General features: G+C 37.3%; 4 protein-coding genes across 9 annotated transcripts in view; 3 read left to right on the plus strand and 1 right to left on the minus strand.

Annotated features, from left to right (window-relative positions):
* The window catches only part of adarb1b (adenosine deaminase RNA specific B1b), a 185,879-nt gene extending 185,681 nt beyond the window's left edge, over nt 1–198 (plus strand). For all 5 annotated transcript variants that reach the window (XM_053496119.1, XM_053496120.1, XM_053496118.1 and 2 more), the window contains one exon: nt 1–198. This exon is cut by the window's left edge and continues 3,436 nt beyond it. The gene's annotated coding sequence lies outside the window, so the exon portion shown is untranslated.
* Nucleotides 199–19,179: 18,981 nt separating this feature from the next.
* Nucleotides 19,180–23,778, minus strand: agr1 (anterior gradient 1). 2 transcript variants are annotated; one of them, XM_053496122.1, is made up of 9 exons: nt 23,599–23,778; nt 22,827–22,864; nt 22,624–22,722; nt 22,174–22,237; nt 22,016–22,068; nt 21,462–21,538; nt 20,998–21,061; nt 20,712–20,795; nt 19,180–19,483 (listed from the first exon to the last, which is right to left on the minus strand). In XM_053496122.1, exons 3-9 carry the CDS (start codon nt 22,715–22,717, stop codon nt 19,434–19,436), a joined length of 486 nt encoding a protein of 161 aa, XP_053352097.1. In that variant the 5' UTR covers nt 22,718–22,722; nt 22,827–22,864; nt 23,599–23,778; the 3' UTR covers nt 19,180–19,433. The 2 variants fall into 2 exon arrangements, with proteins under 2 accessions (XP_053352097.1, XP_053352098.1); XM_053496123.1 differs by having other exon boundaries at nt 22,827–22,893.
* Nucleotides 23,779–25,275: 1,497 nt separating this feature from the next.
* Nucleotides 25,276–55,823, plus strand: traf3ip1 (TNF receptor-associated factor 3 interacting protein 1). The gene is made up of 18 exons (XM_053497279.1): nt 25,276–25,526; nt 27,491–27,559; nt 33,397–33,558; nt 35,081–35,182; nt 35,456–35,944; nt 36,450–36,530; nt 37,434–37,457; nt 38,544–38,567; nt 40,352–40,375; nt 41,718–41,793; nt 42,209–42,229; nt 42,357–42,441; nt 42,615–42,713; nt 43,776–43,911; nt 44,350–44,386; nt 44,507–44,583; nt 54,961–55,184; nt 55,626–55,823. Exons 1-18 carry the CDS (start codon nt 25,404–25,406, stop codon nt 55,786–55,788), a joined length of 2,016 nt encoding a protein of 671 aa, XP_053353254.1. The 5' UTR covers nt 25,276–25,403; the 3' UTR covers nt 55,789–55,823.
* Nucleotides 55,824–65,476: 9,653 nt separating this feature from the next.
* Nucleotides 65,477–69,319, plus strand: asb1 (ankyrin repeat and SOCS box containing 1). Its single transcript, XM_053497412.1, has 5 exons — nt 65,477–65,742; nt 67,335–67,476; nt 67,612–67,914; nt 68,039–68,421; nt 68,592–69,319. Exons 1-5 carry the CDS (start codon nt 65,634–65,636, stop codon nt 68,735–68,737), a joined length of 1,083 nt encoding a protein of 360 aa, XP_053353387.1. The 5' UTR covers nt 65,477–65,633; the 3' UTR covers nt 68,738–69,319.
* Nucleotides 69,320–72,089: the final 2,770 nt, after the last annotated feature.

The raw sequence follows: 72,089 nt of genomic DNA on the forward strand, positions 1-72,089 counted from the left end.
TGATTAGTTGACTGTACAGTGGGGTACGGTGGTGCTGTACACTGCCTCCTCCTGCGTGTCCTCTGTAAAATCCATACACAGGCCACCTGCATGAGCTCCTCCACTGAAGCTGCACCCAGCATGATGACTATAAAAGGACTTGTATGTAGAAAAAAAAAAAGAAAAAAAACATAGATCTATATATAAAGGAGAACAATAAACGAGATATTAGTTTACCTTTGTATATGAGTGGAGTGTTCTTTTGGTTGTTTGTTTGAAAAGTGTGTGAATTAAGCAAATGTTTGGTATCTAAAGAGCCCAAAGGGTTGCTTGGTAAAAAAAAATGTGTAAAAAAAAAAAAAAAAAAAAAAACTTTAATGTCTAACTGTAAAACATAAGCTTATTTGATTTGAAGTTAATTTGAAATCTGCCATCATTTTTCACATCTAAAGTCAAATTGGTCATGCCATCTGGGCAGGAGATTGTAGTTGTGTAGACATCTGAGAGCCTTTTGTATTCAGAGGAGCACAGATAATGCTTTCCTTAATATCCCCTATGAGACAGTATTTTTGTCTGTTTGTTTGTTTGTGCAAGCATCACGTAAAAACTACTAAATGCATTTTAATGGGGTTTTCACTGGTGTATTTGGCTGAGCTTGAGGTAACGTATAGGCTTTGTTTCATCACAATAAGTTCATGGGTAGAGAAGATATGCTAATTTAAAATTTTAATGGAAAACTCCCTTGTATCATAAAAAATAATTAGTTCTAATGCAAATTCAACAGCTTTACATTTTTTAATACATGCTTATGAGTGTCCAACTGAAATCTACTTAAACCACAATTTACAGTAACGTTAGGAAAAAAATTTGTTCATTCCAAAATTCAACAGATGACATTGTACTTTTTTTTAATGCACTTATGAGTATACAATTAAATTTGACGCAAATGTCTAGTTTTAGACATAGTCTAGTCTAGCTTTTTAGTTTTAGGGGTTTAAATATATTCTACATAGAAAATGTAATATGGTATGTCTAAACCATACGGAATATTTACATATGGTATGTCTAAACCAACTGGAATATGTACAATATACAGCCAAAAGTATACAAACATCTGATAGTATATCTGAATCTTCTTTAAATTTTTACTGCAAAGTTGTAAAGTTTTTTTTTAATGCTTTAGCATTACAGTTTCCTTTCACCTCACAGTTAAGAGGCCAAAAACTGCCCCAGTATGACTGCCCCTGTGCAGCTCCATGAGGGTACTGTATGGTGTTCCAAAGCTGAAATGCAAGAATTTGAGAATCCTGTACAGAGCCATGACCTCAACTACACTATACAGCTCTTGAAGGAATGTTAAAGAAATGTACTTTCTAGATTGAGATGGTTCTTAAATTGGTGGAACCTCTAAGCTGCACTTATACGAACTACTGTACAACCCCAAAACAGTTACCCAGCTCGAAACACACTGACATGTCTCCAGCCTCTTCCCATGAATATACCCAGGTTACAGGTAGACCCTATAAATATTGATTTCTCTAATTGCCACACCAAATATTCTAGTCTACATCAATACCAGCATTGTGTTTAGGCTTTGCAGGATTCATTCTTCATTTTATTCTTTAACAATGCCTGCACTTTTAGAGACACGTTAGTATCCGAGAGCCTGCAGGTGCAGTATGTCCATAAAGGCTGTTATGTATCATTAATCACTATTGTGTGTTGTGTTTAATGACAGTAATTCTTGTTTTATTACATTGAAAACCACAGGTGTTTAGAAGCTTGTGACGAGCAATGTTTGTCATTAAAGATGAAAAAGTGTGTTCTGATTTCTCCATTGATGTTCGCATGAATAGAGAGCAGTCGAGTGTAGAGACAAAGATGAGGCTTGACTTTTCCCTCAGGTGATGAGACTGAGACGAATTTGCATGTTGCACATAATCAAAATGAGAACTCAGTATGGGTCTGTTTTTTTGTGGTTGTTTTGTTTTGAGGGGGGTGAACAGTAAATGGCTAATCATGGTTTTGTGTCAATGAAATGAAATAATTTGAGTTAAACCAGATGTTTCCTCCGGTTGTGAGTTTTCTAGACTCCAGCACATTTTTAATAATAATAATAATAATAATAATAATAATAAAAACTTTTATTTTTGCCAACCTTTTAAAGCACTCAGACACCTTACAGAGTAGTGTTAAAGCATTAAAATCAAACAGTAACTGTAAAATACAGTAGTAAGAAACCGAGTTGGTAAGATTAAAAAACCATGTGTTTTAAGACGAGATTGAATGGTGGAAAGCGAGTCAATATTTCAGGTGTCCTGAGGGAGAGTTTCAGAGGTGGGGGGCAGAACGGCCGGAGGCTCGAGACATCGTGGTAGTTACACGGGCAGTGGGTGTAGTGAGTTAAATAGCAGAAGAGAGTCTGAGCGTATGAGGGGGTAAGTAAATATGAATGAGTTCAGAGTGATATGAGGTGCTACTGTAGGTTATAAAGAGCCTTAAAGATGAGAAGCAGAATCTTAACTTGTAACTGGTATTAAACAGGGAGGGAGCCAGTGGAGTTGCTGAAGAAGAACAGGAGAGGTATGTTCTGAGGTCTAGTAATGTTACGAGCAGCTGGTTTCTGGACTAATAAAAAGTTATGTAGAGGCTTATAAGGAGACCAAGGAGGATAGAATTACAGTTATGGTATTGGATGTAACCAGAATGTGGAAAAGAATAACAGTGGTGTGTGGCGGGGGATGGGCGGGTCAGTGGCGGTTGATGCTACACAGATGGAAAAATGTATATCTATATAAAAAAAAATAAGAAAGGTTTTGTCTGTATGTCTGTTTGTCTGTCCAGCCAGATTTTGTTACAGCATCACACAAAACTGGCTGGACGGAGTTTAATGAAACTTTTGCAGTACTTAAGTTTTTGCCTGAGGTTAAACCTGTGCCATAAATGAAATCAAAATGTTGAGTACAAGGGAAGTTATGAGCAGTTACTGTATGTACCAAATTATGTCACAACATCACACAAAACTGGCTGGACAGAATTTGCTGAAACATTTGCAGTACTTTGATCTGCACCATCAGTGAAATCAAAATGGTGAGTAAAAGCAATATTAAGAACGGTTTTGAGCCAGATTTAATAATCTACTTTAAAATAAGCTACTTGCTCAATGTAAACGAACACCTGCACCAACAGATAAAATTAAAGTTATTAGTTTGTTTTTTTTGAACCCAGAAATAACAGCGCTAAATTTGCGCTGGAGTAATTTTTAGACAGAACTTAATCGTTATGTAATCTAACTTTTTGATTTCTCATCTGTGATTCGCTCTCCGATTAAAATCAAATTCAAATTTTATTGGTCACATACACAGTTATACACAGTATGATATGCAGTGAAATATGACCTCTCGTGACCTTAAAATCAAGATTATCAATAAGAAATAAATTGAAAATTATGGAATAGAATAAAATCTAATAAAAAAAAACTTAGCTGTGGAAAAAAAAACAAGGAAAAAGAGGTCGGAGCAGTCGTGATGGCAAGATGGTTACAGGACTCCTTGTTATGGAACAGGGAGTGTATTTGGCTGATGAACAACTTAGTGTAAAATACTCAACCTTACAAATTTTAATTTCTTTGTAGTAATAAGTCAGGCAGTAGAAAGACAGGCACTTCATGTACATGGGATTTAACATGAAATAATGATATCACTGATAACATTAAAACTGATCAACTTCTGCTACTTCTACAATCTCTTTTCCCATAAATGATGTGCACTACCCTAGTTGTTAATATTTAAAACAAAATATGGAGTACTGTCCAAGATGACACCCAGAATATTTAGCCAGCGTTAGCCAACCTCACTAAAACTACTGTACTCTACACTTACCAGTTGACATATCATTAGTTTCTTGTGCCTTTGCTGGTACAGAGCAAGAAAGTGCTGTTTTTTATTTTGCTTATGAAAAAGCTGGTCTTCTTGTAATCATTTACTCCATCGTTTCTAAGCTAGAAGTTCCTCTTAATCTCATACCGATTCTAATGAACAGGCATACATTCATAGAGCGCATCAATAATAAATCAATACTCTTCAGTACACAAAGGCTTCAGAGGCACTTGGAGACGCTGGTGTGTGGGATACGCTGATTATAACAGATCTGAGGCATGACCTCATGCTGGAGCACCCTGGGAAGCTCGTCTCCCCGGCACTCAGGAGGATTGTTTGTATTGGACATCCATAATTTAACAGGCTTCAGTCCCACTAAAGAGGGAATTATTCACTTCATTCTCCAGCGCGGACAGGGGGTCGTGTCTGATAGGAGAGCGTTTAGGCAAATGCTGGAGAAAATGTCTTCTGTTCTACCAAATATCTCATCTTTACCTGTATGATACGTGAACCTTTGTAACATTGTAGCACTTGTACAAAATGCATATAATTGTCTGTTAATTCTTACCACCTGGATTACATTCACCAGAATTGAATTGATCTTCTTTAAATTCATCGTTATGATTAGGAGTTATAGAGTTACAGTCTTTCGGTTGGTTGAGTTCCTGTTTGAGGTAACAACAACAACAACAACAAAAACTATTGATCTTAACAGATTAGTGTGCAATGGCTTAGATGTGATATTACAGTCAAATGTTTGTAGTGGCGGGTACAGTAAGTATTTGGACAGTTATTTGTTAGTTTGTTTGTTTTGCGCTCCTGTACACCAACACAATAAAGCAATTAAGAAATGAGTCTAGAGTAATTATACAAACTAAAATCATTATGACTGCTTGGATTTTTTTTTACTAATTGGAAACTGGGGAGCATCCCTCCAGGTGCTTCTCCAGACGTTTACTGCGGCAACATTCAGTTGCTGTTTGTTTCTTGTTCTTTTTCCCTTTAGTTTTGTCTTCATGCTCAATTGGGTTGAGGTCAGGTTACTGTCTTGGCCCCTTTAAGAACATTTGATTTCTTCGCCTTGGGTTGCTTTCTCAGTGTATTTGAGGCCATTATCCATCTGTGCGGTGAAGTGCTGTGCTGTCACTTTGTAGCACTTGACTGAATCTGAGAACAAAGTATAGCTCTACGGTATATACTTCCAAATTCATCCTGCTACTTTTAACTGCAGTCACATCCTCAATAAACACCAGTGAGCCAATTCCATACAGTACCTGCCCAAGCCTTAACCACCATATTTGCCATGTGGTATGATTTGGATCATGAGCCCCTCCTTTCCTCCTCCATATTCTCCTCTGTATATGCTTAAAAAAATAAAAATATAAAAAATATACTGTATGTTTAAAATAGTCTAACCTGGCCTTTCTGTTTTTAAGAGTTAGTTATGGTTTGTGCTTAAAAAAAATGTTAAGCATAAACAGAAGAGAATATGGAGAAGGAAAGAAGATCATACCACATGGGAAACATGGTGTGTGATTGTAGACTTTGACGATTATATGCTTACTTCCTCCTGCATATTCTTGACTTGGCTAGATGTTTCATTATTCATTTATCTTCTGCTTTTCAGCCTAATTAATGGCCTTCTTCACTTGCATTGGCAACACTTTGGCCTGCATTTGGAAATGTTCCATGAGCAACTACCAAAGTTCAACACTTACAATCTCCTCCTGACCTTTTATCACCTCAATTTGTCATGACATAGCTAATGAACAAGCTACAACTGGCCATCAAACTTGGTCAGTTGTCTAAAAAAAGAAGGAAAATGTTAAAAAATTGCTAAACAGATAATGCAATATCTTCATTGAAACCCTTGAATAAAAGCTGAAGGTTTACACTTCAATCTTGACTTCTTTATTCCAAATCCATTGCAGTGAAAATTCCAAATTTGTGTCAGTGTCCAAACTTATGGCTCTAGGAGTCTTTTAGTAAAAAGCTTACAAATGTTAAATCTACAGCCACTCAGTTTTAGAGTTTGTATATAGTGTAGCCTTCCTTTGATGAATATGACAAACACTAAGGCATGTAGTTTATGAGTGTAGCCATCTATATTTATACTTTTGATGTATCATCACTTTGGTAATCATTTGGTAATTAGTTTCAAGTTCTCCAGTTTAGTTTATTTGTCATATGCATGTCAACACAGGACCAACAGTACAATGAAATGCTTGGGACAAAAAGAGCCAGTCAACTTCTATATGTATATATGTGAGTTTGTGTGTGTGTATGTATATGTATGTATATGTGTGTACTGATATGCATAAGTGAGTGCGTTTGTGTACTGTATATGTGTTATTGCACATGGTCACATACTGTACATTAAACCTTTGCGTGACTGTACATTAAGTTTGTATTGTGCAAAGTAGATAAAGAAATTTAAAGGTGTCCTATTGCAGCAATTCTTTTAAAACAAGTTTTTTAAATTAATAAATAAATTGTGTGTATTATTACCTACGGGTAATCTTGATAATCACATATCCAGTACCTTCAGGCCAAGTTTGGGTTAATCAATCAATATTCTGCCTCTTTAATCCCAGACCATGCTCTGGTGGCCTGGCAGTGATGCTGATATCTTCCTACAAACCCATGTAGTTGGACTCCGAAACAATTTTTTTTTTTTCATTCTTATCATGAACATGGTAAACATCCCTTTTCTCCCAACCTTCACCCACACAGTGCACTCATTACCAAGCTCCCAAAAGCATGCATGATAAGCGTCAGGAATCAATATCTTATAAATCAGTCTGTGATTAATGGAGAATCAAGAAAATACCAAGTGTTTTGCCTCTCTTCCAACAGCAAATGAAATGAAACTGTGAAATACCTCAAAGGCTTAGCAGTTCATAAGAAAGTGCTTATTTTGCAGCTGATGATGCTAATGAAGTCAGTCAGTCATTAGTCTACTCCCTGCTGTAGTCTCCAGAGCTGTGGCACAGTGCTTCCCCTCACCGAGCAGACTAATGGAGCTGGAGCAAAGGATTCACGCACCTTGCTCCTGAGCAGATGGTACAGGAGAAGGACACTTCTATCAGCTCCAGCCACACACACACACAAACACACACACACAGCTTTTCTGTTTGAATGTTAACCCACTATACATACTATAACTGTGGCTGATATGGGGGGGCAGAAGGTAGATCCTGGGTTTGATCTTGAGCTCTAGTTATTGTCTGGGTGGAGTTTTGCGTATGTGTCTCGACTGTTTGTGAAGTCCTGATGTAGAAATGAACCCCTAGAGTCCAGAATCCTAAACTATTGCACTCAATTGCATATACATGCATATATAAATTAGTTCTAAAATGAGTTCAGACTGCATAATCATCATATTTGGGCCGGGAAAGCTGAACAGAGAACTAGGACATGCCTATATTAAGTGAATCTTCGACATTTCATAATCTATAAAACTTTGTCTTTGTCTCATATATGAACTTAATTCTTGCCCAGATTTTTCTCCTCGGTATAGTGAATGACTTTGGCCTGACCTTCCCTCAGGACAAAATGCTAGATTGGAGATTTTGAGTCCCGGAGCTGGGGATTTTCAGTCCCTTCCTTCATCCATCATGGCTGGCTTCTGGGCTATGCTGATTCAGGAACGCTAAATACCATCGCCTGTGGGGGACTCACTTTCTCCTGAACACAGAAGAACAGTAAAGGAGAGAGAATTCCGGCCGACCATGTGGTTTGCTGAGCACTAAACACCAAACAAATGTTCCAGGGATGAGTTACTGAATCCTGTTTGTGTCAGCAGACAAGTCTGAAAAGCCCACAGGGTGAGACAGAGAACTGTTTGAAATCTCAGTCATTGCTTACTCTGAAATAATGCTGTTTTAAGGCTGTGTATTCTTCACAGAAATGAAAAAAAAAGATAAATGAGATGTATAGCCAATGATGCATTGGACATACTTGAACAACTATTAACAGACATAATTTCCACATAATGGTTTGTGCAAAAGTAACTAAATGAATTGCATCACTATGAGACCATGATTCAAAATTGGTTCTGATATTTTTTAAACAGGCGCTTAATGTTGTTCTGGGTGCAGCATGCAAATTACCTGCTTGTAGTCCATACCTTCAAGGCGGCCACATGTATTTTTAATGGAATAGTTAGAAACTTGAATATTCAATAGACTCTTAAAAGACCTTTAAACCCTTAAGAAATCTAATAAAAAATGTAAGCTGATGAAGCAAACAGCGTTATCCTCCTTCGTGGTCAAATGTACTATTCTAGAACATATTGTATAAGAAGTGCTGTCTTCTTATCCTGGCCCACCTTTAGACAGTGTGTAGCGTCAAGATTATCATATTCTGGATCAAGAATGTAACCCAAAGAATGTTATGGTTCTAACAGCCCTGACCATCAGCTGACGCATACTAATGGGCTATAACATTATGATCACTTGCCTAGCCCCACCCTTTTGTGCCAAAACAGCCTCTGACCCTTCAAGGCATGGACTCCGCTAGACCTCTGAAAGTATCTTGTGGTATCTAATACCAAGCCTTCAGTAGCAACTCCTGTAGGTTGCGATCAGATCTGACATCTTTTTCCGCACATCCCACAAATGCTTGATTCAACTGAGATCTGAAGCATTTGGAGGCAACCCATTCTTGTACCATTTTAGGCAGTGTGGCAGGGGGCATTATCCTGTTGAAAGAGGCCACTGCTTTCAGAGATATCCATTTCATAAAGGGGTGGTAAGGGACAAAGTAACATCCACATGAATGGCAGGACTCAGGGTTTCCCAGAACAACATTGCCCAGAGCATCACACTGCCCCTGCTAGCTTTCCTTTTTTTATAGTGCTTCATGGTGATATCGTCACCCAGGTAACCATCATACATGCACCTGGCCATTCACATGATGTGAAAGAAAATGTGATTTAGACCAGACCACTTCCACTGTGCCATGGGCCTGTTCTGATGCTCACGTTCATATTGTAGGTACTTTTGGTGGAGGATACGGGTCACTGGTCCCATGTTCTGACCAGTCTGCAGCTATTCACCTTTTGTTTTTATTTTAATTATTTTTCTATGATTTATTTGATGCAAATGTAAGTGACTATTCTTTTGATGCCTATTCATTTTTAATATTTTTTTTATATTTGGTTTAAAAAGGTTTTTTAATGACCATTCGACCATAAAAAAGGCAAGAGACTATTTTAAAAAGTTGCATCATAAAAAAAAAATTGACAATAGGAAACACAATGTTTAATGATGTTTAATAGTGACAGTAAGCATTTTTACACACAATGTGATGAGAACTCATCTCATGTTCATGACCCAGGATTGGGACACAGCTGTGTGGTCATAAGAAAAGCACTTGTTAGTGAAGCTAAGTAATGATAAAGGTCGGACTTCGGAGCAATGGAAAAAGGTTATGTGGTTTGTTGAGTGCAGATTGACCCTATTTCAGAGCACTGGGTGTATCAGGGTAAAAGGGAAAGTGCATGAAGAGATATAACCCTTATAAATAACAAGTCTTATGATCTGGGGTTGCTTTAATTGGTCAGGTCTAGGCTCAGCAACGTTATGTGGCAATAAAATGAAGTTAGCTGACTAACTGGTGTACTGAATGACTAGGTTATCCAATCAATAGAGTTTTTCGTCCCTAATAGCACAGCCATATTTCATGACTCACAATGTGAAAGAGCATGAGGAATCATTTTCACAAATGAACTGGCCACTCCATTGTGTGCTGTAATCAAAGCTAAAGGCAGTCTAAAGAAATAATAGCATACTGTATGCAGCTTTTTTTTTGGCATCACACAGTATACTATACTGCTGCATTAGTATTTTTAACTGTACTAATCACATGAATCATCACAGATTTGGTTATTCAAACAATATGACTTTCACACTCAGTTTATAATCCAGCACATTTTTTGGAATTACTTTGATTTGTCGGATAAATAAAATAGGTAAATCTCTGTGTTTTCGTGTAAAGAAAATGTGATTAATGTTAGAAAGATCACTCATCTTTCAAACACTCTGCTACTGTATACCTATAGCTCACTTTAAGTGTTTTCTCCATCGGGTCCGCAAAATAATATATGTCCCTAATTGAAATGCTGTCTATTACTGAATATTACCCTGACTGTAATTTGGCTGATATTTAGTATACAGTGACAAGAAAAAGTATGTAAACCTTTTGGAATTTCATGGTTTTCCTTATTAATTTGTCATAAAATGTGATCTAATCTTCATCTAAGTCAAAAGTGTTGACAAATATAATATTCCTATAAAATATTGCACAATATAAAAAAAACATATATAAAATATTGTTTACCATAGTCATTGAAGATGTCTTTAACACTACTGTAGTAAATCTGTTGCAATAAAAAGAGAATGTTTGCATGGCAAGCACAGACCTATGCACAGAAGCACTTCTGCTTGACCAATCAGATTAGTGGACCAACTATCATTATCGTATCGCCGGCATCGACCTTAAAGCAGCACATCTGACTCCCGGTGACATCGATAGTTTTCAGTTGAAGTAAACTGTCAGAAAGTAGATATTTAGTTCAATCTGTGACAGTTAATAAGGTTACTAGTCTCGGCATTACAATTATTTATGGGAGATGTTTATGTCCATCATCTGTTAACCTGTCACCCCTATTTAGCTCAGGATGCCTTCAGTGTAAGGTACATTGTTTATCAGGTCAGCCAAATCAGCAGAGGTCTCCTCACCTCCTAGCCAATGGAACCACAAATATACTGTATTTTTCAATGCACACACAAATATTAACTAATTTCACACTTATTTATAGACTGACAAACCTGCATTTAAATCCGTTTGACATCCATGAACATGCATTTGTGAGTGAATCTTCCTTTCCTTTTTTTCACACGGCATTCTTTCCAGCCTATGAGAAGTCTCCTACAATTTTAGGCAGGTTAATGCAATGAACTGGAGGACCACCTGCCCGAACAGTTTAGTGTTTTCTCAGCTCCCAGCGCAGCTGATTTAACTAATCGGCTAATTAACAACCTTTTCTGGATTAAATTGAGTATGAGAGCTGGGAAAACATTAAAATGAGCAGGGCAGGAGGACCTCCAGGAATGGAGTTGAGAACTACTGTAAGCCCATTACAATCGTGCATGATTACACATATCAGTGGAGTTTTGAAGGCTTGCATAGTCAGACTGCACCGAATAAAGCACATTCAATCCTACCCTCTAATTTACGTTTATGTGCTGAAATTGTAGGAGGCATTTGATAGGCTGCAGGGAATGCTGTTTAAAAGAAAAATGCATTTGTGAATGTAAAAATGTCAGGATGACTTGAAAATCCACACAGAAATGCAGCAATATTCACAAAAGTCGAGCAGTTGGGGAATGACTGTTCATCAGTCTGTATATAAATGTAAGAATAAATAATTTTTTAAAGCTTTAAAATTCCCATAAAAATATGAGTCCTTGAATATGCCTGGGCCATTAAGGAAGAAACGATCCATAGATGTGATAACCTGGTCATTCAGTACATTCAGGTCATCAGCTGACTTCATAACGTTGCTGAGTCTAGACCTGATCAACTGAAGCAACCCCAGATCATAACGCTACCTTCAGAGGCTTGTACAGTGACGCATTTATTTAATTTGATTTTATGAATACTGTAAATGCTGTCTCTGCAATCATATATTCCTGATTAGCAAAGGGTTACAAGTTTTTTTTTTTTTTTTTTTACAATTTTTCTTTAAATCTTCCATGTTGTTACTTCTCTTACTGTTCAACACCAATGACAATGTTAGTCCCTGTATAAATGAGCCTATATAACAGATCTATGTGAAAATCACATTAGAAGGGAAAAAACATTTAAGTTTGATTTACTGTCTTTTGTTATTATTTATACTATTTTACTTTTACTCAAGTTTGACCAAATCAGGTTAAAAAGCAAAGATTGTCAGGGAGAGAGAAAATAAAGAAAAAAGTGGGAGATGTGAGTGAGAGAAAGGAGAGCTCAGAGAAATGCATGCTGTGTTAACCGAACAAGACACAGACAAAGGATGAGAAGTGAGCAGTCAGTTTTGAGTTTGACCTCCAGTCTGAATCATAAAGATCTCCTACCCCAAGGTAAACCTGGAGAATTGTTTAAAAAATGAACTAATAAACTCTTTAAATAAAATAAATAAAATTGGTCTGTTAAAACCCAATATCTTAAAATGACTTAGAATGTAAATGTAAAAAAAAATCAAATGTTAGAAATTACGTGCTTGTCACTGGTGTTTCACTGTGTTACTATGTTTTTTTTTTTGTTTGTTTTTTACAGTGGTGAGTGTTTAAATGTATAGTAGAAAATAGTTTTTCAGTTGATTACATAAGTAATTAATGATTTATATTAGAGCTTTTTTTTTTAAATAAATAAATAATTAAGTCTGTTTTGGTCTTATGATTCTTTTACTCTGCCATTTAATTATCCAGATTGTAATGAGAAAATAATACATTAATGTTTAGATTATAGGTAACACCAATGGCAAAACAACACACGTTCTTTAATTAAATGTATAAAAAAAATTCCAATGCTTTAAGCTCTGATATATAGTTTATTATTGCTCTGTTGAAGCATTACAAATGCAGATAGTGTCCATTATTTGATATTATTTTATACAAAGATTTGTACAGGTGCTTTTATTAAATTTAATTTAAAAAAAGGTTTCTTTTATTTTTATAGAAGACAGGCTCATTTTTGTAACTTAGACAAAACATATAAGGGTGTAAAATAAAGCATGTGAGTGTGCACTTTTTTCCCCTTTTTTTAAATTTTTCTTGTTTTTTTTCCCCCAGCTTTTCTTCATCATGATTATTTTTCACTATAGTGCTCATTTCTTTTCTCATCGCTCACACTGCTATTGTTTTTTTTCTGCAATATCTTCTACTTTATTAACCCTCGCTGCCTAGTGATATCTATCCAGTCCAGCTGAAGAGTCATCATATTCTATCTGGAGAACCTAAATCGCACTCTCATTCAAAGTTTTACTTGAACTCACCTGTCCAGCGCTGGGATAAAATGAAGTGGCGAGTGGGGATCCAGCAGCCCTAAAAGAAATCATAAATCATGAAAGTCCATGTCCTGGGGACAATGGGATCTGCGCTCATTCAAGGCTACGATTTCCATTTCAATTTTCTGCTCAGTGGAGTTGATGTATGTGGCGAATAGCTTGGCGGACCCACTGCGCGACCATCTCTCTCTCCACACTATTTATTAACGTGGAATCCCGGTGACCTTGGCTCTGCGTCCAAAGTTAATGCCACACCTGCTGGCACTTCCAACAAAGCAAAAAAATATTTAAAAAAATCACAAAACCAAACAGGACAGAAACTCCTGCACTGTATATTTATCTCAGAAAATCACCTCCTGCATTCTATAACTAACACAATATACTGTAAACACTTAGTATAAGATGACAATTAATATAAAATACATTAAGTAGCGATTCACTCCTAAAGTATATTTAATACCCTGAATAAGCAGAGATATTCTATATATAGAGAGTGTAAAGTTCTATATATATACAGTTCTCCCTCATTTCTACAGTTTAACTACATAATTATCAGCACTCTTTAAACAATTAGAAAATTATATTTCCTTTCTTTTTAAAAGAAATCATTTGTATAAGTAAATCCTTTTTAGCTTTTACAAATCTGTCATGTGGGTCAAACAATTAAACAGCATGACGTACATATTGTGTAATATTTTTAGTAAATGAATACATTAGTAGGATCTATTCTTAGGTTTACATAACAGAAAAAGTAGTTTTTGTTTGTCATTTCGGTAAAATTAAAAACAAGCACTCTGGAAAAGTCTTGTATTTTTAGTAAATCATTTTTGAATTTTAAAACAGAATTTAGGCCAACAGCTTTCAAACAAGTTCTTTTGATCTGTAAAATGTTTTCTTGTTTAGTCTCTACACCATAACCACTTTATCCTGAACTGAACTACTTTGAATCCAGACTCGATCCCAGTAACACTGGAGCCACTGCAGCAGAAATCACCACGTCCAGTAAACATCACCATGTACACACATCGACACATACAGTAGAAACAATTTAACAATCAAAATTTTGTCAAAGTCAATCTTGCTAAATAGGTTAGACAGTGGGTGAAAAGGGGAGAACCCTCACAAAACAGGACATACAACAACCTGAGCAAACATTACATTTATATTTACATTTACATTTAGGCATTTGGCAGACCTAAGGCACATTACATTTGCATAGCTGAAGTTCTGAAATCACAGTTTATATAAATGTCTAGGAATAAGCTTACCATGTTATTAACTATAAACTAATACAAGGAAACAGTTAAATTTCTTGTAAATGAAAACTGATTGACATTTACAGAAAACTTTTTTTTTTGAGGGGGGGGGGGGTGTTGGGTGTTGGAGAGAACTGATTGGCAGAGCTTTCTCAGTGGGGAACCATAGGAGGCATTTAGCACATTCACATTAACTCTGGCTCCACAGCCAATCACGGGCAACTGTGAGCAAGCGGAAGGGGCGGATAGCGCTGTCCTCCAAATCTGTTACAATGCCCCCAATGGGTATGACTAAAATTAGGAAGAAATTCAGCATTCACACACCTGCAACCTTCACAAAACATCAGTGTGAAGGTCATATGGTACAGTCTTATCATCACTTGTCATACTTTTTTTTTTGTTACAAAAATGACTAATTTCATTACTTATTACTAAAGTAAATAAACGTTTTGATGTCACTGTAATTTAACTTGAACAATTAGATGCTACACATATTTATCCAGCCACAGCAGCAAAAATAGAACAATTATTTAAAAGTATTTTTTCTCATCCTGAGCCAAAAAAAGGAAAATAAGCAGTTGCTCATGTAACTGTGGCCGTGCACTGTTCACGTCCGTGACCCTGGGGTATAAACATGAGGTTGCACACTACCAATATGGAAATAAAAGAGACAGATGCAGAAAAAAATATGTAAGGTATGCAAAAATATATCATCAATCAAACATACTATAAAACACAATCCTAAAGATAATACAGCAGAAATGGTGCAGAATTCTGGAACAACAGCTGTTGAAGAGCTGCGTACTCCTCTCCACTCCGGGGAGGAGGGGTCACAAAGACACCGGCACTTATACAATAGTTTACTTAATTCTTGAGGTTGTCAAGTGTCAAACCCTAACTGCTGTTACCTATCTTCCCATATCAGGCGGCATTAAAATGTGCAACTTTTCCTGAAAGGATATCCAACTTGCTTTAGTAATGCAGTGATTGGAAGACTTCTAATGTCCTGTATATGTTAATTGGTGCTGTTTTGCATGGCAGGCTTCTACCACCAGCCACTGGCAGCCTGATTTGCTATAATTGCCTGATAGATAAGGCGGTGTGGCAGGATGGAGGATGGAAAGGTGAGAGCTGAAAGAACGAAAGAAAAAAAAAAACACTGTCACAGAAATGAATAACATTTATCTTTGCGCTCAGGCTATTCTGGGTGCCAAACATTTTTGACGGGAAATTCTTTGAAGATGACAGAATAATTAAAAACAGGAACCTTGCGCTATTCAGAAGAGAGAGTGGTGGAGGGGTGTGTGGAGGAGGAGGAGGAGGAGGGGAGTCATTTGCATTCTGACCTTCCGTTTGAATGGTCTCGTCTGCCCTTGTACCTCCAGGACACGGACTGCAGTGTGAGGAAGTCGCACTGGTGCACTGGTGATGAGGTGGCGAGAAAGAGAAAAGGCTGCACAGAGGAAAAGATTAATAACACATTACCAATTCAGCTCTACTTTGCAAACAGTTTGCGCTAAGCGGGCGGATATTTGAATATCTAAATTGTCTGAGCGAGGGCTTGGAATAGCCACTAATGGGCCTGTGTCCTTGTCAAAGATCTCTCTGAGCTAAAAGAGAAACTGTGACTCTTAGAAGAGTGCCTGGCACAACACTGCCTTGGGTTATTTTTCCCTTTTATCCGCAGGGGGGTAATGACACTTGTTGCACTTGTCTTGCACTTAGACACATTAGCTTGGCATTTTGACATTCAGGCTACCTTTATAAACAGGAGTTCCTTTAAGATGCCGGTAATGCAAGGGTTTTACAGTTGACTTGGAGCTGAACATAATCATAGGGAATTTGTCAGTCAAGAAAACTTTATTCCTTTTTTTTTAAGGCGTAGGTCAATTCGTGTACACATATAGACATTATGTAAGTGTACGTGCAGTGTCATGAACGGAGTCTTGCTTAACAGGCTTTGTGTGAGGGTTCAGCTTTTTTTTATAAAATGTACCCTGTAGCTCCAGACTGTCCTTCAAAACTGGTAAAAGAAAAGGTCTATGGCAAAACCTTCTGCCAGAGCAAAAATTGCTTTGTGAAACCAGGACAAATGACTAGTCTCTAACACATCTGGAAAACAATGTGATTTGCCCTTTAGCAAAAAAAATGCACGTTACCCGTGTGTTTGTGTGTGTGTGTGTGTGTGTGTGCACCCCTAACATATTGGTCTTCAGGTGAATAGGAAAATATGGCTTTTGCCTTGGTGCTGCGTTTGGATGTGAAGATGTTTGCTGGAGGCCATTTTCCTCTAAAAGGTGTTTTAGTTGGTAAAAAGGAGCGCGGTCATAGAGACGTGCCTCACTCCGTCTCACATTCCTCTGAAAGCACTGAATGGACATCTTTTATTCACAGATTTCCTTTGACAATATAATTTTCTGCTTTGCCGTCTAGTTCAAATTGAATTTGAAATGAACATTGCCGAGTACATTCTACTAGGGCCATTTCCTGATCAACATGATTTGTGTGCCCCCCCCACGCCGCCCTCCCCCGCATGCAGCTGAGGGTGCTCCAGAGTCCAAATATCCATCCCTAGCATGATCACTCTTCCTTGTGTGGAAGTTCAATAAAGCAAATCATCGTAGTTTTTTTATTTTTTTTTATGTTTTTTTATGTAGGTCTGTTTTGTGGGAAATTCGAATACTGTACCTACATAAGGACATTTTAATTTAGTAATGTTTTCTGATTTTCATTTTATTTTTATTTTTTTACACAAAATAAACAGATGAACAGATGAACATAAAGAAAAGCATTACTCAACAATGGTAGGAAAAAAACACTAAATCATGATGTTGCTGTGATGTTTTGTGTTGAACCCGCAGCTGGTTCATCAGACCCCTAAATCAATAACCTAGAGCCGTGGCCACCTGAATCACCACTCCTCTCATGCAATACTGTACCCACATGCCATCTCTTACTATTTCACATATTCTGTTTTCGTTACTGTATACATTTAAATTATCAATTTAATCTTTTTTTTATTTTTTTTTTATTTTACAACTTTTGTAAATTATATATATATATATATATATATATATATATATATATATTACATTTTTACATTTACACTCCACTTTCTGTCTTTTCACTCTACCATACCGTTATTTTTTTGGGTCATGAAGAGTTATATAAGCATTTCACTGCCTTTCATACTGTATGTGGACGTGTATGTGACAAATAAAATTTCTATTACATGAATTTTTACTAGATATTTGTAAAAAAGCTACTTTGTGGCAATGTTTATTGTAACTCACAGTATTTCGAAGTAAGTTCTGTTTTATTTACTCATCATACACCTAAAACGTACTCGTCTCTTATCGACACACCTGAAATTAGTGCTGCCAAAGATCACACGTCAATATGATTAAAAACAGAGCTGCAAACCTTACTTTCACATTCTTTTTAAACCATGAAGCTCAAAAAAGCCCCTGACCCTGGATGTGTAAGGCCACAGTTCTAGTGCAATTGTTTTCCATGGTAAAATCTTTTTATCATACCAGTCTAAAAACCTGATTCTACCTAAATATCTAATCTTTTATATACTGTACGTTTATTTTTTTATTATTGGAAAGATAAATAACATTCCACAAAATGCAGGACATTTGTAGAGACAGATGTATGGTGTGAGTAAAACAAGTTCCTGGAAATCTACAAACTATGCTGGAAGAATCTGCTGGAGATTTTCTTTTGAAGCGGTCCATTCAATAGAGCTCATACTCCCTCTGTAATGTTGGTGGTTTTAATTGTATTTTCTGTATGTTTGAGGAGTTGTTATTATGCTGAAAGATCACCATCTACCATCCAGTTATTTTTCCAAAGATGAATCAAACTCTGTTTCAAATCTTCAGTGTTCATTGTGCCATTGATTTTTTAACTCGTGCTGAAAACACGACACAAAACACAACAGTGTTGTCAAAAAAACAAAAGCCTACAGAAGTTCCATCTTATATTTTTATTAGCTCTTAATCAGTGAGGCTTGATGGATAGCTCTGTGGCCTCGTGCCTCCATGGTCCAGACTCGATTACAGGCTCGGAGTCTGTGTACATGGAGTTTGCATGTTCTCACTGTGGGTGTCCTCCGGGGTGCTCCAGTTTCCTCCTACAGTCTAAAGACATGCAGATTAGGCTAATTGGCTTTCCCAAATTGCATACTGTGTGTGAATGAGTGTGTGTGTGTTTGCACTTTGCGATGGATTGGTGAAGACCCGCTCGTGACCCTGTATATGGTATAATGGTATGGACTATGAATGAGTGAGTGTTTTATCAGTAAACCAAAAAACATAGTTTGCCATGCAGTGCTTTATTGTCTCCAATGAATTGACTCTTATTACTCTTTCAATGAATTGTCTCCCCCCCACACACTTTATTTTCTGTCTTAATTTTTCTCATCCTGATCAAGTTTAGCAAGATTTCTGATCATTATTAACCACTCTCATCCACCCTAAAGCTTATATTCTCCAATAGGGATGTGATTCAACTTGTCAGTGGCTAACCTAGATGAGTTATTTGTCCTGAAAAAAATAACTATTTAAAAATGTCTTAGAACAACCACTTCTTTTCTGAGATGGTTGAACTTTATAATGCATGTTGTGCCCTCTACTGGTGAGAGAGAAGTATTACATACTAAGTATTAGATGCTTGGTCCACGTTGCACTCTCTGAACAATACAAAAAAATATATAAAATCTTTAAGATTTGGACGTTAATGCCAATGATATGCTCGAAAGATGGATATATGAACTATCCATGTATAATGTATAATTATTTGGGTGGGAAACCATGATGGAAGCTACAGTATACATAGGTCTTTCACTGAGGATGACCCAAGATTTTACAGTAGATGGTAAAGAAAATGCAGAAAAATTATGTTTAAGTATGATTTAAAATCATAATACAAAAACAATAAAGATCTGTTATCTGGATGATGACATGAGATTAGTGACTGATTCATTGTACTGTATGCACACTGTTTATAATTGTGTTCAGTACATTTTATTTGTCAAGGTACCAGTGTTTCAGTGTCTTATATCAATCAGATCAACATTAGAATACAACCGAGAGCTGGCACACATGAACACATGACCACATGAACACATTCTTTTACAGCCGGAAGTGTTTGGTTCATTCATTGTAGGACGTTGTATGAAAATTCTGTTAGCATAACAAACAGTTTAAGTCCTGCATCTTCTCATCCATCTGCCATTCTCCTGTGTCACCAGCTCTGATCTCACTACAGCTCTGTGTGATACAACCGCTTGGCTTTTATCATGTTCTCCTCCACTAGATAGAAACACAGAGGAGACAATGTGATTAAACAGAAGTCATGATTCATCAGGTGCATTTACAAAATTAAAGTGTGCATCAACATTAGGTAGTTTTATTCCTTAATGTGCTTAATGTGTTTTTTTCTGTTCTTCCTTTAAATAAATCTAAGAGGTCTCTGAAATGTATCTGTTAATGCTGTTATCTGAAACACAACTCATGCATATTTTTATATAATATGATTAAGCAATCATGCTCTCTGGCGTACCAAAAATATCTTCTGATTAACTACTTTTCCAAACACATTGTTTTAGCATCTGTAGCTTTAAATCAACAGCGCAATGCCGCTTTGCGGCAGTGCATTTTTCTAACCAATCAGAATGCAGGGACCCCTTTTAAGTCACTCGTTCTGAATGTCATTTTTTTTATGCATTTTGCACCCATATTTCTGATTAGCAGCAAAAGGGCAAAATAAGGGTTTTCAGTATAAATCGATCTATTGCATGATGTAATTCACGACTGCATCCATAATGTTTAGCAATATAAAAGCAAAAAAAAATCTAAGAGCAGATTAGGCCTTAAGCAGTTAACAGCAAATCACTGAATTAGCTTTTCCTAAGAACTGAAGAAGGCTAGGTTAGCATTAATTATTTAGCGCTTAAAAATGGCACCCGGTAAATGGCAGAACAGGGCAGAGCTGAGCAACAAGCTGGAGGTGGAACTCTTTCTATATGATGTCACATTAAAGGGAAAAATCTTTTTGGTTTATGTAAGCTCCAGCCAATTTAAAAATGGAAAAAGTAATCCTAAATTAATTCTAATCTCTAAAAATAATTTAAAAGGCGACGTTAAATTATATGTCCTATTTAACTATCAGCACAGGTTTTACACTTAAACTTATTAAGTGTTTTTGGATAAATTGCTTCTACAAGATGTCTTCTCTTAGGGTGTCAAAAAAGAGTTAACTTCACAGTTTTTGGACACTGCTCCACCCACTTGAGCCAATCACATCATGTCATATCTTTATTTAAATCAAACTAATTCTAGAGTAACACATACTGCATGTGCTACAGAGCTATTGTCGTTACAGATATAGTAGGATTTCATTCTATTTAATATAAAGCTGTAAGGTTACCAGAAAACATGAGAACATGTTAACAGCAGAAATCCAGTTGTAAGCTGCCCAGGTGTGTTGAGTCATATAGGTACTAGCAAATACAATATGTGAGCTTAATCAGATACTCACAGAACTCCATGTCGTTAGGTTCATAGGCGTACTTTCGGTTCTTGTACTTGCCAGTGATGTCACTGCGCACAACCATAGTGGGTTCTGGTGTAAATGAAAAACATGTACAGGTTAGTCATGACAAAATGTGTACATAAAGGATTTACTTTAAGATTTAATGATAGTGAAAAGATCTGATTCTTCTGGTTCTAAAGAAACATGAAGAATTTACATTTTGTTTGCATTTATTAGTGATACTTAACTGACATATGATTATATTTAACAAATTGTTTTAATATAAACTTACCAACAAAAATAATTCTGGGAACATAATAGCCATCAGGAGCCAAATTAGCATCTGGTGTTTCATGCTGCAAATAATTTTCAGACTGAGTTAGACAATCAGTAAAATATGCTGTCCACTGATGTACCAAGAAAGAGTTTACATTTACTGGACACTTTATTAGGAACACCCATATACCTGCACATTTATGTAATTATCATATTGGAATGGTGAAAAATGTGATCAACCTTTTGACCATGGACGCGTTTTTTTTTTTTTTTTTTTTTTTTAAACTTCTGATCTAATCTCCTGGGATTTTCAAACATAACACTTCCTGTAGTTTATTCAGAAAATGAATTATGGTGTACTTACAGTTAGAAACAACATCTAGTAAGCATCAGTTTTAACTAGTGTTCCTAGTGCTCAGTAAGTGTATAACTGCAAAGTAAGCACGTCACTGATTGTAGGACAGTAATGTAAAACTTTACCACTATGTTCAGCATGATGAAATCTTCTTTGGCCATTTTTTGGATGGATTTGCTCTCCGCAAAAGCCTTCTTAAGAGCTTGGTGTATGAATCAAAGAGATAAAAGTATGTAAGAAAAAATCAAACAGGTTCATCTATGTGGTGCTCACATCCAGATGGGTGAAATGTAAAGAAAAATCAGTGGCTTGGTTATGTTGTAAAGGCATTGTAAATGAAAATTACACCCCTACAGGAGGTTTTGCAGTGACGCCCCACCACCATCATCATAACACAAACTGGAATACATTTCATAAGAATGGTTCTCTGTGTCCCTAGTATAATTCCAGAGAAACACTATTAGCAGCTTATGTTGGCTCAATACCTTACTATGAATTACAGTATATGTACGTAGATCTTTCCTTTACATTACCACCCATCGTTATATGTAGTATATATGCTGATTAATATTATACTTTCAAAGGTAATCTATACTTACCTGCATCTGATATTATAAACTATAAATTTTAATCATTTATTGATATTTAAATAATTAACAAATATAGTGAAATTACAAACCTTGACTATATGGGCATTCGTCTAAGTGATGAATTACCATCAGCGGCTTGTTACTGTAGAGATATAATAAAAAGCACATACACTCACTATGTAATCTGTAAATACAGTATGAGCAACTAAGCATTGATATTTGGCTTTGCAAAAATGTAACACTGTACCTCTCCTTCATTTTGATCAGCCCCTCCTCATACGTCTGTGCCCAGGAGATTTCATCACCCCAGCCTATATAAAATAAATGAAAAAAAGTCCACCTGAGTGACACATGCAAGGAATAAACTATACCGACCTCCTGCTTGTCCAAATGACATCGTCCCACATGTGGTGAAAAATGTAGTGAAAAAGTTTGCAATGTCTAAGGTTTTCACCTATGCCCAAGGTGTATATAATATTTTAACACAACTTTTGGCTCTCACTGTCAAGAATGCAGCATGTGACACCTGACATACTGTATTGTAAGTGGGACATGACAATAAAAAAGATTTATCAAAAATTAAGATATTATTAAGTCCTCTCTGAATATTTCACGTAAGAGACTATATAATAATAGAAGTTTTAATAGTAGACAAAATTAAATTTGATCTTATATTTCTAATATTAAATGAACTTACCTCTTGAGAGCGTCTGATCTGCTTTCTTTTTCTTCACAAAGGCCACATCACAGGACAACAGCAGCAGAAACACACACAGGTACCAGTGGGCCATGGTTACTGTGCACAGAGTAAAGAGACAGACTAACAATATGCAGTATGCACATACTGGTGAGATTACTATTGTGTTTTTTTCTGTCTTTATCCATATTGTTTTCACATACCAGTATGGTAGCTGTTAGACTAGCTCTGCGAAAAGTCCCTAAAAAAAAAAAAGTGTGGGTAAGGGAGCTGTTGGACATGAAAAACTGGTTTAAAGACACATACAGTGTTTAGACAAATCATTTCCATGTATCCTTTATTTTTTATTTTAAACGAGATTTGCATTTGAGATTTGGCGTTAAATTAAATATTGACATATTTATTGGCAACTTCATGCCAACATGGCCTTACACAGATTGAAGTTATTGCTGGCACCCTAGTTTTTTCTTTCTTTCTTTTTTTAAGTAAATTTTTTGCTAAATGAAGTTGAATAAAAATAAAATCTCAAAAAGAACTTTGAGAAGAACATTGTAGAATAAGTTTTCCAAAATGCTTAGAAAACAAACATCAATTTCAAATTAAAAATTTTTTATTTGTCACATACACAGTCATACACAGTACGATATGCAGTGAAATGCTTACGAATACGAATACGAATTTGCAAAGAATAAACCTTAAAAAAAGCATTTTATCATAGCTAATATTGGCTTTGCTTAGTTTATTACTTTTGCACAGTAATACATATTTATAAAATCGAATTCTCTTCCCTAATTTTAGCTAAGACTAAGATTAAAGATTAGATCAAATTTACGGATGCATTGGTTTCCTGGTAAGAATTTTGACTCTGATAAAGCAAAAAACAACAAGAAAGAAAAAAGATGTTATTAGCAAAGTACCAAAGGCAAAGTTTACTTATAGCATATTTATATAAATATTCCATGAAATAAAACTTACTGAAGTGAAACGTCAGATCCAAACCGGCTGTCCTTCACTCCAGTTTGACAGGATCTTGTCATGTAGCTGCTCTTATACTTATAAAACCCACCAGACAGGTCTGACGCAAAGCTATTCTTCTCTACCAACAAAGAATGGCAAGAAAAAACATTAATCCTCTCACATGAAAGTTTAAATGAAATGCATTGGGTGACTTTAGACAATAAAGACTGTTGTGGCAGAGGGGGTGTGGTCTAGAGGCAGCCTTCTATCCCACCCACAGCCACTGCTTGGTCACGCCCACCTCTGTCAGGACTATCTTTAACTTTGTCTTCTATCCTGTACAGGGTTATGGGAACCTGGAGCCTATTCCAGGAGTCCAGTATGGGCATGGAAGGGGTACACCCTGGACAGAGTGTCAATCCATCACAGGGCACACACACACACACACACACACACACACACACACACACACACACACACACACAGAGCACTAAGCCATCAATTGCTTTGCCACAGACTATCTTTAACCATTATATTTAACAGTTTTATTTATAGTTTCATTACCACACATGACGTTTACATTATTTAAAAAAGTAATGAATACATTTATAAATTAATAAATACATTGATGAATAAATAATCTGATTAAAATAAATAAAAAGTCAAATAAAAGTGTCTTATTATGAATTGTTTCAATTAAACAAACAACCCCCCCAAAAAAAAAAAACAAAAAAAAAAAAACGAGCTTCTACAACTTCCGGATTGCACTATTTTTATGTTTTAGGTTATTACTCTTAGGGGTGGCGTGGCTGTTTAGTGGTTTGCACTGTGGCCTCGCACCTACGGGATCAAGGTTTCAATTTCTACCTCGAGTCTGTGTGTGCGGAGTTTGCATGTTCTCCCAGTGCTTGGTTGGTTTCCTTCGGGTACTCCATTTTTCTCCCACAGTCCAAAGACATGCAGAGTATGCTGATTGGCATTGCCAAGTTTCCTGTGGTGTGTGAGTGAGTGTAAATATGTGTATGTGCCAAGCGATTGCACCCCCTCCAGGTGGTACCCCACCTAAAGCCCTAAGTCTCTAATTTGGAAACAGCAATTAGCCTAACCTGCATGTATTTGGACTGTGGGAGGAAACCGGAGTACCCGGAGGAAACCCACCAAACACGGGGAGATAGGAATTAAGCCTGGTTGGGAATCGAACCTAGACCCTGTAGGTGCCAGGCGACACTGCTAACGACTATGCCACTGTGCCTTCTGGTACATTTACTCACTCATCTTCTATACCGCTTTATCCTGTATTCAGGGTCGCGGGGACCTGGAGCTTATACCAGGAGGCTTAGGGCACGTGGCAGGGTACACCCTGGACACTGTGCCAATCCATCGCAGGGCACACACAGTACACACACTGACAGTGTAGTGTAGTATTAAGCACTTTAATTGCCCCATCTGGTACAATTTAATTAAAATAGAATACCTCAATAAAAGTAATAATAATAAGATTTTTTTAATTTAAAAATATATTTATATAATTATAATACTGATATAAACTTTACAAATAGTAATGTAAAACGGATAAAATATTAATTTAACCCTAGACTCGAAGTTGCTAGTTGTTGCCTTGGAGATTCCTTGACAACCAGACAGTTTTGCGCACGCGCACTCCCATGCAGTGGCGCACTATGGGATTGCCTGGGTATTGACACGGCAACGGAGACGACACGGTTTAGTAGTGATTAGAAATCTGCTGCTTGTATATATTTATTATTACTTCTTTTCCCTCTTTAACATCTCCGGGCCACGACGTTAGGCTTGAAGCGCAGACGATGAACGGATCAGTGGCCAAAAAGACGCAGGAAACTCTGGGGAAAGTGATCAAGAAACCTCCTCTGACTGAGAAGCTGCTGAGCAAACCGCCTTTCCGTTACCTGCACGATATAGTGAGCGAGGTGGGTTCATCAGCCCTGACTCTCACACTCAGTACACTCTCACACCAAGTCTACACCATCGCCTTCAGACACGCTTTATTCACATGCTCACGGCTAGCAGGGATGCTTTGCAGTGCTAACAGCCTCGGGGTAAATAAATAAACGCTTTGTTATATTATACATAGATATCATAATAACTTATTGAACATGGTCTCGAGCTCTCCTGTGGCTGATGTGGATTAGTGTGTCTTCCTGTATCACTAACACAGCTAATATGCTAACTAGTGAACTTATTAAAGATTAGGATGCTAGCCTGCATAATACTATCTACTAACATCATGGAAGCTACTATACATGTTCGCCTTTTTTCTTTTTCCAATTTTTCCTATACATTCATTATTATCCGTTTTAAACCAAGACTGTATTAAGCTTCATGCCGTTTGATGTGCTAGTTGGCTATCCAGCTAGCGTCTTTTTTGTTGCTAGGCGCTTCTCTGGGCACGGTTATGCAAACAAATAGTTTTTTTCTACCCATATTGAGTGAAACCCCGCCTTTTTGCGTTAGAAGTAGATATGAGGAGCTCATTTGATGTTCTGTGATCGACGTTTCGCGTTGTCCAATCGACGCAGGGTTTGTTAGTTTGAGTAGCCAATTACAACACAGCACCCAGCATTTTTGTCAATACAGGTAGGAGAAGAAGAAAAAAAAGACTACAACTCACAATGAGTAAAAGACAAGGAGTTCAACATTGTCTCAGAGTTCTCTTTGCTTATATATATTATTTTAATAGACAAACTAGGGGTTTCAGGGGTTGGGGTAGATCAGTGCAATCAGTTGAGTTCCTGATTGGAAGGTCCCAGGTTCAAACCCCAGGACCACCAAGTTGCCACTGTTGGTCCCTCAACCCTCAACTGCTCAGATGTGTAATGAGATAAAAATGTAAGTTGCTCTGGATAAGGGGGTCTGCTAAATGCCGTAAATGTCCCGTGCTTTATCCTGGTTAAGGCTAGAATAGATTTATTAGAGTCTATTCCAGGGATACCTAAGCATCAAGCAAGAACACACGATGGTGTGGTTAAGAGGTCTAGCACAATGCGTCATCAGTACACACACATTCACACTACTTTATATCTATTGGTGATTTAGAGTAACCAGTATTTCGGGACAACTTCCATGAAATCCACACGGACACGGGGATGACATAAGAAACTTCAGACACACTGTAACCCGAGCTCTGGATCGAACCAGGGACACTAGAGCTGTGACATGGCAAGGTTACCCTCTGCATCATCAAGCTACACCACACTCTTAGTGTATTATTATTATTAGTGTATTATTATTATTATTATGATGATGATTAGAGACGGGAATCACTGAGAAGCACCTGATACAATATTATTACGATACCTATGTGCCGATTTGTACTGATAAATCTCATATTGAGATTAATAAAAATTCAGAGTCTATATTATTATTATTATTATTATTATTATTATTGTGGTACACTTGTAAATAAGCTTAGAAATAAATTTTTCCCTACCACCCACGATGCTCTGTTGCCTGCCAAAGATTATAAAAGTAAAGTGAGGTTTTACTGCCTTAAATGCAAACATACATATACACAATAATGTATTTAAATCGTTCCTGGGGTCAGTGTGGCGATAAGTGTGCCCACACAAATGTATCGTAATAAATCAAGTTATTTTATAAATAAAGTAATTTCCCTCTGTTTCTATTTATTACCAGTACGAGTGCAAGGAAAAGCAAACGCTGATTCGAGACTTAAGTTGAAGCTTTGCTATTAAAATTGATGCTTCTCGTATGGAGAAAATTATGTCACAACCATACAACATAGTTTTTTGAAATTCACACACAGGATGTAGTTCTGGTTTTGGATTAGATGAAAATACTACTGACTCCAGACTCTTAAGTATGTGTGTTTATACTCATGGTCCAAATCTGTCATTGTTTTCTAATCTGTCAGGTGATTCGCACCACAGGCTTCATGAAGGGCCTTTATGGAGAAGCAGAGATGAAGTCAGACAATGTCAAGGTGAGTCACTGAATTCAGACCTGACAACTTTTTACATGTTAAGCTCTGCGATTTTCAGAGTACACTGAAGTATATATAAACAGTTACAAAAATGAGCCAAGGAAGTCTTTGTTTACTGTACATAATAAAAAAAATAAAGACTAGTCGACATGTGAAACTGGAATGGACACCCTGGAAGCCCCGCCCACTCTCATTCTCTAACATCATGTGTTCCTAACATCCACTTAGAAGAAGTACAATATTAAAGAAGATATTTGTTAAAGTTTAATATTAAAAATGTACAGTGAAGGTAATTACCCCACCCTTTCTTTATTTTGCTGATATCAAAGTTGAAAAAAACACAAATAGACCTGATAGTTTTTTTTCATACCCAGAAAAAATACTTTTGCCTCAAAAGGAGATAATACAAACAGACATTGAAGTACTGGAGTAGAGAAACAATTAAGTCAACTAACAGACAAAAAAAAAAAACTGGAAATACAAAACAAGACCTAATAGACAGACATGCAGAGGACAGGTGGGATTAAGCCAAAGGGGTGCAGTTTAACGAATCGGAGGTGTAACATTCGGAAGACAAGTGAGTTTTGAGTAAAGATTTAAATACTGAGATGTTATTAACAGAACGGAGAGAGTGTGGTAAAGAATTCCAAGATTTGGGTGCAATAACACTAAATGATCTGCCGCCCATTGAAGAGAGGCGGTACCGAGGGACAGGAAAAAAAGCCAGAATCGGAGGAGTAAATGACTCGGAATGTAGGGGGCAAGCAGATTGAAAAGATAAGAGGGAGTTATGCCATTTATAGATTTAAAAACAAGGAGAAGTATTTTTTATTTAAAACGGTAGGCAACTGGGAGCCAATGGAGATCATACAAGATTTGGGGTTATATGAGCAGAGTGTTTGGTATGAGTGAGTATTCTAGCCGCAGAGTTTTGAATATATTGTATTCTGGAGATGAAGCTGGCAGGTAGACCAATGAAAAGGGCATTACAGAAATCAATGCGTGATAAGACGAATGAATGGATGACAGTTTCAGCATTTTTGGTTCTGATGAAGGGACGCAGTTGGGCAATGTAACGTAAATGAAAGAATGCAGATTTAGTGACAGATTTAATGTGAGGCTGAAAGGCGAATGTGGAGTCGAAGATTACTCCTAAATTTTTGACAGAAGTAGAAGTTTTGATGTGAGAGCCAGCAATCTCACAGGTGAAATTGGTGGAAATGTTGCTGGTGAGTGTTGGGGTTCAGATGATAATTATCTCAGTTTTGTCCATATGAGGGTTTCAGAAAGTTAATTAAGCCAATCTCTAATGTCCTTTATGCAAGCAGAGATTTTGTCGATTTGGGCAGATGGAGTAGGTGTACAGATAGAATAAAGTCGAATGTCGTCGGCATAAAAGTGATAGTTAAGACCATGACGTTGAAGGATCAGACCGAGTGGGATTATGTAAATTGTGAATAGTAGTGGGCGATGGAAAATCCTTAACAGAAATATAGAATTGTCTATCTGAGAGATAGGAAGAAAACCAAGAAAGAGCAGTACCAGAGATACCCAGACCAGAGAAACGAGAAATAAGTAAATCATGGGAGACAGTATCGAAGGCAGAGCTGAGATTAAGTAGCACAGTTTCAGTACTATGGAGGGTGCGAAAACCAGACTGAAAAGGGTCGAAGAGATTATTATCAACTAGAAGAGACTAGAGCAGCAACAGTAGTTTCCAGTGATTTAGATATGAAAGGTAAATTAGAAATGGTACGATAGTTAGATAGAACTGAGGAGTCAAGGTTGGGTTTCTTGAGCACTGGTGTGACTGCAGCAGTTTTTAGTGGCAGGGGAATTGAAGCTGAGGTAAGAGATGCGTTGATAAATTAAGGAATAGGTGCAGAAATGGCAGAGTGACAAAGTTTCAGGAAAGAAGTAGGAGCAGGATCAAGGTGACAGGATGATGAGTTGGATTTCAGGATAAGCTTAGAGACAGAATCTGGGGTCGTCAGAGAAAAACAAGACAAACACTGACTGGATAGATTTGTTGAATGGCTGAGCTCTGTATCAGTAGGTTGCTAGCCTGCATAAAAATTGGTGGACAGCATTAGTCTTCTCAAGCAAATAATCCAAAAAAGAGCAGCAAAACTCATTAGATACTAGAGCATCCTGAGGTGGGCAGTTAGTAAGTTTATTTATCGTATTAAATAATGCTTTTGCCCTGTTGCTCGATTTATTAATTGTGGCAGAGACAAAGTTAGAGCAAGGTGAAAAGAGAGCGGTTTTATTACATTTGAGATGATCTAGAAAAGCCAAATAATGAACAGTAAGACCGGTTTTGCTGTAAAGACGTTCAAGCCATCTGACGGTAGCCTTAAGAATACGGAGTTCGGGTATACCAAGGAGAAGAGTGAGTGACGGGGACATTTCTGGTCTTGATAGAAGCATGCTGCTGTAAGATATCAAAAATTATAGAGTGGTAATTAGATAGTATCACAGACGGAGAAGAAATATCAATGACATCAGAGAGATTCGAAGAGGCAATAGAAGTACAAAATGATACAGTAGCAATAGCTTTAAAGTTACGATATGAAATATCAGTTTTAAGGCATTTAGAGTGCAAAGGCAGATTGAGGCTAAAGTCAAGAAGTTTAGAAATACCGGTGTCAGAAGCAGAAATAGAAGTGATATCCCGCCTTGAAGTACATATTAGATCAAGGGTATGACGACGAGTATGGGTAGGAACGTGAACATGCTGTGTCAAATTAAAACATTTGAAAACACAGTAACTCGGTAGTGTTGGGGCAACCTGTATCAACATAATTATTAAAGTCGCCAAGCAGAAGAATAGGAAATGACAATGAGCAGGCAAGTGTTAACAGTTCACTGAGTTCAGAAAAAAGCAAGATAATTGTGAGACAATCAGCTTTCAATATCATGTATTTAAATGAATTCATATTGTGAAAAACAAGTTGTTTTAGACGAAGATTGTCCCGGTAAATGACAGCAAGACCACCCTTTGCCATGCAGTCGAGGTCGGGCGAGATACTTATATCCATCAGGTGCAAGAAGATTTAACTGAATAAAATCATCCAGAGCTTGCCAGGTTCCAGTGAGAAGAAAAATGTCAAGCTTATTATCAGTGATAATTTCATTGAAATAAGGGGCTTTGCCCGATATTGACCGACAGTGTAGTGACGATTTACAGAATTCAGATTTGCAGTACGATGCTGGGTACCAGTAAGATAAATTGGAGAGCGATGAACAGTACGGCCAGCAGGCAGTTGTTTGAAAGCAGACAATCTATGGTTAGTCCAGGTGCACGGAAGGGCTTTGAGCATAGAGCAAAAGGTACTCTTAAACACACGCCCACAGCACATGCTGTGCTTCTTGCCAATGTGTGATTAGTTAAGAGCATTCTACGTGTAAGATTGAGGACAGTAACATTTCACGAAATGCAAACATATAGTAATATAAAAAAAAAAAAAATATATATATATATATATATATATATATATATATATATATGCAGTGGGATGCGTAAGTTTGGGCACCCTTACGCCTTTCAGTAAGTTTGGGCACCCATAATCTTCATGATTTTCCTGTATAAATCATTGGTTGTTACGATAAAATAATTCAGTTAAATATATCATATCGGAGACATGCACAGTGATATTTGAAAAGTGAAACGAAGTTCATAGGATTTACAGAAAGTGTGCAATAATGGTTCAAACTAAATGAGGCAGGTGCCAAATTTGGGCACTGTTGTCATTTAATTGATTCCAAAACCTTTATAACTAATTATTGGAACTCAAATTGGCTTGGTAAGCTCATTGACCCCTGACCCCCATACACAGGTGAATCCTATTATGAGAAAGAGTATTTAAGGGGGACAACTGTAAGTTTCCCTCCTCTTCAAATAGTCTCTGAAGAGTAGCAACATGGGGGTCTCAAAACAACTCTTAAATGACCTGAAAACAAAGATTGTTCACCATCATGGTTTAGGGGAAGGATACAGAAAGCTGTCTCAGAGGTTTCAGCTGTCTGTTTCCACAGTTAGAAACTTTACACAAGGAGATGCTGTATGCAAGAGTGATGCAGAGGAAGCCTTTTCTCCGCCCACAGCACAAACAGAGCCCCTTGAGGTATGCTAAAGCACATTTGGACAAGCCAGCTTCATTTTGGAATAAGGTGCTGTGGACTGATAAAACTAAAATTGAGTTATTTGGGCATCGTTATGCATGGAGGAAAAGGAACACAACATTAAAAAAAAAAACACCTGCTACATCATGCTGTGGGGCCAGTACAGGGACTGGGAATCTTGTTAAAGCTGAGGGACGCATGGATTCCACTCAATATCAGCAGATTCTGGAGACCAATGTTCAGGGATCAGTGACAAAGCTGAAGCTGCACCGGGGCTGAGAGATGTTTTGTAAAGAGGAATGGTCCAAAATACCTTCAACCAGAATCCAGACTCTCATTGGAAGCTATAGGAAGCGTTTAGAGGCTGTTATTTCTGCAAAAGGAGGATCTACTAAATATTGAGTTCATTTCTTTTTTGTGGTGCCCAAATTTATGCACCTGCCTAGATTTGTTTAAACAATTATTGCACACTTTCTATAAATCCTATAAACTTCATTTCACTTCTCAAATATCACTGTGTTTGTCTCCTATAAGATATATTTAACTTTAATTTTTTACCGTAACAACCAACGATTTATACCGGAAAATCATGAAGATTAACAAGGGTGCCCAAACTTATGCATCCCACTGTATATTAGTCAGTGTGGCGATACATCACTGAATTGAACATAAATCAATTTGTATCAAGCTTCACAAATGAGGCCAGCTCTAGTATGTTGCAAAAACCAAAAACATCTGCTGAATGACGCTTCCATGTTTAATGTGAAAGGAAAATCCACAGATTGATTAATATCACAGGGAGACTACAGTAAGTCAGTAACTGCTCTGTGCAACTGTGGTGGGCAGAAAACCATCTCAGAATCTATGTTGAACCTTCAGACTAACAGGCCTCATTAGGCTCTACTCCTGTCAGCCAGTAAAAGGTATCTGAGGTGACATCTTGTTGCAACTTGACAAGTCTGAATTTGAGAAATGTGTCATAATTCAGTGGGTCAGAAAGAAGGTTTGAAACTTCAGGCGTCGACCTGAGATACCTCAAATCATCTGGGCATGGACTGACTCTGTGAAAGAAACTGATATCTAGCTCCGTGCTGCTGTCTGAAGGAAACTAGTAAACTTGAAGAGCTAAGGAGAGATACTGTAGATAGAGGTGTGGGATAAACTGGTTCGCATCTGATATCTTTTGAAAACAGCATGATGTGCAAAAGGAACCAAATCCTTTTGAAGCTCCAGCATGCATAATGGATGCTTTCATGACAGGAGTGCTTCAGCCTGACGAAGCAGTGTGGAGGCTCGTGTATTGCTTGGAAGATTTTATTTGACGACTTCTTTTCAGAAACTCTTCTTTGATTAAATGTCCAATCAATGTTATCGAACTATGACCTCTTTACCCTGTAGTAGGTAATAATGACTCGTGATTAATAGTGTCTGCCGTCTGCGATGCGTGTCTAAGCTCATTACCAACCGGCTGAATTATAATCGACTCCTAATGGGAACATGGACAATTTCACTGTGTCATAATATACGACCCATTTACAGCACGCTCTAGAAAACTCAGCGTAGACCATACATAATTATACGTATTAATGTGGATGGAAAATTTAAGATTGATTTGTACATTACAAATCTATTTATTTTAATAACAGAACTATGTCACTATTATAACCAAAGAGATTATTTTAATATTGTGTTTTTTCCTCCTTGCCGTATAGGATAAAGACTCGAAGATAGCGTTCCTGCAGAAGGCCATAGACGTAGTGATGCTGGTGAGTGGGGAACCCATCGCTGCTAAGCCTGCACGCATAGTGGCTGGCCACGAACCCGAGAAAACCAACGAGCTACTCCAGACCATCGCCAAGTGCTGCCTTAACAAGGTTAGGATGACATACCTCCTGATTTCAAGGATGATTCGGAAGCAATAAAACTCGATTTAGTATCTCTTCAGGCTTTTAGTCATCAATTGAAGGGAATGATGCATTAAGCAATTTTTCTTGGTGGCCCTTAGACTTCATGAAAAGGGTAAAAGCTGGATCAAGGTTAAACATCTCATCAAGCCAGTGTCACAATGCTTGCTTTAGTATTTAAAAATGGTTATGTAGAGGATAGTGTACAGTATCTTGCAAAAGTTTGTAGACACCTGACCATCACACCCATATAGTTCCTGAGTTGTTGAGACAAAGTGTGAGGCACACAGTCATTTGCTCTAACATTTACTATACTGTACCACTGTTCCAGCATGACAGTACAGGAACCTTTGTTAAGGCTGGATTGGAAGAACTCAAACGGCTTGTACAAAGACACTCCTTGCTTGATATCAGTGACCAACCTTAATGATGCTCTTGTGCAAGAATGATCGCTAATCCCCACGCCCACACGGATATATAACAGGTTAATATAATAGTAATGGGGGACTAAATCTAGATTGGGATCTCCAACAAGTACATGTGGGTTTAATCGTCATGTGTCTACAGTACATATAGTTAATTTTTCGTCATGTGTCTACATATAGTTCATTTTTCTTGGCGTTTACCAGGGGTTGCCATTCACTATGTTGCATTACTGCCACCTTCTGGTCTTGATTCCCCTCATCTCTTTTAAATTTAATCCTCTTTTTTAGTCGCATCGTACTTAAAAAAAAACAAAAAAACATGAAATACTTTTTAACTTTCCATTTTCAGTGTACTCCATCATTCCAAATTCCCATCTACTCAATGACTACAGTAGAATGAAGATGAAGGCCATGTAGTTTGTAGAGTTTATTCTGTTATTGTTTACTTTTTGTTGTGCCTTTTTTTAATGTTGAGCTGAAAAAGCAGCCAGGCAATGATTTGGTATAAACAAACCTCCATTGTGTGAGCCAAAGGAAACAGTTGGGCAGAACTGAAAAGATGGAGGTTAAATAGCTTATTATTAACTTACACCAGACATTTACTTTGCTGCTTAAAACACCTGGACAGATACTGTTACCATCAGAGGTCAATAAAATTATGTCTGTCTGTCATCGTTGTAGCTATCTATTTGTCTGTCAGTCTATTAATTTATCTATCTGTATATTTATCTATCATTGTTTTCTTTTCTATTATCTATCTGTCTCGGTACCCACATGTCTGCCTGTCTGCCTGTCTGTCTGTCTATCTATCTATCTATCTATCTATCTTGGTCTTATTAATTTAAGTGAAAGGAAAAAAGGCCTATAGAAGAAAAACTTTTTTTTTTTACTTCTATAATGTAAGACAATTCATAACTTGGGTTGTAAAAAAAAAAACAAAAACATAAAAGTCCTGGGAGTCCCCATAGAATCTACAGGTTTACTCGATCATTGTGTTATTTTGTACTTTTGTTTTAAACCTCAGTGTGATTTTAAATAATTATCTGTGTTGTTACACTGTGATGTAGCTCTCTAGTGATGAAGCTGTAAGACATGTCCTAGCTGGGGACAAAGTGGATATAAAGGGGAAAGCGAGCACCTCCAGGTCTCACGGCAAGGAGAACAGAGAAGTAAGACACACATGTTTGCAGACATGGCGGCACGGAGATCAGTAATACTTTTAGGCTTGCTTATGTCTTTAAGTTAAACACTTTTTGTTTATAACTGGTTCTGTTTATATAAATCCTAATCTTTAGTATTTAGTCTATACGCCCTATATGTATATATATGCCCTATATCCCTATCACTGGTGTACTTTATATGGTGTTTATATGAACACATTTAATCCATGCAGTGATATTAAGCAAGGATTTGCTGATGTTTTTGTCTTTGTTACTTTGCAGGAGAAGATTAAAGAGAGCAGTGTGAACACTGAGCAGAAAGACCCAGACCAACCCAAGGACCAGGAGAGCAGGAGAAGGAGTGAGAAAGAGCGACACAGAGATGGAGAGAGGCCCGAGAAAGCTCGGGAGAGAGACAGGACAAAGGACAGAGATCGGGATAAAGACAAAAGCCATGATAGGGATAAAGAAAAAGTCAGAGATAAAGAGAAGGACCGTGACAGAGATAATGAAAAGGACCGAGATAGAGACCGAGACCTAGAGAAAGAGAAGACCCGAGACAGAGAAAGGGATAGGGAAAGGACCAAGGACAAAGAACGAGAGAAAAACAGAGAGCGAGATTCACACAAGGACAGAGAACGAGTGCGGGACAAGGACAGAGACCGTGAGCGTGACAAGCGGAGAGACCGAGGCAAAGAGCAGGACCGAGGAAGAGAGAGAGAGATTCAGAAGGAGACAGAAGAAAAGAAAAAGGAGAAAGGGGAGAAAAAGGTCAGTCTCTATAGCTCTTAATGCACAATATTGTATTAATGCAGTTAAACGTCAAAAGGTTCTATAAAAGTCTATAATCTATACAGTATATGAGTAACTGAGAAATAGAGAACTGGTGGGAAAAAATGCATGTGGTTCAAGAATCATAGTTTGTTTGTTTTTTTGGGCTTTTTTTGTACAAAGGTGAGTCAAAAATTATCCATACTCTGGCTGTAGAATTTATTTTAATAAACTTTTAGAAAAGAAAAATACATAATTTTTCGACATAATCTTCTTGGTTTTTAATACACTTTGTTCCTCTGTCAAGAAGCTTTTATATTCTCTGATTAAAATATGTTTTGGGCTGATCCACATAAAATGAGCTGCCTAAATTGTATAACAGCATCCTCCCTTATCCTGATCTGGCAAAGGTTCATTTCTGGTAAAGATGTGAAGACGGCAGTGCATTCAAGACAATAGTGAGAATGCTGTCACACAATTTAAAAACAATTCTTTTTTTTTCCAGTCCCGAGCTGCAGAGGAAGTAATCAAGCAAAAACCTCACCCCAAGGAGCCGAACAGAAATCACAAAACCGAACCAGCAGAGGTGAAACTTTTTCCGCTTTCTTTTTATTTACACTCAGAAGTTTACTGATACACCATGTACACATATGTTGTTGGATGTACGGGTGAATAATATAACAAAAAATCATATCGCAGGACATTTCTGCAACACAAACCATACATACAGTACTGTGAAAAGAAATGCTGTAAAAATGCCTACTAAAAAAATCCCACTAATCAGTAATTAATGAAACAAAGGTAATATTTAGAGCAACCTTAAGTGACAGGTACAAGTGGTGTTATTCTAAATACTTCTATATACATTTTTATCTCAGAAAAATAGATTGACTTTATTTATTATATTAATATTATATAATTTTTTAATATATCTATTCCTATTTCTAAATGTTTGTTTTATAGTTCTTTATAGCGGATGCAGGTTACAGACTTTAAGGTTATGGAGAAATATACAGTACTGTTAAAGTATTTGCCCTTAACAGATTTTTGGAATTTTTTAATTGCAAATTTGACACACTAGAATGATTCGGACCGCTCACTCACTCACACACTCGCTCACTTATTCAAAGTTTATTATTCCACAAGGATAACTCAAGTAAATACAAAATGCAGTTTTGTAAAAAAAGCCTACCTGGCCCTACATGAAAAAATAATTGCCTTTCCTTAAGAAATAAAATTGTCATTATAAAACAGCATTTAGTATTTAATTGGGTTATCTTTGTGTAATATTAAACCTCGAGTAAGTAAGTGAGTGAGTGATCTGAATAATTTAAAAACGGCAAAAATAAATAAAGCAGAAAGGGGCAAATACTTTTTTTCACATCACTCTAGATATGTAGAAAAAGGTTTCATTTCATGGAGCCGCTGTCACTCACTGTAATGGCTGACATTTCGCTAATCACGTTTTTATGTCTCTTTATTTCTCAAGACTGAAAGAGATGACATAGATGAGGTAACCTACTGTAGCATTGGCTTTATCATACTGTATTTAGGTTGTGGGTTGCCTTTCTGCCTTTTATAAGTGTCCTGTTTTTCTGTCGTAGTTCAAGTGGGAATAGATGGCAATGTTGGGGAAAGCTTTGTAGTTTCTGCATGCTGATATAACAGTAAATTCGCTTCTCAGTAGAACAAATAGCAGGAAGGTGAGGCTTACCCTGGAAAACAAAGGTGGCCGTTGCTTCATGGTGGGATGGATCTTGCACTGTTTTTCCTCTTTCAAGTCACAACCAGTAACACTAGCCAATCATGTGCATTAGTAGCCATGTTTGCATGGATAATATTTCCTCAATCTGTTTAAAATCATTCTATGCAAAATGAACAAGTGGTGACGCCACGGACGCCAAGCTGAAGTATCCAAGTATTTAACCAGAATATACATTTTTTGACATGTTTATAGTGCTTCCTACTGCCTACTAAAAAAAATCCCACTAATCAGTAATTAATGAAACAAAGTTAATATTTAGAGCATTTTATCGGACAGAAATATAACAGAAGAAGAAGTTGAGGTTTGAACTTTGAGATTAGGTTTGGCTTCCCAAATTCCTTCTTCTGTGTTATGATTGAATACAAGAATTCACTCTCAAATCTGTGATTGGTTAGATGCTTTTCTATGTATGAAATGGTGATTTAATCTGTGCACCTCCCTCAGCTGGAAACAGCAAATGAGAGTAAACACAGATTGGAAATTCATTCCAATGAGGCCAGATCAGCTCAGACGGTTCCGACTGGGCTGTTTACATGATGCATTTTTATTCCAGTCGCTATAATAAGTGGAATATTCGGGTTCATGTACAGTAAATAGTGAGATTAGTAAGATTATATATATATATGCAGAAGAGGGCAAATGGCACTTTCGTTCGAGTGTGTTATGCTGCTCTGCAGTTTGAAATCATAAGGAAGCACAATCTCTAGTTGGAAGCTTTTGTATAATGCAGAGGGCTAGCATATGAAAGGGAAAGAAGAAGAAGGAAGTAAGGGTGTTCAGGAGTGGAGTTAATTAGCGGCTAAGATTATTTGTGTGTCCTTCATTTCCTCCCAGGTCCCTGAGGCACAAGATGATCAGGTATTGTACCAGTCCTTCAGCGTTAAACACTTTGTAGAAATGGCTTGTTCGAGTTCCATAGTACTCTCATGGAGTGTTTTCTTTTGCGCGGCAGCTTTCTTTACATTGCAGGGTTTTTATTTATTTATTTGTTTATTTATTCATTCATTTATTTATTTATTTTTATTTTTAATGGACCACTAAAAGAGAGGCAGCTAAGTCCAGGCTTTATGTCTTCTTGACTTCAGTCACAGTGCAGCTGGAATTTAAGTTTACAGTTCATTGTCAAGGAACATGTACTTCAAAACATTAATCTGAAATGCTTTGCTATTAATGAAACTCTTACATGATAAAAAGTTACATAGTCAAGATACTCTGTATTATCCTGCCTTATTTATAAGTATAGACAGTTTAGCTAAAGTTGTGTTATATTATTCAGGTGTGCCTTCTTGCTTGGGGTTTTATTATAATAATTTTTGAAATGTTATGTACAGGTGATACTTGAGGTCATATTGGTTGCATTCTTCTCCAGTGTTATGACATTGACATTAGAGCTGTAAGATTTAATCGATTAGGCAATTAATCAATCTTCTGTCAGTCAGTGCAGTTAATTGAATCAATCAATTCAGAAAAAAATCACATAAAAATATATACACTACTGCTCAAAAGTTTGGCATTACTTTTTATTGTTTTCTAAGATAACACACACAAAATTAGTCTGAATAGAAATTATAGAAAAAAACAAGACATGCTGATATTGTCAGAGTTAGAAATAATGATTTTGATGGTAATGAGGAATGTGTATTTCAAACTTTGTCTTCAACAACAACAAAAAAAAACTTTAGCAGTCACTTTTTTAAGATAATCTAATGAGATTTCACCCCATGCTTCCTGGAGCATCTCCCACAAGATAGGCACATTTGGCTTGATTGAGTCTTCCTACAGTCGAGCTGCTCCCACAACAGCTAAGTAGGGTTCAGATCCGGACACTGTGCTGCCGCTCTGTCACAGGCAGAACTTCTTCCGTTGTTTGTGAAGTGGACGAAAAAGTGTTTTTCTTTGGAAAACAAGGAAATTTGCTATTGATCCCAATAATTCAAATGGTAGGGTATATATTTAGTGTTTTTTAACAAACAAATCAGTTACATTTAAATTTCATTCTAATATTTATGAATGCCTAAAAAATACCCCACAGCTTTTGCAGAAAATACAATCGGCTATAACCTTCTGCAGATACTCTCATTTTGCAGGCGTATCGCTTCTTCTTTTGAGTTAATTTGTTATCGCTAACTACTGGACTGGAGAGGATCGGGCAGAAAAATAGATTATGACTTTGTAAGAGAACTGACATTTAAACAATCAATAACACAAAGTGCACAGTGTTTAAATGTTTATTAGATACATTAGTAGATTTTAATACTTCAAAACCTATAAGACATAGCTGAGACAAATTAGCATTAAACACTAATATTATTGAAACAAGTCGAAAATCGCATTGCCCAAAAATAGAATTGAATTAAAATTCGACATTCTCCAATTCTACGATTCACAATTTTAATGAACACAAGTGTTCTGCACTTCAATACTTACTTAGCTTTTTTTTAATAGGAACATTTATAGGACTAATGAAATAATAGTTTGCTATTACTATGAGCTGTGCTATGGCGGTCTGGTCATGCTAAGGCTGCCTAGTTTCACTTGTAACTTTTTTTTGTAGTTGTTAGATTCATTGTGAGCTATGTTAGAATTGTATTAAAATTATATTTTAAACAAAAATCATCTAAAACTCTTTTATTTTTACAAAGCCATCAGATGCTTCTCCACACCAGGTAATTTCGGCAGCTTCCTCTGCAGAAAGCTCCCTCAGCTTACATTTGGACTGAACACTTACATTTCCTCTTTGGGTTTGATTCTCTACTCAGTATGGGAAGGTTGCTATTATATTTTCCCACACATTTATTTATTTATTTATTTATTACAAATTGGGACAGATTTTGTACTCTTAATTGTGAACTATTTTTTATTTCTCATAAATGTTTAATGTATTGAAAAGTATTATTTATTGTATTAGTGTTTCTTTGTTTTTACTCACCACTAGTCAATAGTTTAAGGCAAGCTGTGTACTTATTTATTTAAAAATTATTCTCTTTCATAGTTGTAATCATTTTACTTCATATTTGGAGAAGGTAATTGATTCCATGTCAACATTGCTTTAGGAAATTCAACCAGTCATGTTTTTGGCACTGTCAAAGTGCATAACCAATTTCTTTTGCAAAAGGTACTGGGTATAAGAGGTTTGTGTAAAAACGGCCATGGGGTCATTAATGGTCTCCCTCTCCCTTCGGAATTGGATTTAACTGACATTTCTCTTACTTAATCTTAATCATAACATTCTCGTGTCTTGGTTGAACATACGTTAAGGTTTAACCTGCCTACATGCTTTAAAAACAAAAACACCTTTGTGTTTCCTTAGTAAGGTATAAATCTTACACGCCCTTAGTCTAACTATGCACTGTTCAAAGCTCTGTTCTTGGTCCTCTTTTGTTTAGAGTCTTGCTTTAGGCTACCTAGGCACCATCCTACATCATCATGGATTTAACCTGTTCTCTGCTTAACCTAATCTGTTCATCCATATCCTTCACAAAGGGATTAGAAAATGAATTGTCCACAAGACTGTAATAACTTTACAGCTACGAGAGATCATGTTCAAGTGATGCAGGGGTAGTTCAGTGGTTAAGGTGTTGGACTACTCATCAAAAGGTCACAGGTCTAATTCCCAGCACCACCAAGTTACTACTGCTGGGCTCTTGAGCAAGGTCTTAACCTTCACCTGCTCAGACGTACAGTATGATGAGATAAATGTAGAAAGGTGTCTGTGAAATGCCATAAATGGAAATGCATTTGTGAGTTTTACCCTACAATCACACTGACAGCAGGTCATTCCTTCTTAATTACAACAGTTCAGAGCTCTGAAGCCAGATTACCTTCATTCCTCCTGTCTTCTGAGGATTCCTAGGTTGCACTAATTTCACATCTGTCCCACTTGTCATTTAATAGCATATCACAGTATTATGTGGAAATAATGTAATGTGAAGGGTGTGAATAAACGTGAAATGACCAGGCTTTTAGTTAAGAGATTCACTGTCTGAACCTTTCTTTTCCTCTGTTTAGCTGGATAGTCCTGCCAGAATACCCAGGCCTTCCTCTGCCAAGGGACAGAGACGCAGGCCTAAATCTGGAGCGCCAGGTAACCCACTTATCTAACATGTGTTTACCCAAGTCACAGCGCTCACAATTTGATTAGAATAATAACAAGCATAAAGACAGTGAATATATTCACTTTATTTGTTTTCCTACATTCTCATAAAAGGTCTCAACTATGATTAATCAGATAGTGTTGATTAATGAGAAAAGCGCTATGCAGCAACGTAGCAACTGATCTTTAAAAAAAAGAACCGCATTCCATTAATTTTATGCCTCAGAAGAATAATTTTGTGCAATTTTGAATGATATTTAAACAGTACAATTTATTCCAAGAGCTCTAGAAGCTAAAAACATGTTCATATATTAAACCATATTTGAAAGCTTGTTTGTGGTTTGGTAATGAATCAGTTCAGATTTTTTTCCCGTCGTGTTTTTCTCATTCTCACTTTCTTTCACAGACGAATCCGATAGTGATGGAGGTGAGTAGCAACTAAGATTTTTTATGCAACTGCACATCTTGCCATTCTTCATGAGAAATTTCAGGCATGAGTTTAAAGCTTCTTTCTTTTTAAAGCATCTGTTTTTAACATTTTTCATTTGTTTCAGCAAGCGACAATGCTACGGCGGATAAACCTGTTCGTCTTGAAAATGGAGATGCATCAGATGTTTTGGCACACCGTACATCCCACAAGTAAGATCTGCTCAAGATGTAGTTACAGTAATAGTTATTTTAAGCTGTCTTTTTTTTGACCTCCTTATGATACTGCTGTATGTGATTCAGCATGGTGATGATACTAGCGACAGTATATAGTTAAACGAACCTTATAAGGAGGTGCGATAATAGCAGTGTGCTTTTTAAAGCAGCAGCAGCAACAGAAGGATAACACGGCCCAGTAGTGCGAGACCAGCCCCTCCCCGAGTAAGGAGGCAGGAGAGCTACACTGACGCAGGCCCAGTGGAGCGGTAAGTATTTAGCAGAACAGATGTGCTTAAGTAATGATGAAAAGGCTCCACAACTCATAGACCACACTCTTAAAACGATATTGCATTGTGTAAGGTAAAAACAAAAGATTATGCTATAGGAAAATAATCAGATAACAATAATGGTTGGGGTGTGGCCTCAACAGTGACAATTCTGTATTTATTTAAGATACATTGTATACTGCACAGCTAAAAAAGTTTATATTTCGTGAGTAGCTTCTTATTTCTTTTACTACCATGTATCCCTTTGTTGTGAAAAGATGTTTCTGAAAGGTAAAATTACTGCCCTGCATCAAGCAAAGAAAACAATTGCTGAACCAGCAATTAAGTCATGAGAAAAAGATTTGTAGAGTCCAAATTAACCCTGTTTCAGAGCGATGCCCATATCAGGATTAGGAGGGAAATGTTCGCAATGTTTTATATGGTTGTTGAACGATGCCATGTTGAATGCGTGCCAGTGTCAAATCTAAAACTGTTCTAATTCAATACCAAAGTGTAAATACGTAAGTGTTGTTTTTCCCTTTTACATTTAGTCAAAAAGACAAAAAAAGTGCACCAATGAACAATTTATCTTTAAATGGTACAAAATGCTAACACTGTAGAGTTCTTGCGTTAAAGCATAATAAATGTCTCCTTACAGAAAATGGCAACACATCAACAAGTAAACACTGTTTGTCTATTTATGTAAAAGATTACGCGTCCATTAGAATTATTAGTGTATTAAAATATTTGTCTTGCAGTGAGCACTGCTGTATGTTGTGGAGAATTAATCAAGATAATCAGAACAGAATTCACCAGTGCTGTGGTATTTAAAAAAAATTATAATTTCACTTATCTCACTAAAAACTTATAAAGACTTAAGTTTTTCTTAATTGTTTTTTTCTCCATTCATCTTTAAACACCATTTGTAACCAGTGGTATATGAACTCGTACTGCCTTTTAAGGACTATTTTTGTATTTTAGATAAACTGTTTTTTACCCGAAATCAGGAGCAGTGAAATAAAGTATTTTCTCATGTGAAAATAATTTTGGCCCCCTCCACAGACTGGGCAGTGCCAAACCTCCCCCTGCAGTCATCGTGGATGGCAAAAAGCTTTCAGATGATGAAGATGATGAGGATGGGCAGTTTGTGGTGGAGGAGGCAGGTCCACTTCCCCCTGACATGCCTGAGCTAGAGATGGTGAGTGTTTTTGGGATCATGATGATTTCTTTTCCAGGTTTTAAGGGAGATTTTACATTGGTCAGCCATATTGTAAAAACTGTGAGAGGTGGCACTTGTCGATGAAATGGGTAGTTCTCAAAGTTGTTGAGCTGAAGAATGAAGTTAATTATTATGAGCTGTGCTTGCTCAAGAAGTTCATGAAGCAAGATGAATGGTTAAGCATTGGGATCTGGGCGATTCTGACAAGGGCTGAATTGGAATGGCTAGACAGCTGGGTCTGAGCGTCTCTGAGACACTTGGTCTTGGATGATACTAGGATGATACTTATCAGGAGGTCCAAGAATGCCGACCAGTCTTGAGCACCCAAGGATTATTAATACACATACCAAGCCAAGACTAGCTTAATGAACATGTTTCGATTATTGACGTTTATATATTGATCATTTTTCTCCACAGGGGCCATCAGTTGACTTACAAGGTGACGAGAAACACGGTGAGTGGAAAGACCCCTTGTGTAATCCAAAGCTGTAATATTATCTTCTGGAATGTATAAATATGTAATATGTTATTCAATCTGGTTTCATTTTTACCAAATTCTTTTTTTTTACCACAGGTGGCCTTGTGAAGAAAATCCTAGAAACTAAGAAGGATTATGAATCATCACCCTCAGCTCTGAAGTCAAAAGACCAGGTAGATCATTTTTATTTACTGACCACTAGAGGGCACTAGTGTCCTGTCAGGTTATCATTGCAGTAAAGCCACTTTTTTTTCTCAATGGCATTCCACAAATGTGAGTAGTTGCATGTTAAAGTTTATGCATCCATTGAATAAGTGTTTATTTCAGTAAACACAGTACCTTAGGCATGGGCTTTTAAGCTATAAACCTTATCCAGTAAGTCACTAATTTAGAAAAGAAGCAAATTTGTGAATAACCTGGAATAGGGAAATTTTGTGGTTTCAGACCTAATAGTGTATATATATTCCGTAACTGCAGCGACTAGCATAAATCCCATTACGGCTCCATAGATCACATTTTTCACATCAAATACCTTGAAACTGAGGTGTCGGTTAATCAAATGCAGCTATTCGTTCTCTGTAACAGTTTAGGCCAAATAGTATAATTAACTGGTGTGATTTTAAGGGGCGACACTATTTCTCTTTGATGCCTCCAAAGTCTAAAGGTGCCAATTTAATCTCGTCCCTCCCTTGTGACTCATTATTGTTCCATCGTATTATACTACAGCACTGCTGAATTGGTCGGAAGATGAATAATGTCCTATAACTGCAGCTCTGACAGTAGTGCCAGCTGTCTTCTTTTAGAAAAATAGCGGCTGCTTATAGCTGTTATAACATAAGTGATGACGGAAGGTAACTTGTTTTAAGGAAGCTCCACATCATTAAAAGGTCATTTATACAAATTAAAAGTATGACCTTGTTATTAAAAAATAAAAAATAAAAGAGTGTAATTATTCGGGTGAGTGCAACGACTTTGACATTGCTGTAGTGTAAAAGGAATAACACACTTTAGGATGTGCTGTTATTGAAAAATAATCAACTTCAGTTCCTTTATTTTTTTATGTTTTCCTGTAAATATGATTCTTTTTCAGCACAACCATCCATGTTTTATTTGACCTTTTAAATAGTAGTTATTGTCATCAATGTTTTCAATTCATTGCTGATCTGTAGTGTTATAAAAAAAATAAAAAATAAAAACATCTGTTCCACAGAAAACAATTCTTTCAAGGCCATGCCCTGCAGTCCTGCTCCAGCATGCACACGGACAATAAATGTAGTTTCTTTTCCTCTATTACCACGTAGTAACAATAAACTGGACTTTCCATACTTTAGAGTGAATCTATTTTTCAGAAGCAGTGGCGTGTGATTTCCATTTAGACATGGTGCACGGTGAAGCCCTCTCCAGTCCTCAAGCTCTGCCGCACTAGCTTTCTCTGAGTCAGCTCCCACCGTCAATATTTAGACACTGGTTCGGTTGGGAGGTGTTTTTATCTGTGCCGCGTTCACAATGTTGGGTGGTCCACCTTGCCGGAGTGCGCCCTCTGCTCACATCTGTCTGAGTGTGACTGTTGGACTGATGGATGCGTTGTTTAGTAACGCAGCTCATGCTGAAAGCCCCAGCCTCAGCCTGACCTTTGCCATGTGTGCCGACACACAGAAATTCATGCCTTGTGTCTGTGTGCTTCATAAACCGGTCCGGTACTGTGAGTGTTTCACTGTCCAGCTTTTTTCTGCCTGGCTGCTCCGCTCTTTAGCAGTGCCATATAAACACACATTCCTGACACAACTCAAATTCAACCAACAGCCAGTGCTGAATGCCACGCACCCCTTTTTCTTCTTTTAACAGTCTTAATTTCTAAATAAGTCTGGATTTCCTTTCATTCCTAAATAATCAAATTAGATTTCTCATGAAACCTGATCACTGAACAAAGCGCTCCACTAATTCACTAAATGCTGCTTCATCAATTCTCTGACTGGGCTGGAGGTGGCTGTGGGCTGGGCTTTTGCATTGAGTGTAAAGCACGCTCCTAAATAGGGCTGCTGGTTAACTAGCACCGCGCACCTCCCTTGCCTAGTCAGCTGCATGGAAAACAGGCTACAATGACTTCCTTCCTGACTTGAAAGGGGTGAGGGTTCAGCCTCATAAAGCCACCGCCTCCCTGTGATCTTGATTGAACGTTGAGGGTTAAATATGTAAATGCCGAACATACTTATCCTCCAGACATGTATAGACTTACAACATTAATACCTTATTTAAGGGCTCATGTATGGGTTCTCTGATTTGGAAAATTCAAGCATGTTTAATATAAATGCCTTTCTGTGATCAAACATCCATATAAATCAATCATTATTAAATGAGTGACCTTAACGTCCCTCGTATAAATACCCGAAATCTACAAACCATGAATGACGATCTCAGCCGAGGTGATTCGGAGCCCACTGCAGTCATGCTTGTGAACATTAAGCGAGTTAAATGAGTTTAAATTCTTGAAAATCGGCGGATATTTTGTCACCAGCTTGTGGAAGAAATGCATCTGTCCATGGGAACTGTACACATTCGTTCTCAAACACCACTTGCATATTTCAGGAACTCAGACCTTCCTTTAGGGCATTTTTACATAGTTGAGCCATTAAAGGAATTCCTGGGAGGCCAGTGTCAGGTTCTGATTTTCTGAGAGAAGATTTTACTGTGTTGTTTATTATCCAAGCATTAGTAAAATGCTGGGATAAGTGCAGTAGTGTAGCATAGTGTATATAGAGAAATAAAGGTACAGTAGATTAACTGTGTTCTGTTATCCTGCACAATCAAAAGTCCTGAACAAATCTTGTATATTATACTTAGCAGATTATAGCTTATAACATTCTAACAGCCTAGATGTTTGGTTATTAATAGTGGCCTATTTGGAATTTCCTTCGGTAACAATTATGCATCTGTCTATCTATTTATTTATCTGGTCATTATACATATTTCATCTACCAATGATTTTGACTTCTTTCTGTAGTATTAAATTGTTTTTTATTTGTGTGTAGTCATGTCAGTAGGGTTGAATATTATTTGACTGTGGTGATAATACAGAATGAATAAGAAGTACTGTAAATAACTGGTTAATAACTGATATTAGTTAAGCTTCATTGTCTCTCATCACATCCAGCTTGACTGAAGAATGTGCTGTGTATTTTTCAACCGACCTCATCAGTGACCCCCTGAGCGCATGTATATTATTATAAAATACTTGAAGCAGGGCGTCCTTTTATTTAGACAGTATCAGCCCCTCTCAGCAGCTGCGTTTTTATAAGCACTTTTTCCTCCTCCTCATTTTTTTTTTTTTTTTTTTTTACACCATCAAATTAGGCCTGATGAAGGTTGGCAATGTATAAATAAACCCAATGGCACACAAACGGATGGCTGTGGACTGAGCGCCACATAGGAGAAGAGCCCAGCCGTATTCTGTGCAGCACAGGCGAGAAAATAAATCATCATCTCTTCAGGCCTTTATTTTGATAAACACCTGCCTTTTCGAAGAAGAAAAAGCCTTTAGTTTCATTATAGATGGAAATTAGGAATGCCTCTTTTAAAGCAGTGCAGTTTAAAAGGACTATATATGTACATTCAGTACAAAACAGGGAACAAGAAGAGAGATTGTGAGATTTTTTATTTTACATTTTAACCCTTAAAATGTTTTGTGATATTGTGCGTCATCCTGAGAGAAAACAAGAACTTTAGAGAATTTGTTGAAATTAATCCTGTTTTGAAGTCAGTCTTTGGTCAGTAAGTGAGAATTAAAACCCTTAACAACAATTCAACAATTTACAATGCGTGGTGAGCTGCAGGCTGACATGAAGCCAAGTAACTACTGTACTATTGTTCTTACGTTTTTAGGTTTTACTTTATACTTTATTCCTCTTATACCTGATTATGGTTTTAAGGCATTCCGTAAGTCTCCTGGGCCTACGATAATGTACACAGAATAACGCTGTATAGAGAATTAATGAATGTCACGTCATAGTCAAGATTTAGGATTCAAAGAACTTTATCAATCCCTGAGGGGAAACTGCTTATTCTTGGTTACAGTTGCTCACAGTTGTAATAAGTAGTATTATTACATAGTAATAAATAAGGAAAAGTATTAAATATAATAAAAAATAAAATAAAATAGAATAAAAAATGAATAAATAAGAGTCCTAAAACAGTAAGTACCATATGGCATACACAACTTTTTGAATACCTTTTTGCAAACTAAATATGACCAAGAGCAATGGTAAATATTGCACAGTTAATACAGTAATCTATCTATGTAATATTGTATTATTATGTGTAATATTGTATTACATATTGTGTTGGTATGTAATATTGTAATTATTGCAATATTAATGCAGGTATGTAATATTGTCTTATTGTGTTATTGTTACTGACAGTGAATATCCACATAGTACAGTATATGAGTTACAGAGAAGAGTTGTATAATTTTATGGCTGTGTCGAACACTTGGTGTTAATTAATCTCTGGCTGAATTTGCTCCTCTGATCAAAGAAAACATTGTATAGCTGGTGAGAAAGATTGGTCAAGATGGATTGTACTTTGGACAGAATCCTCCTCTTCGCTACTACATCCACAGAGTCAAGCTCCGTGCCTAGCCATATCCAGCCTTTTTAATTGCCTTGTCCAATCTGTTCCTATCTGACACCTTCATGTTACAGCCCCAACAGACCACAGCGTATAAATGACACTCACCCCAAGGTTTCATACTGTAAAACATCCGTAGAATGGTGTTGCAGATGATAAACTGTGTCGGTTCACGTTATCATGTTAAAACAGCTATACTGTATACATCACTCTTTCCTGAAAACTTTCTCGTTAAGGAAAACTCTGACTGTCAAATCACTGAAACTAGAGTCTCCTTCCTAAAATGCTAAGAAAAATAAAATAAAAAACAATCACAATACTAACAATTGCTTATTTATACAGAGCGTCCGTCAGGTTGTTACGACAGAAGGAACGCATTAGGAAAAGCCTGCACTCTTGTCAAAGCTGCTGTTATAGAAATAATTTTCAACACTTTCTGATCAATCTGAATTTTACCAGCACTCTGGGGGACAGCCATTAGACATCAATGATACTGTTTCTTTGGCACTCAGCTGTGAGAACCGTCTTGCATGACTGGCTTCTACTCCAGGGACATTTAAACAGTAGCTAACCTCACTGTGCGTGTGTGTGTTTGTGTGTGTGATTCTCCTGGAGCTTGGTGATGTCAGCGGTGACCCCCATGGGGACAAGCTGACCCTGCTGCATCCTGTGCTCAGGACTCTGTCCTCTTCTCACCCCATTACCACGCTGCTATTTTTATTATGTAGCTGGACAAGGTTCATGCTTTTCTTATGGAGAAAGCTCCTGAGGAGAGCTCTATTAATCTTTCTTCTCAGAAGCCCACACCAAAGCCTCACACCAGCACGAGAAATGTAAGCAACATCAGGGGCAGAACCAAGTTCTGGTGGTGCTCTCTTTCTCTCTCTTTCTCTCTCTCTTTGTGTGTGTTTTACGTTAACTGAATGTCTGCAATATCATCTACAGCCATAAAGGTCTATTAACTACAAGGGATGATTAAAAAAAGAAAAAGCATTCAGGGTTATTTATAATTACAGGCCAAATTGTGTGATGAACAGAAATTGGAAGCCAGTCCTGACTGAATCTGCTGTTTTAAAACAATCCCTTTTTTTTTTTTTTTTTTTTTACATAATATAATAACAGTATTATATTATTTGGATATATAAACACTGAATCACAATATATCCCATTATATCATTTTGTATCAAAACAGCTGTTTTAAAGGTGGCATTAAATCACCTGACCAGCTGTAAATTAGAAACTACAGATGTTTTTTTTTTCCCCTCATTCCTTCTCTGTCCAGTTTCAGTCTGCCTGTGCCCACTGTAGTTTTTGGCTTTCAGAAGTGGAAGCCGATATGGTCCTCTGCTGTTGTGGCCTAGCCACCTCAAGGTTTAAAGTGTTGTGCATTCTGAAATGCTTTTCTTCTGGCCGCATTTATTATTTGAGTAACAAGAGCCCTCCTGTCCGCTGGTCATTCTTCTGCGACATCTCTCATCACTGTTTTGGATGGGCCACAACAGCAGAAGACTGTATCAGATTACACTTCTGGCAGTCAAACACTGAAACTACAGTGGGCACAGGCTTCTTTAAACTGGACAGAGGAAGATTAAAAAAAACAAAACAAAAAAAACACGATTAGGCTTCAGACAATTATAAACCTGTAGGAGCCTTTGGCTATTAAAAACAAAAAAAAACATTTTAGAAGCATTTTATAACATCAGGTGAAATTGTAAGCATTTTATAACATCAGGTGAACACACAGCTAAACTGGAGCCTTGGGTAGATAATCTTAGCTCCTGAATTATCTTAGCTGTGCGGTGCTAGCATTAACTAATAATGGCGAGTAAATTAAATAAATTTTTATTCTGAATTATAAATTCAGTTTTATTTGTACATTAAAGCACTTTTAACAATCACCATTGTTGCAAAGCAGCTTCACAAAATCAAAAGAAAATAATAGAAATTTGTATAAAATGTGTATGAATAGATTAATACTGACGGAGTCTGACTGCTCCTGAGATCTTTCACTGGTCTGGTTTAGGGGATGTAGAGTATGGATGGGCGTGAGAAGACGTTTGAGATTTTGAATTTGGCCATTTCATTTTCTTGATTTAGCCATGTCACATGCATTAGGCTGCTTAAACACTTTATAACATGTGATCGGGATACAGTGTGGTTACAGTATGTCATACTTTTCCCGTGACACAAACATGAATCTTATGTTTGAAATGAATACTAAAGTGTAGTAGTGGTTCAAATGGTTCAAGCTCTGATTACTGATATGAAGGTTGGGGTTCAATTTGCTACTGGTTTAGGCCCAGGGGCGCTGTATACTAGCTGACCCTGCGCCCTGACCCCAACTTCTTAAATGGGATATGTAAAAAAAAAAATAATTTCACTATTTTACTGTACTGTAAGTTACAGTACATGTGACAAAAAATTGAACCTTAATTCTTAAATGAAGTGTTTATCCTGTATCTGCATGATTTTATGCATTGTGCTGCGTAATTGGCTGATTGATTAACTGCATGAATGTGGATGCATACAGGTGTTTCTATTAAAATGACTGGCAAGTGTACATTATGGAATGGAAAACTCACATACTGTATGTGAGTCACTATAAGTATAATATCTTGTACACATCCAATCCATAAGTTAAGACAAATTAACATGAGCTTCTAATCTGTTGCTCCTTGCCTACCCAGACTCAATCATCACTACATGAATGTTAGATGATGTCATAGTTTTGGATTTAGTGTGCTGCTTTATCCATCCTCATTTATTATCCCTGTGAGGTTTCCTGTAAAGGGAGCCATTTTTCTTGTCAGAGTTCTCTTTGAAGAGTTCAGCTCCCATCTCCTGATTTCGTTCCTCATCAGCACTCTGTCACATGTTTTGCATGTGTTTTCTCATTAAGCTAATGAGGTTTGCGACTAAAGGCTTAAATTCACATAGCAGACTAAGAAGTCTGGATGCAGCATGGGTTCCCTGCCTTGCTTTGATGTTAGGAGGGAGGGCCGAGGGCATCCAGCACCCACTGTGCCACCTGCAGCAGTCTCACCGCGCTGCTACTGTCTGTCTGCTTCCGTCACCATCTGAGCTAATGGGAAAACCTGGCGTCATCCAACTCGCTCAAAACTAATATTTTTCTTGGTTCCAAGTGAAGAAGGCCAGGAGGGGGGGATGGGGGATGGCGGTGAACGTGCGGGGATTGTAGACCCCGACAGGGCCCCTATAAACGATTGATTTATGTCCACTGAGACAGAAAGTGCTGCTTTTTTTTTTTCCTTCGACTGCAGTTTCGTGCAAGAGTACGACAAACAGACCAAATCGTGCTTGGCCTCCGTGCTCCAATGACCGAGTGGGTTGAGCGCACTGGCCAGTGTTTGTCTAGCGGGGGTGTTTAGGGGTGAGCACAGCCACCCACCTTGCTGATGGCCAGCACATATTTAACTTTCATTATTCAGGCTGAGAAGGGAAATTGGAGATAAGTTTAAAAAATAAGGCGTCTTGTTAGCCATTTTCTGAACTTTGATAAAAACAAGTAATAGAATCATGTTCTAGAGCTTCTTTCCACAATTCACTGCAAGAGATGAGAAACACGCGACCCAACAATACAGACGAGCTGAAGGCTGCTAGCAAAGCAACCCTGTCTTCAGTAATGCCTTAACAGTGCCACAGGCTGATCGCTTCCATACCATGCTACACTGATGCAGTTATTAATGCTAAAGGAGACCTGATCAAGCATTGAGTACATAGATGAACATACTTTTCAGAACTTGGACATTTGTATATTGTAAATCATTTTTGATTGAGATACTGGATGTTTGATCTTCATAAGCTGTAAGCCGTACTCGTTGAAACTAAAATGCTTAAAATATTTTTCCTTAAGTGGAAGTTTCACTTTTAAAATTAAATTATCATGTTATTCTAATTTTTCAAGATTATTATTTCTCTACGCAAATATAATACTATATTATAATACTACTTATAATACTAATAATACTATGCACTTTATACTTGCATAGTATTTCTTTTTTTTCTTTTTGTTTTGGTTTATTTTTTTTATGTCATCGAAGAATCTTCAACAGCCGTTCACTGTCTGAACAATAAAGCTTTAGAAAGGACTAACACGCATTAAGGCTAAAACCATTAACCTATATCCGTCCTGTGTAATTAGAGATCAGTTATACGTGAAAGTGCTGTAACTTTGATAATCATCCTCATTGTTTTCACATAACTCATGTTGCAGGATGTGAATTGGCCACTTTTTTACCTACAGCGAAAGATGCGCTAGTTAATCTGTTGCCATGTAGCTTGCATTCAATTAGCATCATCATCACGACAAAGCTAATTGTGAGTATGAGCAGAATGACAGAAATTAGCCCTTGAGCTAAAACCTAAAAAAGGTACAAGTGAAGTAGTTGTTACTGAATACTGTTGTAAAATAACTACACTGTCATACTCTGTTACTAAAATAAACTAGGCTTAAGTCATGTCTTACCGACTGTTGTGAAGGGGTGTGTGTGTGTGTGTGGGCAGGCAGTGAGAATGAGGCTTGTTTGGCCTAGTGCCACACACAGCCTGTGTCTCCAGCTGAATAAACATATATGGCTGGTGTGTGTGTGTGTGTGCCAGGAGGGGTGACTGGGCTGAGCAGGACCCCAAAACCACACAGTCCTCACTAACCACTCGTATTATAGATCCCATGGCCGTTTATGTTTGATCTTTATATACATTTGCTACGTTTGTATAATTCCTGCCTTGAAATCCTAAACAAGTGTAGCCTTGAAATCCTAAACCAGTAAATTCAAGCTTCGAACTCATTCCTTTTTGATACGTTTCTGGTGAGTATCGAGTTCTTCTAACCTTGTTTGTGTAACTGACTTGAAGTGCTCCCTCCTGTGAGACACGGCTCTGAAAATGTGTCAGGCTCTTCCTGCCACTGGTCTGTTGCTCGCTACAAGATGACTTTCAGGTCACACCAGCAAAGATGCAGCATTGTCAAAATCATTAATTTTTGAATGCATATAAATAAAAAATTAAGATTAAAAGATGGGTGAATAGTTGTTTTGATGATGATAATTTTAATTAAGAAAAATAACAAAAAAAGCCACAGATACTTCATAACTTACAGTACAATTGTGTCGCATACGTTCAGCTATAAACACTGAATATGTAAGGAATAAAAAACACTGTTAGAGGAGATTAGATGAAAATATTCAGTGACAGGGTGGTGTGATGCAGCCGAACATGACGCAGTGTTACTGTTACCACCCAGAAGTTGATTATTTTCTTAGTACAGAACACTCAGAAAGTGTTTTATTCTGCATTTAACACAGCAACTTTCCAAAAACTAAACATCATGACATTTATAGTTACATTTGTGGTCTAGAACATTCATGATTTAAGTCTTTCTATTATAGCTTATGTTGTAATAGCTATACATTTACACTTACATTTAGGCATTTGTCAGACGCTCTTATCCAGAGCGACTTACATTTTTTTATTTCATTACACATCTGAGCATTTAAGGGTTAAGGGCCTTGCTCAAGGGCCCAACAGTGGCAACTTGGTGTTTGTGGGGTTTGGACCTGGGATCCTCCGAACCGTAGTCCAATGCCTTAACCACTGAGCTACCCCTGACCCCTGACCTATACTTCTATCTTTCTTTCACTTGTTCATTCATTAGTCGTAAACTGCATGTATGTTAATAAACCTACAGAACTAATAAAACTACTATTATAGAAAATTATACTGTGTTGTACAAAGTACTGTGTGTATTTTAATATTAAGCACTGCAGCGTGACAGTGCAAAATCTTTTCTTCTCTACTCTCTCTCTCTCTCTCTCTCTCTCAGTCTGTGATGTATTTTTTAAGACACTAGATAAGCTATTTTGTTTAAGTCTATTGTTAACTCTAAGCCTGGTGCTGATGTGTTTCAGGAGCGGACGCCGGTATTGGAAGCTGCTCGTAAGAAGGAGCGAGAGTTATTGGCCCGGGAGATCGAGCGTCTGCGAACGTCCGTCCAAAGTGTATGTCGCAGCGCTCTACCTCTAGGCAAGATCATGGACTACATCCAGGAGGACATGGACTCCATGCAGAACGAGCTGCAGAACTGGAGACGTGAAAACAAAGAACATGCAGGGGCTCTGCTGCAGGAACAGAGGTAGTGTGTACAGAAATACATTTTCAGAAAAACAACACTCCTCCGTGCTGAGTAAATCATGTATAACTATATACTGTACATGTATATGTATAAGTTATTACGATTGACATTAGAGTGGACTGTTTGGACATGCAATCATGGCAAGTGGACTTCTGGTTGGTATGAAAATTGGTTTGAAATTCTGATTAAGCCTGAATGACTACTTGGAAGTCCAGTTGCCATGACAGTGTTGGAAGTCAGCTTCCACACAGCTGTGAATCTTTATGAACATTAGAACTATATTTTTATATGTTTTACTCATAAATAACATTTGCAACTTTATATATAAAGCTGTTACTGTCTAGCATAAAGTTTTACAAGTATCATGTTTTATTCCTTGCAAATCATCTGGGCTTTACTGTGGGTGTAATTCAAAAGCCTTATGTTGTGTGTCCGTGTTAGGATCACCGACAGTGCTGTGAAGCCCCTAAAGGCTGAACTGTCTGAACTGGAGCAGCTCATTACGGAACAGCAGGACAAGATCTGTGCCATCAAATCCAACATCCTTCAGAACGAGGAAAAAATTCGCAAAATGGTGTCTAGCATCAACATCTCTCAAACATGAACGAAGCAATAAAATAAAGCTTTCTACACACAGGAGATGCGGGAGAGCCGTGTTATCTGTTCTCTCCTAATGTGGGTGTGTGTTTAGCACTTTGTAAGGGTGTTGGAAGGAAACTGGAGAAAAGTGGTACAAATCTAATTACCTTGTTCTTCATTAGTTCATCCATTGACGGTCCAAGGTGCCTTCTGTTAACACGGAAAAACACTCCTGCACTGTTAATCCTTTCTCGTAGATTTGCACACATGGGTTTATTGAGAAATACAGTAGATGTATAGTCACAGTGTATTGTGTATGTTTTTAATTGTCTTTAAAAAAAAATTCCATTGGCTGTTTGGAAGTACGTAAATGCAAAGTCATGTTTATTTCAGAAACCCCACTAGCAATATTTAGAACTTTGTTATTGCTTTTCAGGTGTACTGTATCTCACCATCTCTCCAAAGCTTTTCTTAAGCAATACCAGCCTGTTTTCTGGACAGATCTGACCCCTTGATTTCTAACAAACTACTCCATTCCCACACTTCCTGTTTTCATTTTTATTTTTAATATGTTGACACCCCCCCTACCTTCCCCACAGACTCTGTCTGGAAAACCAGCACATAATATTAGCAGTTAAAGTTATGCATGCCAAAAAGCACTAGTCAAGCACCACTGCACTTTGATCAGGAAGACTGTGACTGAATACGTCTGTGGAAACGGAAACCTGTCGAGTTAGACTACAAAGATGTTTCAAAATAATCCATCGTTCTGTTTTCAAGGCTAAGATGCCTGTATTTTTTTTTTTTTTTACCTTTAACAAAATATCCTGGCTGTTGGTTGATTACAAAGAATATCTCTGGTCCGTGGCACGATTTAATTATAAAATTGATTCGCAGAAACATTTTCCAAAACATGCTGGAGAATCGCTAACTTGCTCTTAATCTATAACTTTAATCACTGTATATTAATAAATATCAGTATTATAATTCATATGATAACACCTTTGCTACACACACAAAACAGCTGTTTGAAAGATCGATTATGAAGCATTAACTACATCGCGGACGCTAAACTATTTTTACCACACCCATATTGGATTTGCTGTATAATATGTATATTGTGTTTGTATCATAGTTCACAAATGACAAAAAAATTTTGTAGTGGAGTGAAATAAATGGCTACATTTAAGTAAAAGACATGTGCGTGACCTTTTTTTTTTTTTTTATTTTGGGAGTAGATGTAAAAGACAGGAAAGTGGAGTTGTGAAAGTTTGTTTGGTTGATGTGAGCTAAATGTTAGTGGGGAATTTTAATGATTATTTTGGACGACATTATTGTGGAAGTGATTAATGCATGGAGATTGTGATTTTGATGAGTTCGTGTGAAGTCTTGGTGGCGTCTGGCATGGCACAGTCGCATGCTCGGCTACACCCTTGCCTTTGAAGACCGATCCAATCTCACATAGCAAAAACAGTTTAATAATCTAAATGCCTGTATTAGAGGCCTCATTTTTATGTTTCTGGCAGACATTAAGACAGCTGCACAGGACTAACACACAAATGTACATTTCTTTTCTCTCTCTCGCTTTGTAAAGCATTTGGGGGCCCTTAGACTGCTTTTGAGAATCAAGACCAGGTTATTTCAGATAAGATTTCGGATTTGTAGGCTCTTGAAATTAGGCACCTGGCTGAGAGGCTGCAAGGAAAAGCAAGTGAATGTTAGGATTAGGGCTCAGTGACTGGCCTGTATATCTTCCTTCTGTCTTTCTTCTCTTCTGCTGTGTCTATGACAGGGGCAGCCATCTAACTAACAAGAAAGTTGTGTAACAACTGGAAAGTTTTGCAATATAGCTATTAAGAGCAGTTTAAAGGCTTATTTTCTTAATCATGGTACAAGTAAAGAAGGAAAAAACCTGGGAGTGCACCAAGGTTGGTACCACTTTCCAATAACAGCACATTACAAATTGTTTATTTATATTACATTCTTATATTACATACAGTATGTTTGTCAACAATTTTTTTAATTAAACATTATATTCTTTTAACACTACAGTATATGAATACATTTTAATTTGTTTATGAGAAGTTACTTGCTGTCATATTGTCACCTGTTTTTAAAAGTCCCTAACTCACTAGTCTGTTTCCCCCTAAATTCAAGACAAAATAAAACATTTTGGTATGTAATGTCGTCTATCATGATAGTTATATTGTGGTAAAACTCGTAAAAAGTTCTGATGCAAGAGACTACTTGTGAAATAAACATCTTTGTAAAATAACTGCTTATTTTAAAAAAATCTGAGTCTTTTTCAATTAAAATAATTTATTAATTCATCTTTTAGAACGCTTATTCTGTACAGGGTTGCAGGGAGCCTGGAGCCTATCCCAGGGGACCGTCCCACAAGACAGACACACACACACACTTACTGTGGGCAATTTGGGAAAGTCAATTAACCTAATCTGGATGTTTTTGGACTATGGGAGGAAACCAGAATATCCGGAGGAAGTATGTGGAGAACATGTAAACTCCATGCACACACACTTGAGATGGAAATCGAACCCTCTGTGATGCCACAAGTTAACAGAAAAAAAAAATCGTAGCTATAAATTAAATAACAGAAAAAAAAAATTATAGATTGCATAGATGCTGAAAAGCAATAAGAAAGAATGCCTGATTGATGAATTGGAAACAAAACAACATTTTTTTATCTGGGTGATACCAGATGTGATGCCAGTTATGAATGAGAAACCCCCTCTGTAACTCTCACCTATAAACTATATTATTATTATTATTATTATTATTATTATTATGTAAATAAGCTGTATTAGAACAAACACATTAAAAAAAACGTGATTCGAATTACACTCAGAATTATAGTTAAAGCTGCTGTTACCATTTCCAGCCTTGAGAATTTAACAGAGTCGTGGTTTTAATATATATTTTCATATAAAAGTACCATTAATGTCAGTCTATACATTAAGCTGGTGCAGACTTAGTGTAAAGGCAGCACACATGAGGTGTGACATTTTAAACTGTGCATCTAGTGAAATAAAAATGGAATGAAAGTTTTTTTTTTCCCCACTGCAAAAAAAAAAAGTGTGTTTAGAAATCTGGGTGTTCTCACTTTCTCTGTGCTTCACTCCTTTCTGAGTGACACATGGCCGCGTCCGACTGCCTGTTTATTTTTAGAGCCCACGGCCCAGTGTCCATGGTTCAGCTGTCGTCAGGCAGCACTGAGGTACGCCTTTGCGGCTTTGCGAAATAAACTTCAACAATGACAGACTCAGATCACCTACCACAGACTAACAGAGAGCAGAGCGCCGGACCGCCGTCTGACCGCTGGACACACACTGGACTGGGCACTGACCCAGAGCAACTTTGAAATGCATGTTCCTGAAAGAAACGAAAGAAAATACAGCTGAATGTTTGAAGGACTTTTGAAATAGTATGAATGTGGTCTAGACTATTTAGTGATTCAGAAATTCTCATTCTGACTTATGCAACTACTTTCATCATTTTTCAGTCTCTATTCTCTACATGCCCTTGAAATGTACACTTTAATAATGAGTATTGAGTGTACATACTGTAGTTATATTCTAAATAATTCATCTCCATTCATTTCATTTCCATAACAGTTATTATTATAGCTATACTCTCATTTATTAAGCATTCTCAATTGCTTATACTCATTGCTATTTAGCTCCAGAGTTATTTAATCATATAAATGAACATACATTAACATATGCGTTCTTTAAAATATATATTTTTGTTTTTTTTAATGGAAAAGTCCCAGCCAAATCAATTAACTAATTTAGCCTCTTAAAGGATGGCAGCATGATGGTCTAGTGGATACAGAGTCTATGCGAAGATATGGAAATACTCTCCACATGCAACACTATTTCACCACAGGGCATAATGAATACATACTCATTCACACATAGGGGCAATTTGTTGTTTATCTTGAGCCAATGCACTTGCTGGCATGTTATTGGGAGATGGAAGTAAACATGGGACTGGATAAACTAAGCTATTATCAGGTATGAATATGTGTGTCCATGCATGTGTGCGTGTGTGTGAAAAGGGTACTGCAATGGATGCCCTTTACAACCAAGGTGTATTGAAAACTGATGCCTATTACTCCAGTGTTTAATCATACTAATGATTAGTAAATTAATATAGTGGGAGCTTGAATATATCCATTTATTATTAAAAACAAATCGTGTGGAATATTTATTTCTTATACTACCTCGCCAAAAATGCCATTAACATTTAAATAAGAAAATACTTAAGAGCTTTATTTGGATAATTACTGCAATAATTATTATGTTTTAGCAGGCAATTTTTTTTTAAATCTTAATTAATGGATCAAATCATCATGGCCTGCATCAAGAAAAAAAAAAACAACAAGTAAGGAGTTTGCTGAAATAACTGGAATTGGGAAACACATTATTAAAATCGGGAAGGATAGTGCTGGTCTGACCACTTTATTGAAGAAATGTGGTCGGGAAAAAAATCATAAATGTCTGATCAAAGATGACCTAAATGTTTGGTGAAGTGCATCATAAACAATTTATAGTAAAAATTATTATTAAAAGTGATTTCCATTAAACGTGAGAGTAAGAGCATTTCCAAACACAAAATTTAACAAGAGCTCCTAGGATTGGGACTAAAACAGTCTGGCCATAACATACCACTTGTTAAATAGATTAATTGGCAAAAAAAAAAAAAAAAGATTTTCAAGGCTTTAATTTGCTAGAGAGCATAAAGACAGGATTTTGGAGCAATGAAAAAAGGTCATGTGTTCTGATGAATCCAGATTGACCCAGTTCCAAAGTTATGGGTGGATAAGGGTAAGAAGTATGAAGCAATGCACCCACCATGCATAGTCCTTACTGTACCAGATTTTGGGGCTTAAGTTGGTCTGGTCAAGGCTCAACAACTTTACTTGTAAATAACATGAAGTCAGCTGACTACCTAAATGTTTTGAATGACCAGGTTATCACATGATAGTATCATTTGTCCCCTGATGGTACAGGCTTGAATTTTGAAAAAGTGCCTCCAGGAGCATGCATTTTTTTAGTCATATTGTATACCGCTTTATCCTGTCCAGTGCTGCAAGAGCCTGGAGCCTATCCCAGGAGACTTTGAACATGAGGCAGGCTACACCCGGGACCCGGGGCGTAGGTCACACACACAAAACCGACAATTTGGGAATGCCAATTAATCTAATCTGCATGTCTTTCGATTGTATGCCCACCAAGCATGGGGAAAACGTGCAAACACCACACAAACACAGCTTAAGAAATAATTTTTACTAATCAATTGACCACCAGAAAGTCCTGATCAGAATTGTTTGACTGTCCAATTATGAAATCAAGATTTTGACCAAAAATGTATTTCACTTGTTAAAAGTATATGCTATGAGGTTGCTGAAATGGCAGCACGGTGGCTTAACATTTAGCACTGTTGCCTTGGACCTCCAGGTTCTGGGTTTGTGTGTGTAGAGTTTGCATGTTTTCCCCTGTTTTCCCCTCCCATCCTATCTTATTCCATTTTTTTCTATCCTGTGATAATGAGTGAGGTTGCTGGAACAATGCCGCAGAGAATCCATGTCAGAATAATAGCTAAAAGCAGTATTAGGGTTTTGTTTTATTTTTCCGAGTAGTGCACCATACTTTGCCCATTTTCTTGAACAGTAAGTGCCATGCGTTACTAAAGTAAACTGTACAGTTTTAGAAATATTTATATATTTAATAAATAAAATCCAATTTTTAAACAAATAGGATTGGATTTTTAAAAATATACAGTGGTGTGAAAAACTATTTGCCCCCTTCCTGATTTCTTATTCTTTTGCATGTTAGTCACACAAAATGTTTCTGATCATCAAACACATTTAACTATTAGTCAAAGATAACACAAGTAAACACAAAATGCAGTTTTTAAATGATGGTTTTTATTATTTAGGGAGAAAAAAAATCCAAACCTACATGGCCCTGTGTGAAAAAGTAATTGCCCCCTGAACCTAATAACTGGTTGGGCCACCCTTAGCAGCAATAACTGCAATCAAGTGTTTGCGATAACTTGCAACGAGTCTTTTACAGCGCTCTGCAGGAATTTTGGCCCACTCATCTTTGCAGAATTGTTGAAATTTAGCTTTATTTGAGGGTTCTCTAGCATGAACCGCCTTTTTTTTTGGTCATGCCACAACATCTCAATATGATTCAGGTCAGGACTTTGACTAGGCCACTCCAAAGTTTTCTTTTTGTTTTTCTTCTGCCATTCAGAGGTGGATTTGCTGGTGTGTTTTGGGTCATTGTCCTGCTGCAGCACCCAAGATCGCTTCAGCTTGAGTTGACGAACAGATGGCCGGACATTCTCCTTCAGGATTTTTTGGTAGACAGTAGAATTCATGGTTCCATCTATTACAGCAAGCCTTCCAGGTCCTGAAGCAGCAAAACAACCCCAGACCATCACACTACTACCACCATATTTTACTGTTGGTATGATGTTCTTTTTCTGAAATGCTGTGTTACTTTTACGCCAGATGTAACAAGACACGCACCTTCCAAAAAGTTCAACTTTTGTCTCGTCGGTCCACAAGGTATTTTCCCAAAAGTCTTGGCAATCATTGAGATGTTTTTTAGCAAAATTGAGACGAGCCTTAATGTTCTTTTTGCTTAAAAGTGGTTTGGCCTTGAAAATCTGCCATGCAGGCCGTTTTTGCCCAGTCTCTTTCTTATGGTGGAGTCGTGAACACTGACCTTAATTGAGGCAAGTGAGGCCTGCAGTTCTTTAGATGTTGTCCTGGGGTCTTTTGTGGCCTCTCGGATGAGTTGTCTCTGCGCTTTTGGGGTAATTTTAGTCGGCCGGCCACTCCTGGGAAGGTTCACCACTGTTCCCTGTTTTTGCCATTTGTAGATAATGGCTCTCACTGTGGTTCGCTGGAGTCCCAAAGCTTTAGAAATGGCTTTTTAACCTTTACCAGACTGATAGATCTCAATTACTTTTGTTCTCATTTGTTCCTGAATTTCTTTGGATCTTGGCATGATGTCTAGCTTTTGAGGTGCTTTTGGTCTACTTCTCTGTGTCAGGTAGCTCCTATTTAAGTGATTTCTTGATTTAAACAGGTGTGGCAGTAATCAGGCCTGGGGGTGACTACAGAAATTGAACTCAGGTGTGATAAACCACAGTTAAGTAATTTTTTAACGGGGGGGGGGGGCAATCACTTTTTCACACAGGGCCATGTAGATTTGGAGGTTTTTTTCTCCCTTAATAACGTAAACCTTCATTTAAAAACTGCATTTTGTGTTCAATTATGTTATCTTTGACTAATAGTTAACGGTTTTTGATGAGCAGAAACATTTAAGTGTGACAAACATGCAAAAGAATAAGAAATCAGGAAGGGGGCAAATAGTTTTTCACACCACTGTATATAAAAAATATATATATAATAATATTAATAATAATAATAATAATAATAATAATAATAATAATATTGGACGGACCCGTCGTTGACAAGAAAAGTTAATGTAGAAAATAGGTAAAAGGTTAAAGCTAAAAATAAGCTGGTCAGCTTTAATGTGATCAGTGATATTATTATTTCGGGTTGAAGCCCACGTACATGTCTGCCTGTCTATCTGTACCTATTACTGTGAAGAAATAAAGAAATTTGTAAGGTTGAATATCTTATGCCCTGTTTGAGCTAAGTTGTACTTTTTTCATCATCAGCCAAATACACTCCCTGTTCGGTAATCAGAGAGTGAATCATAGATGAGAAATGTTAAAAATCAATCGGATTAAAATTACACCAGCACATTTAAAATTCACTTATACAACTTCAGTGCTGTTATTTCAGGGGTAAAAATACTAGAAAATCTCAGTAAGAAATATTCAGTTTAGCTTTTCTTATTTTTATCTATTGGTGTAGCTGTTTGTTTACATTGAGCAAGTAGCTTATTAGTAGCTAATTTAAATTAGAAAATATATATTTTTATTATTTTTCCACATAACTGTTCATAAAATCACTTTTACTAACCATTTTCACTTATGGTGCAGGTTAAACTTGAGGCAGATATCTAAGTGCTGCGAAGGTTTCAATAAATTCTGTCCAAAATAGAATAAATTCTATAAGACACATTCAGAGTTTGACGCATTTACAGTACGCTGTCAAAACTCCCGGTTTGTAATCTAGCAGTAAACTGCTCATAACTTCACTTTACTCAATATTTATATTTAATTTATGATGCAGGTTTAACGTCAGTCAAGTATTGGCAATGGTTTACTAATTCTGTAAATGTCTGTCTGTCTATATGTATGTACTGTATGTATGTACTGTATGTATGTACTGTATGTATGTATGTATGTATGTACTGTATGTATGTATGTATGTACTGTATGTATGTATGTATGTATGTATGTATGTATGTATGTATGTATGCACCTGCTGTATGTATGTATGTATGTATGTATGTATGTATGCACCTGCATGTATGTATGTATGTATGTATGTATGTACTGTATGTATGTATGTATGTATGTATGTATGCACCTGCATGTATGTATGTATGTACTGTATGTACTGTATGTACTGTATGTATGTATGTATGTATGTATGCACCTGCATGTATGTATGTATGTATGTATGTATGTATGTATGTATGCACCTGCATGTATGTATGTACAGTATGTATGTATGTACCTGCATGTATGTATGTACTGAATGTATGTACTGTATGTATGTATTTAGCCTATGTATGTATGTACTGTATGTATGTATGTATGTATGTATGTATGTATGTATGTATGTACCTGCATGTATGTATGTACTGTATGTATGTATGTACCTGCATGTATGTATGTACTGAATGTATGTATGTATGTATTTAGCCTATGTATGTATGTACTGTATGTATGTACTGTATGTATGTAGCCTATGTATGTATGTATGTATGTATGTATGTATGTATGTATGTATGTATGTATGTATGTATGTACCTGCATGTATGTATGTACTGTATGTAGCCTATGTATGTATGTACTGTATGTATGTATGTATGTATGTATGTATGTATGTATGTATGTACCTGCATGTATGTATGTACTGTATGTATGTAGCCTATGTATGTATGTATGTATGTATGTATGTATGTATGTATGCACCTGCATGTATGTATGTACTGTATGTATGTAGCCTATGTATGTATGTATGTATGTATGTATGTATGTATGTATGTATGTACCTGCATGTATGTATGTATGTATGTATGTATGTATGTATGTATGTATGTATGCACCTTCATGTATGTATGTATGCAAGTATGTCTCTCTGTCCAGCATGGTATGTCTGTCTGTACAGCTGGACAGCCATATAGACAGACATACATACAGGCAGACAGACATAAACAAAAGTTTATTCAATTCTGTAAATGTATGTCTCTCTGTCCAGCATGGTATGTCCATCCATATACAAACAGACAGACAGATTTTTTCCTCTCAGACTGGTTTCATGTCCTCCTGTGTATAAAACGTAAAGATATCATTGAAAGACCGAGTTCTGACCAATGAACAGACAAAACCCTTCTTTTATTTATATAGCCACTACTAATGAAGTGTTTAATTGCAGTGTCTCGCACAGTACACACCTCACACTGCTCCCTCTCTACACTTGTTGCTGTACCACCTTAACTGCAGCCCGTCTGAAACCCGGAAGTGTTCTCAGCCAATCAGATCAGCGCGTAGACCAGCAGCTCCAAAACATCCGTAATGCCACCGAGGCTCAAAACACTGGCGAAATAACCGGGTTGTTCTCGCTGTAGCTGCGCTGGTTTTGCATTAAATCGCGGTTCAGTCGCTTTGAGAGCGGATTGAGAAGCGATGGCTGACGGTGGAAATGTTGCGGAAGGGGAAGTGGATGATGATGAGCCGCCCACCATGAGCTACCCACTGATCACTGTGTCTGACCTGCCCAGCAGCACTACAACGGGTTATCACACACACACACACACATAGTTATTAGTGTAAGAGTCTGTGCTTAGATTTGGTTAAAATCAGACATTCTTATATGTGCATGTCAAGATCTTGATTTGTTTGATTACCAGTAAAAAACACAGTAAGCTCATCTATTAGGAAATCAGTATCTCTTTCTGTGTGTGTGTGTGTGTGTTCAATGTCTCCCATCTCTCCTTACTGTATGTACTGTACTGTGTATCAGGAGCCATACTTGAGGATCCCTACAGAACCAGGATGTCCTGTGCATTGTCAGTGCAGCAGTGACATTGCCATGATAGTGGAAGGAGTATGGTGTTGAAATGAGTGTATCAGGTTTTCCATCCTGCTTAGTTGTCTTCAGATTTCAGTTCAACCACTGACCGTGTCACATTAACATGCAGCTTCTCCCTGTGAGATTTAAAAACATGCAGCTTGCTGGATTTTCTTTCTAAATTGCCCTTAGCTGTGACAATACAGTGTGTGTGTGTATGTATGTGTGTGTATGTGATGTGTGTACTCACATCGCACTCAATGTTCCCAGGACTGACTGTGATGCAGACTGGGATTATGTGATTACTAAAGATTCATGAATTACAGTAATAACGCAGCCGATGTAGTACCTATAAAGGAGAGGAGTTTCGATTCTCAGCCAGTGCCCAAATCCCAGCCACTGGATGCAGTGCCGGTCCAAAGCCCGGATAAAATGGAAGGGTTGCGTCAGGAAGGGCTAAAACCTGTGCCAAGCTTGTATGGATGGTCCGCTGTGGCGAGCCCTTGCCAGGAGCAGCCGAAAGACAGACATTCTTGTGATATTATCACAATACCTGGGTTCTGATTGGATTTGTATTGTGATTCTACAAGTATCACTATTTTATAAATACAGTAGTACCTCGGCATATGAATTGAACCCCTTCCGCAGGCGAGTGCTTAAGGCGAAATGTTTTAAGGCAAAAATATTACCAATCTTCAAGACTATAATTATATTATTGCATGTAAAAACGAAGCATTTAGAAAAGACATATAAATGAAGTAAAATATGAAATAAATAGACATTAAACCTCACTTAACCTTAATTCATGATTCCTCTTGGCAACGGATGCTTTAAAAACGAAAGTAAAGTGGCTCTCTTTTCTCCTGGCTAACATTCTTAGAATCCATGGTGCTATGTCTACTCCATATCTTGCAAAAATAGATTGTAAACTCTCTTTGCTTGGCTTTCCACTGACGCAAACAAATTTGAAATGGCTCCTAGAAATGGATTTTTTTTTAAGTACTTATACAACATGGTTGTTTTTGTACACCGTGTGTGTGTTAAGTGATTTCCATCTTCAGTGTCGCTTTGTTTGTGAGATATTTCTAGAAATATATTCTAGCAATATTTGCTGTGCTGAAAATGATTCACTTCCCAAATAATGTGCCGTATTTATAATAGTACTGAAATCGCACTTGGCTGAGTAGTATCTGGTTTGTGGTGGACCCTTTGTGGCTCGTATCTTACAGTATTAATAGAAGCAGGGTTGAGGACTGATATATCTATATGGATCTGTACCATCTGTATGGTGGGTTAACCGGCTGAATCCATTTTAGGCCGTAATCTGAAAGAATGGCTTCAGGAGCAGTTCTGTGACAAACCTCTGGAGCAGTGTGAGGACATGCGTCTGCATAATGCCGCCTATGTGGGAGACCTAGACACTATCAAGAGCCTGTTGCAGGAAGACAGCTTTAAACAGTGAGTGCTTTTCACCTTTAAACTATCCTATTTCACACAGTTGTTATTATTCCAGTTAAACTAATCTACATGCTATACCTTTGTGCATGATGGCTTCTTAATATGATTCGTAATGTAATTGTCCTGACTTTGCAGACGGATCAATGAGAAATCAGTGTGGTGCTGTGGCTGGCTGCCCTGTACACCTCTGCGCATAGCTGCTACTGCCGGCCATGGCGACTGTGTAGACTTCCTCATCAGCCATGGGGCAGAGGTGGACCTGGTGGACGTGAAAGGTCAGACAGCTCTGTACGTGGCTGTGGTTAATGGACACCTTGATTGCGTTCGGATCTTGCTAGAAGCAGGGGCAGATCCAAACGGCAGCAGACACCACCGCAGCACGCCATTATACCACGCGGCCCGGGTGGGCAGGGTGGACATCCTACAAGAACTGATCAGGTGGGAAGTGAAGATATGCTGTTAGTGGCATGCCCCATAACTGCAGACATTACATTACTTACATTACTTAACTTACATTACTATCATTATTAGTTTAAAAACGAGATGCTGTGCAACTCTCCAGGTTTAACGCTGATGTGGATGTGGACCACCAGCTTGGGCCAAGGCCTCTGTTTAGCGCCCGCACCCTTTCCACACTGGTGGTGTGCCCTCTATACATTAGCGCGGCCTACCATCATTTACACTGCTTCAGGCTGCTCCTGAAGGCCGGGGCCAATCCAGACTACAACTACACCGGCCCTGTGAGCCGTGAAGCTCTGAACAGAGGCCTGGCCTCCTGCCTGCTTGATGCTGTGCTTAGACATGGCTGTGAGCCGACCTTCGTTAGACTGCTGCTGGATCACGGTGCCAATCCAGTACTTGTGCCATGGGAGGAACCTGACCATGATTCTATGGGAAGAGTGCGTGTCAACCCTGAGGCCTTACACATCTATCAGGAGGCCAGAAGTAGGTTTTTATTATTTTACTTTGGCATGCTTTCTTAAGGTCGAGATCATCAGAAAAATCAGATTTTTCATAGTTTTTACTCGTTTCCTAGAATTTAGCCACAGAATTTGACATTAAAGTTTTTAACTAAAATTAGATCCATGGTGATATAGACCTTTACTCTGTTTCAGAACACCCGAAGAGGTTGACTCATTTGTGTCGCGTAGCTATCCGGCAGGTGATGGGCAAACCCCGCTTGAAACACATCTCAAGCCTTCCTTTGCCTGATTCTATCAAGAATTTTCTGCTCCACAGAGACTTCTGCTCCCTTTCCTGAAGGAGATGTGAATAAAACTGATGACCCTAAACGCTTTATTATGTACTGTACGTCCTTTACCTGTATAAGGAAACCTGGTAAGTTTTTGTGGGCTGGATATAATGGTGATGGACAGAAGATCTATAATTCCTCAGAAGGCTTTTGTGCTGTGCTGTGGCTTTATTTTTACTGCAGTAGCAGTGCAATCATGATGGGGGGAGCACATTCTCTAAGAATGCAAACACTACCAGATTCATAGCACATTGTTCTGTATGATGCATGTTGGTAAAGTGTCTTTGTTTACACAATTTACTTACAGTAGTATATTCTATAAAAGTACTATATTCACCTCAATACTCTAAACGTGTAGTCATGTTATCCTGAAAAACATTTAGAATATTATCTGTAAGAGCATTGGTCATTTATATTTAAAAATAAATTTTATATTTCTTATTTGTTTATGGTCACTGTGGTACAAAAGTTAAAAAGCCTAATTTATGATTCCGTATAGGATATATTTATATGATGCTTAACCATATTGTTAAACCTTGCATTTGCCTTAAATGAAATTCAGATGCCTGTAATAAAACTATATTATCTGTGTTCTTGTGTGAAGAAAGTCACTGTTGTCTCATATTTCATTAGACTGTGCTTAGTGCATCTTGTTTTTCTTTGAAAGTCATTTCCCTAATAGTTTACAATACTCCTAAGGTTCAAGTCACATGAATATGAGTCACACTTTTGGATTTATGGGTTGTGTTTTGAAACATAATTACCATAGTGTGCAGAAAATGGAGAGCCACATCTTCCTGTAGGAGCAGACACAGATTATTCCTCGCAGCTCTCAGTAGATATCATGTTGAGGTCTCACTGACAGAAATAGGTCCTTTATATGATGTAGGAGTCCTTAGAGGTTTCCAATTTCCCATCAGCATTGCTTAAGATACCAACTGGGTAGCTGGGTAGAACTTATTTTTGTGCTTTTTTTAAGTTTAAGTTTTAATGTTGTGAAAGTAAAACCACATATTGTCAAAAAACCACAAGCTGCAGAAAAAGTCAAGCCTGGGAAATGTTTGGATCTGCCAACACATCGCCGGCGGACCCCAGACCAACTGAGAGCTGCAGTTTGTGGAGGTACTCCTGCCAGATGAGGAAAAGGTGGGGTTGTACAATAACTACCAGATTCACTGTTCAGTGAATCTCAAGATCATCATCCTCTGTCCTCATTGTTTGATTCCTCTTTAATTTGGCTATTAGGCATTTCAGCATGAGAAGGATCAAAGAAGAGACATCATCTCAGCTCTCAACTCTTCTGCGGAAGACAAATCATTCTATTTTTCCGACAGCTTCTCAGTTGTGGAACTGGAGCGCTGCCATAGAAAAACCCAAAACCCCAAGAGTGCGATTGTGGAGTGACGTTTCCCACTGCAATGCTCTCTCTCTTTTTTTAGACCCATCTGCCTGTGCCAAGTCTCTCCTACACAGGGTAATTGTCTGATTATGATTCTCAGCCTACTGTAGTAATTGAGCTACATGAGTTTTTAATATGAAAATGGGAAAATCCAGCTGTGTGCCTTTGAGTCTGTTTCTTATTACAGGTGTGACTAGCCAGCAAGTGTTTTCTGGTTATAATATTTAGCCATAGATTTTGTGGGTCAGTGTTAAACACGCTTTTACAGTATTGCACCATACATGCTGTTGTCTGTACGGATCAGAGCTGCCCAAAAGATGGCACTCTTCTCATGTCAAGTGCTTCTCTCTTTCTCTCCAAGACTCGCATCTGTTTTAAGAGCTGGTGGTGTGACTTCCCAATATTATCACTTCCGTGAAAGTGCTTTAGTATGGTGGGTATGCAATTACAGTGACACAAAAAGAGCATTTTAGTAGGGAAAAAGTATAATGATATGAAGTGTTGGAAGCATGGACTTGAACTGACACGGAGTTGATGTGAACGGCACGAAGGACTAAAATGTCTTTGATGCACAGAAAGGGTTTGGATGTTTTTTTTTTATACCATTGGGAATACTACAAAAAGTTTATTCAAACCATCTCAACCATTCAAAATAGATAAACATAATCCACTATAAATAATTTTATTTATCCTAGTTTGTGTGGGGTGCTCACGAAAGCATCTGAAAATGGCTATTCTTTTAAATCATCTACAATGCAACAGCAGTGTAGTTTTCGTTACTGAGACACTGGGCTCATAGCACAAAAAAGGCTATGTTACCTCAAGTATATAAGATTCGGTTTTAAAGAATGTCCCTTCTGACACAAACTACTAATTAGCAGTTAGTTAGCACACTGTTTATACTATGCCTTATTTTACACTTGTAGAGTTTTTTTTTATATTATTATTATTGTAGCACTTTTAAAATCTTTTCACAACAAGCATTATTTATTTGATCAAACTTTGCTAAGAACTTACATTTGTGTACAAGATACAAAAGTGTTTGCTAATAAAACTGGGTGTGTTAGTTGTGCTAGCTGCAATTTAGTTATGCTACTGTAGCTTTTGCACTATTCGTTAAGAACCTGAGTAGCTAATAAATGTTAATGCAGGAGTCATACTTGATCATATATGACCATCAGGTATTTTTGAGGTAAATGAAAATAATTTTCTTGTGAATTTACTCAAGCAGAAAAACCTCTTCAGTAATCTTTCAGTACAAGCCACTGCATTATCAGTTAGGAAGATGAAGTAGACAAGACATTAACAATGACAAATTTGCCCTGATGATGATAATGATGCATACTTTTGTCAAAATAGTACCAATTAGCACAAGTAAACTGTGAATAGAATTACTGTACTGTTGTAGTGTGTAAATCCGTATCTTTTATGTAGTAAATAGAGAATAAAGTCTGAACTAATATTCAGGATAGAGCAATAGAACGGAAACAAGAAAAGGACATAAGGAAAGGTTACTAAAACAGAATATTAAAAACTTTTAAATAATCCCTAAAGTACTCTGCTTTTGGCTGTTTAAAATGTGGAGCTGTAGTTTAATAATAAATAGTTGCATATTTTTGCTAACCCAACCACCAGCAACCAAATTTAAGACCTGGTTTATAATTAAATGTTTCTGTTTTTGGATCAGTTCAAATAATTATATTTAAAGTTCTCTTTTACTGTATTTGTGTGAATTGTCTGATAAATATTACATTTACAAATGAGTGTGTAAAGGTAAACTGTATTTCAAACAAATGGAAAGTGTGCTTTATCTCCATATTTTCTACGAATTTATTTTAGCCAACCATATTTTCTTTATAACATGTAATAATTAAAGTACCAATCTAACTATTATTTTTGCATTCGTTTGTGAAACATATTTAACATTTCATGCTTGAATCAGCATTTTATGAGTCCCTTTTA

This window comes from Clarias gariepinus, chromosome 5 (genome assembly GCF_024256425.1).
Source record: "Clarias gariepinus isolate MV-2021 ecotype Netherlands chromosome 5, CGAR_prim_01v2, whole genome shotgun sequence".
Lineage (NCBI taxonomy): Eukaryota > Metazoa > Chordata > Actinopteri > Siluriformes > Clariidae > Clarias > Clarias gariepinus.

Coding starts and splice junctions, on each gene's coding strand:
- agr1 (XM_053496122.1), bottom strand. CDS start 22,717: ATGGCCCACTGGTACCTGTGTGTGTTTCTGCTGCTGTTGTCCTGTGAT. Junction 22,069..22,173: donor CTGATCAAAATGAAGGAGAG/GTACAGTGTTAC, acceptor ATATCTCTACAG/TAACAAGCCGCTGATGGTAA. Junction 21,062..21,461: donor TCATCATGCTGAACATAGTG/GTAAAGTTTTAC, acceptor AATTATTTGCAG/CATGAAACACCAGATGCTAA.
- traf3ip1 (XM_053497279.1), top strand. CDS start 25,404: ATGAACGGATCAGTGGCCAAAAAGACGCAGGAAACTCTGGGGAAAGTG. Junction 41,794..42,208: donor GCCTAAATCTGGAGCGCCAG/GTAACCCACTTA, acceptor TTTCTTTCACAG/ACGAATCCGATAGTGATGGA. Junction 42,714..43,775: donor GACGCAGGCCCAGTGGAGCG/GTAAGTATTTAG, acceptor CCCCCTCCACAG/ACTGGGCAGTGCCAAACCTC.
- asb1 (XM_053497412.1), top strand. CDS start 65,634: ATGGCTGACGGTGGAAATGTTGCGGAAGGGGAAGTGGATGATGATGAG. Junction 67,477..67,611: donor CAGGAAGACAGCTTTAAACA/GTGAGTGCTTTT, acceptor CTGACTTTGCAG/ACGGATCAATGAGAAATCAG. Junction 68,422..68,591: donor CATCTATCAGGAGGCCAGAA/GTAGGTTTTTAT, acceptor ACTCTGTTTCAG/AACACCCGAAGAGGTTGACT.